Source organism: Oncorhynchus mykiss, chromosome 12 (genome assembly GCF_057628025.1).
Source record: "Oncorhynchus mykiss isolate SJ-2025 chromosome 12, ASM5762802v1, whole genome shotgun sequence".
NCBI classification, from domain to species: Eukaryota; Metazoa; Chordata; class Actinopteri; order Salmoniformes; family Salmonidae; genus Oncorhynchus; species Oncorhynchus mykiss.
The window spans coordinates 15,641,440-15,702,387 of NC_143033.1; the positions used below are offsets into that span (position 1 = coordinate 15,641,440).

Consider the following 60,948-nt stretch of genomic DNA (forward strand, 5'->3'; position numbering starts at 1 on the left):
CTGATTTATTTAGCCAGTTATCAGTTATTCCATACCAAGGCTGATGAGCCTGAATGGCAACAACACCACACAGCAGTACATCTAAATAATCTAACAGACTGTTCAGTCTGTTGAATATTCCACCAATGAAAATATGGATTTCTTGTCTGAATTAAGGTTTTATTAAAAGGGACACACATACACAATAAAGGAAGTTTATAAAATAAAATAATTGACAGGAAAAAAGGTAAGTGCATCAATTATAGTCAGAGCCTCTCCCCTTCGTTTGCTTAGCTGGGAGAATGGAATGGAGAAATGGTTTACAATAGGCAGGGTGGGGTTCAACAGGCGGAATGCATCCCAAAAGACCTATGGGCCCTGGTCAAAATTTGTGCACTATGTATACAGAATAGGGTGCCATTTGGGACACATATCTGTTGATGAAGCCACCTGAAATCAATGGCTGCATACCAATTGTCCATCCCTCTCCTCATGGATATCCAATAATTGGATAGGTGTAAGCATTGGTTTGAGCTACGTTACATCATTGTTAAATCCCTGAGATGAGAAGAACTGTGTAAGTCCACACTTTGGAAAAAAGACAATGGACATGCAGCCAATGTTAATGGTCACACACCTTGGAGTCATTAGTAAAAAAGGGTATTCTATAAAAGTGGAAATAATTGACTCAAGTTGTTGCAGTAGTAGGTAAGACAATGGATCCAGAGCTGTATAGGTTAATTATGGACTTTAAAAAAGCAGACATTGAATTTCACTTTGAGCATGCTGAAGTTATTAATTACACTTTTGATGGTGTATCAATACAATTACAGCTGCAAGTTTCTTGGGGTATGTCTCTATAAGCTTGGCACATCTAGCCACTGGGATTTTTGCCCATTCTTCAAGGCAAAACTTTGAAAACCTTCAAGTTGGATGGGTTCCGCTGGTGTACAGCAATCTTTAAGTCATACCGCAGATTCTCAATTGGATTGAGAACTGGGCTTTGACTACGCCATTCCAATACATTGAAATGTTTCCCCTTAAACCACTCGAGTGTTGCATTAGCAGTATGCTTAGGGTCATTATCCTGCTGGAAGGTGAACCTCTGTCCCAGTCTCAAATCTCTGGAAAACTAAAACAGGTTTCCCTCAAGAATTCCCCTGTACTTGCCATCCATCATTCCTTCAATTCTGACCAGTTTCAAAGTCCCTGCCGATGAAAAACACCATGCTTCACTCTGGGGATGGTATTCTCAGGGTGATGGGAGGTGTTGGGTTTGTGCCAGACATCGCGTTTTCCGTGATGGCCAAAAAGCTACAATTTAGTCTCATCTTACCAGAGTATCTTCTTCCATACATGTGGGGAGACTCCCATATGCCTTTTGGCGAACACCAAACGTGTTTGCTTCTTTTTTTGTCTTTAAGCAATGGCTTTTTTTCTGGCCACTCTTCCGTAAAGCCCAGCTCTGTGGAGTATACGGCTTAAAGTGGTCCTATGGACAGATACTCCAATCTCCGCTGTGCAGCTTTGCAGGGTTCAGGGTTATCTTTGGTCTCTCTGTTGCCTCTCTGATTAATGCCCTCCTTGCCTGATCTGTAAGTTTGGTGGGCGGCCCTCTCTTGACAGATTTGTTATGGAGCCAGATTCTTTCAATTTTTTAAGAATGGATTTAATGGTGCTCCGTGGGATGTTCAAAGTTTTTGATATTTTTTTATAACCCAACCCTGATCTGTGCTTCTCCACAACTTTGTTCCTGACTTTTTTGGAGAGCTCCTTGGTCTTCATAGTGACACTTTCTTGGTGGTGACCCTTGCTTAGGGGTGTTGCAAACTCTGGGACCTTTCAGAACAGGTGTATATATACTGAGATCATGTGACAGATCATGTGACACTTAGATTGCACACAGGTGGACTTTATTTAACTAATTATGTGATTTCTGAAGGTAATTGGTTGCGCCAGATCTTATTTGGGGGCTTCGTAGAAAAGGGGGTGAATACATATGCACCCACCACTTTTCAGTTTAAAAAAAATTGAAACAAGTTATTTTTTAAATTTCACTTCACCAATTTGGACTATTTTGTGTATGTTCATTACAAGAAATCCAAATAAAAATCTATTTAAATTACAGGTTGTAATGCATCAAAATGGAAAAATGCCAAGGGGGGTGAATACTTTTGCAAGGCACTGTATATCCTGAATACAAAGCGTTATGTTTGCGGCAAATCCAACACAACACATCACTGAGTACCCCTCTTCATATTTTCAAGCATGGTAGTGGCTGCATCATGTTATGGGTATTCTTGTCATCGCCAAGGACTAGGGAGTTTTTTAAGATACAAATAAGTTGAATGGAGGCAAAATCTTAGAGGAAAACCTGGTTCAGTCCGCTTTCCAACAGACACTGGGAGTCAAATTCACCTTTCAGTAGGACAATGACTTAAAAGACAATACCAAATATACACTGGAGTTGCTTACTAAGATGACATTGAATGTTCCTGAGTGGCCTAGTTACAGTTTTTACTTAAATTGGCTTGAAGATCTATGGAAAGACTTGAAAATGGCTATCTAGCAATGATCATCAACTAACATGACCAGTTTTAACTAAAATGTGCAAATATCGCACAGTACAGCTGTGCAACTCTCTTAGAGATTTACCCAGAAAGACTCACATCTGAAATTCTGACATGTATTGACTCAAGGGGTGTGAATACTTATGTAAATGAGATATTCCTGATTTCATTTTCAATACATTTTTTACAAAATCACTTTGTCATTTTTGTAAGTAGATGGGTGAGGAAAAAAATATATTTAATACATTTTGAATTCAGGCTGTAACACAACAAAATGTGGAATAAGTCAAGGGGTATGAATACTTTCTGAAGGCACTGTATATCCACACACTAAAAATAAGGTTATGGCTTGGGTATAGTGTGGTTCCATGGGGTTCAAAAATGTCAAAGGTACAGATGAGGTATCTTTAGAGGTACATATAGAAACTCACATGGTACTGTGTTGTACCTTTAGGGTATATGTGCAGATTATATAGTTTAATACCCAATTCTGCGCTTTTAAATCTAGGTGGGGGCAATGTACTGTTGGGGCTCATTAGCCTATAGGGCATGATCTAGTGTATATGTATTTGTGCCAACCGCAGAGGAAGTGTTGTATCAGTTTAAGTGGTTATCTTCTTATGGCTTGAATCCCACTAACGGGATCGATATGACAACAGCCAGTGAAAGTGCAGGGCGCCAAATTCAAAACAATAGAAATCTCATAATTAAAATTCCTCAAACATACAAGTATTTTACACCATTTTAAAGATAAACTTGTTGAGAATCCCACCACAGTGTCCGATTTCAAAAAGGCTTTACGACGAAAGCACACCAAACGATTATGTTAGGTCTGCACCTAGTCACAGAAAAACACAGACATTTTTCCAGCCTAAGAGAGGAGTCACAAAAAGCAGAAATAGAGATAAAATGAATCACTAACTTTTGATGATCTTCATCAGATGACACTCATAGGACTTCATGTTACACAATACATGTATGTTTTGTTAGATAAAGTTCATATTTATATACAAAAATCTGAGCTTACATTGGCGCGTTATGTTTAGTAGTTCCAAAACATCCAGTGATTTTGCAGAGAGCCACATCAATTTACAGAAATACTCATAATAAACATTGATAAAAGATACAACTATTATGAATGGAATTATAGATACACTTCTCCTTAATGCAACCGCTGTCTCAGATTTAAAAAAAGCTTTACCGAAAAAGCACACAATGCAATAATCTGAGTACAGCGCTCAGACAACAAATCAAGCCATACAGATATCCGCCATGTCAACAGAAGTCAACAGAAGTCAGAAATAACATTATAAATATTCACTTACTTTTGATGATCTTCATCAGAATGCACTCCCAGGAATCCCAGTTCCACAATAAATGTTTAATTTGTTCGGTAAAGTCCATAATTTATGTCCAAATACCTCCTTTCTGTTTGCGCGTTTAGCCCAGTAATCCAAATGCTCAATGCACGATAGCTTAGTTCAGACGAAAAGTCAAAAAAGTTATATTACAGTTCGTAGAAACATGTCAAACGAAGTATAGAATCAATCTTTAGGATGTTTTTATCATAAATCTTCAATAATGTCTTCCTTTGTCTGTAGAAATGCAATGGAACTCAAGCTAACTCTCACGTGAACGCGCGTGGTCAGCTAATGCCTCTCTGCCAGACCACTGACTCAATTCCCTCTCATTCGCCCCTCCTTTACAGTAAAAGCCTCAAACAAGGTTCTAAAGACTGTTGACATCTAGTGGAAGCAGTAGGAAGTGAAATTTGACCCCAAGTACACTATATATTCGATAGGCAAAGAGTTGAAAAACTAAAACCTCAGATGTCCCACTTCCGGGTTGGATTTTTTTCTCAGGTTTTTGCCTGCCATATGAGTTCTGTTATACTCACAGACATCATTCAAACAGTTTTAGAAACTTCAGAGTGTTTTCTATCCACATCTACTAATACTATTCATATATATTCATATATTATATATTCATATATACTGTATATACAACTGGGCCTGAGTAGCAGGTAGTTTACTCTGGGCACCTTATTCATCCAAGCTACTCAATACTGCCCCCAGCCATAACAAGTTTTAATTACATAACGTTGAGCACCTCTTTTGACACTGTCAGTTCTGCAATCACTGTAAGAGCATGTGACCCTAAAGAGCTGCATTGTAAAGAGATTACTGTCCATTTCCCAGTAACCTAATGGCAGTTAGTTCAAAGTAAATTGCTGTTAATTTTGCATTACCTAATTGTCAGTCAGCTGTCAGTACGTTATTGTAAAATTCAAAGTAACTTACTTGCAACCAGCTGTCAGTAACTTACTGTACCTTCACTGAACTTTCCTGTTGGCAAAATAACTGATAATATTAGCCTCACATGGCCGAAACGTCCTGGTTGGCCGTAAACTGACACCACCAGGATTAGTGAGCGTGACAGAGATCAGCCACGGTAAGTTACTGCAAATTGTACAATAACTCACTTGCAAGTAGCTGACAGTATGTTATCGAAAATTTGAAATGAACTTCTTGGCAACCAGCTGCCATTAAGTTACTGTAAATTGCATAGTTAACAATATATTTGGAAGAAACACTTACCATTATACTAGATTATGCATACATGTATCCTTAAAGGTACCGACTAGGAATGTTCCCTCTAAACTGCTGTGTGGGCGCCCCAGGACTGCTGCAGAAGAAATATCAGCCCACAGAGAGAAGCAGGAGATTGAACTTCACTCAACATTCTAGAACAGTGGTCACCAACCGGTGGATCGCGATCCAAAAGCATGACTATAGATAGACTGTCATCCATTGCAGCAAAGAACTGTTGTTTTTAAGAGTGAGATCATGTTTAAATTCTTACTCAGCACTTTCAACACTTTGTAATCAACCCTTTTATAAGCCAGTTAACCCACTCTTCCCCGGGGGCCGAAGACATGGATGTTGATTATGGCAGCCCCCCACACCTGTCTGATTCAGAGGGGTTGGGTTAAATGCGGAAGACACATTTATGTTGAATGCATTCAGTTATACAACTGTACAAATGTGCATTATTCCTATTTCCACTCAGAGCTACAACAAGCACTGCATCAGCAATGAATGAGTAGGCATGTGTTGTTGTATTATTAGCGACTTGGGTCTTGTTCAATATCAAGGAACATTTAACTTTCTCTATTCATAAGAGGAACAACATGAATTTGTGCATGAGGCAGAAATAATGCGATGCAACTCGAGTTTCACCATCAGCTGGAAGACAGTGTCCCTTTTTGGTCAGTGTCAGTGAAGGAAAGAAAGAGCGGAGGGATGTTGAGAGGCGGATACTCAGTCTGCTGCTCTCTCCCTCCACTGAGACTGACCATCAGACGCAGGCACCATCAGCCCAGTAAAATAAAAATAAAAAGCAAATAATGTAAATGTATGCTCACTCACCTGTGTCTCACAAGTAATATAATAACAGATCTATTACCTGTGTGATCTTATAGCCTACCTTTAGGTTATTTAGGGGATTTAGGTGTGTTGTAAATATGTAAGTGATATGATAGATAAAAGAACAGACAGAGAAACTGATACAAGAAAACAGATTATCTACCAGTCCATGAAACATCTCCAATATCCAGAGTAGCATGGAAAGCTCGGCCATACACTTTAAATATTTTAGGTCCTGTTACAAGATGTCGCCAAGGTAATAGATAGCGTTGCTGTTATGTGTATCAGAGTGTGATGCTATATAGTACTAGCGAGCCAAGTTAGGCATTACTTACTATGCAATGAATGGAGCTGTATGCATGCTACTAAGTGATGCTGAAGTAAATTCTTTCTAATCAACATTACCTTGGTTTTGTATAGAACAAACAGCACACAAAACATGGTGTCAGAAGTCAGAACCAAATAGGTATATCATTGACCAATCAAAATGACACAAGGAAAAATGCAAAGTAGGAAGAGACATGCCAACTAGCTAACCAGCTACAAAAAATGATAATAATGACAACAATGGCTTACCCAGTAATTCCAGTACCAGAGCCTGTGGATATGAAGGGCAATACATACAACAACTGGACATTCTTTCGAGCACAATGGGAAAACTATGAAATAGCTACCGGTCTGGACAAAAACAAAGCAAAAGTCTGCATAGTAACTCTGCTAACCGTGATGGGAAAGGAATATAATCTTTTCATATGCCTGAAGCAGAGACAACTGATCAGGTAAAAATTATAGAGGCACTACAGAAACACTTTGAGCCATCCAGGAACATGATCTATGAGAGGTACATGTATAATGTTTGTCAAAAATATCAATGTGAAACAACAGAGCAGTACTGACGTGAATTTGGCACATTACGAGAGGAAACAGTCTGTGACAGGCTTGTCATAGGCACTAAAAATGTTGCTGCACGTGCGCATGCTCAGAGAACCGAATCTCACACTGAACAAAGCTATTGACATGTGTTGTTCAAGTGAACAAGCACAAAGGCAAATCAGGAAAATTGATAGAGGTGAACCAGAGACTACTGTACATTATACCTCCCGTGAGCAACATTCAGAATCAAAATGCCAAACATAAACAGACAGAGTTTACAGTGGATAATAACAAACATAGAATGCCAAACATAAACAGACAGTTTACAGGGGATAATAACAAACATAGAATGCCAAACATAAACAGACAGAGTTTACAGGGGATAATAACAAACATAGAATGCCAAACATAAACAGACAGTTTACAGGGGATAATAACAAACATAGAATGCCAAACATAAACAGACAGAGTTTACAGGGGATAATAACAAACATAGAATGCCAAACGACGTACCGTGTCATTACTGTGGTTCAGTACATGCCAAAGCCAAATGCTCAGCATAAGGTGTCACCTATGAAGCATGTGGCACGAAACCACTTTGCCAGAGTTTGTCAACAAACACAACACAAACCTCAACTCAATCTAGTAGAGGAAGATAATGAGTCAGATGACCAAACAACAGATGCAATGTGGTACATCTCACTTTTAGCCTTGCTTTCGGTGGAAAGCAAGGCTAAAAAAGGGTTCATTAACCTTAAGCTGGCTCCACTCGGTGATGAGCCATTAACATGTGACCTCAGCTATACAATTAAATGTCAACTAAACTCAGGATCAACAGTGAATGTCATAAGCTATGGGGACCTACAGCAAGTCATGCAAGACGGCAATCTAGTTCCTCCTACCCAGCGAATCTCCACTCAAGCTATATGACGGCACACTGATAAAGCCAACATAAGAATGCAATCTCAAAGCAGATCATGATGGACAAATGTTTCATATCAAATTTCAGGTCATGGAGACATCCCAGCTTCCTCTGCTGTCAGCTGACACGTGAAAGACTCAGCCTACTACATGTGCAGCACAGCCATGTGTTACATCACGTCGACACCCCAAGCACCACATCCACTGAGGTCATCATGACAACTGAGGAGATCATCTCCAAGTACAAGGACGTGATCGATGGGCTTGGATGCTTTCCTGGAGAGCTACACCTGGAAGTAGACAATGCAGCCCTGGCCTGTGCAGCAGCTACCAAAACAGATACCTATTCCACTGAAGAAAAGGATCACAAAGGCCACAGAGCCTACACTGTGGATCAGTAACAAGGTTGTCATTGTAAAACCTGATAAGCTACAAATATGCATGGACCCCAGTGCACTCAAAAAAGCCTTACTGAGATCGCACTTCCAGATGCCCACAATAGAAGAGATTCTACCAGAGATATCAACGCAAAGGTATTCTCAGTACCCAATGACAAAGACATAGATGGCTGAGAATGCCATTTGGAATTAAGCCAGCAGCTGAAGAATACCAGTGCAGACAATGTGAAGCACTACCGACTTAAAAGGAGTGAGTGTGATCGCAGATAAGGGAATAAGTGGTTTCTTGCATCAAACAACATTATGATTGTGCCTCCTGGGTGGTGCAGTGGTTTAGCGCACTGCATCGCAGCGCTGGCTGTGCCACCAGAGACTCTGGGTTCTCGCCCAGGCTCTGTCCCAGCCGGCCGCGACCGGGAGGTCCATGGGGTGACGCACAATTGGTTGTCCGGGTTAGAGTGGATTTGGGCGGTAGGGATATCCTTGTCTCATCGCGCACCAGCGACTCCTGTGGCGGGCCGGGCGCAGTGCACGCTAACCAAGGTCGCCAGGTGCACGGTGTTTCCTCCTCCGCACATTGGTGCGGCTGGCTTCCAGGTTGGATGAGCGCTGTGTTAAGAAGCAGTGCAGCTTTCGACCTTTGTCTCTCCCGAGCCCGTACGGGAGTTGTAGCAATGAGACAAGATAGTAATTACTAACAATTGGATAACACAAAATTGGGGAGAAAAGGGGGTAAAATTAAAACAAAACAAAAAACAACAACATTATGATTACTTGGCCACTGTTAAAAATAACTTGAAGGGGGCACAGCCTCAGTGTTCACAGTAAACGTGCGCTGGAAGTTGTACACTGTACTCTAACCACACTTTTATTTTTGAGAGTATGGTAAAAATATATATGTATATATTTATATATATATACATTTTATTTATTTTTTACCAAGAACCTACATCCACATACTCTCAAAAATAAAAGTATGGTTGGAGTACAGTATTGTACCCTGTTAAAGAAAGTGTATATATATATATATATATATACCGGTTGGCCCTGCTGAAACATTAATGCATTTCCAACCAAAAGGTTGCAAGATCAAATCCCCAGAGGATTTATGCACACTGTACGTCAAGTGTCCCTGAGCATTGCTATTTTTATGTTGGTGTTGTCAGATAATCTGAATTATTGAGTTGATTCGGGAAAACTTTTAGCAAATGCCAATTATTCTATTGCCAATCTCTATCACTAAACAACGTTCCCCCATAAGGACATAGGACAGAACCCTCTATTGTTTATAATTTTTTAACAATCTCTATCATAACCACATATCTGGTGGCATAGCAGGAAATTCAGGTCACTGGCAACAAAGAGGTTGTGAGTTCAAAGCCCAGGTGAGATTCAGTCCGAAGTGTGCTAACAGTAAATCATGTTACAAAATGTTACACTTACCCTGTAAAATTACAATAACATACCTGAGTTATAGTAAAAATACAGTAAATATTATAATCTACAAGAGTGTACTGTAAACAGAATACAGCAGCATATTGTCATTTTACAACAATGACACCTTAATTCAACTGTAAAAACACAGTTCAGCTGGTAAAAATAGGATGTAAGTTGGTTCTGTATTTTTACTGTAGCTGGTAACTTACTGTGAAATCACAGTGACACATTTGTTGTTGTTTTGGCTCTGTACTCCAGCACTTTGGATTTGAAATTATACAATGACCGAGGTCAAAGTGCATACTATCAGCTTTAATTGGAGGGTATTTTCATCCATATCAGGTGAACAGTTTAGAAATAACAGCACCTTTGTACATAGTCCCCCCATTTTAGGGGGCCGAAAGTATTGGGACAAATTCCCTTATATGTGTATTAAAGTAGTCAAAAGTTTAGTATTTGGTCCCATATTCCTAGCACGCATTGACATACTGTAGTCATGGTCCTCCTCTCAATAAATCCTATTAATTTTGTCCCTACCGAGTTACAAACTACCTCTGGAAGCAATATCAGCACAAGAAATGTGCTGACGTTTCATGAAATGGGTTTCCATGGCCACACACCCGCACACAAGCCTAAGATGACCATGGGCAATGCTAAGCATCGGCTGGAGTGGTGTAACGCTTGTCATCATTGAACTCTGGAGCAGTGGAAACGCGTTCTCTGGAGTGATGAATCACGCTTCACCATCTGGCAGTCTGACGGATGAATCTGGGTTTCAAATCAAATCAAATTGTATTTGTCACATACACATGGTTAGCAGATGTTAATGCGAGTGTAGCGAAATGCTTGTGCTTCAAGTTCCGACAATGCATCCTGGCGGATGCCAGGAGAATGCTTGTCATGTACTGTCATGTTGTGTCTTGTCTCTGTCCTTTCCCTTCACCCTGTCTCCCTCTGCTGGTCGTTGTTAGGTTACCTTTTCTCCCCCGCTTTCCCCCAGCTGTTCCTTGTCTCCTCTGACTACCCATTCACCCCGTTTCCCACCTGTTCCCTTTTTCCCTCTGATTAGGTCCCTATATCTCTCTCTGTTTCTGTTCCTGTCCTTGTCGGATTCTTGTTTGTTGTGTTTCATGCCTGAGCCAGACTATCGTCATGTTTGCTGTAACCTTGTCCTGTCCTGTCGGAATCTGCCGGTCTATCTGAGCCTACCTATGTTTGGTTATTAAAGAAGCTCTGTTTAAGTTAGTTCGCTTTTGGGTCCTCATTCACTCACCATAACAGAAGAATCCGACCAAGAATGGACCCAGCGACTTCGGATCCTCTCCACTCAGCCGTCGGGATCCAGGGAGCGATGCTAGGCAGACACGAGCAGGAAGTGTCTGCTGCTCGACATGCCGTTGAGACCCTGGCCACCCAAGTCTCCAACCTCACAGAACAGGTTCACCATCTCCGCCTCGATCCACCGGCCACTTCCAGGGCTTTCGAATCTCCGGAGCCCAGAATCAATAACCCGCCGTGTTACTCTGGGGAGCCCACTGAATGCCGCTCGTTCCTCACCCAGTGTGATATTGTGTTTTCTCTCCAGCCCAACACTTACTCCAGGAGCACTGCTCGTGTCGCCTACGTCATATCTCTCCTTATTGGACGGGCTCGTGAGTGGGGCACGGCAATCTGGGAGGCAAGGGCTGAGTGTACTAACCAGTATCAGGACTTTAAGGAGGAGATGATACGGGTTTTTGATCGATCTGTTTTTGGGGAGGAGGCTTCCAGGGCCCTGTCTTCCCTATGTCAAGGCAATCGATCCATAACAGACTACTCTATTGAGTTTCGCACTCTTGCTGTCTCCAGTGGCTGGAACGAGCCGGCCTTGCTCGCTCGTCTTCTGGAGGGTTTCCGCGCAGAGGTAAAGGATGAGATTCTCTCCCGGGAGGTTCCTTCCAGCGTGGATTCCTTGATTGAACTCGCTATTCGCATTGAGCGACGGGTTGATCTTCGTCACCGAGCTCGTGGAAAGGAGCTCGCGCTCTCCGTCGCCTCCCTCTCCGCATCACTACCATCTTCCTCTGCCGGCTCGGGTGCTGAGCCCATGCAGCTGGGAGGTATCCGCATCTCGACTAAGGAGAGGGAACGGAGAATCACCAACCGCCTCTGTCTCTATTGCGGTTCCGCTGGTCATTTTGTCACTTCATGTCCAGTAAAAGGCCAGAGCTCGTCAGTAAGCGGAGGGCTACTGGTGAGCGCTACTACTCCTGTCTCTCCTTCAAGATCCTGCACTACCTTGTCGGTCCATCTACGCTGGACCGGTTCGTCAGCTTCCTGCAGTGCCTTAATAGACTCTGGGGCGGAGGGCTGTTTTATGGACGAGACCTGGGCTCGGGAACATGACATTCCTCTCAGACAGTTAAAGGAGCCCACGGCCTTGTTCGCCCTGGATGGTAGTCCTCTCCCCAGGATTCAGCGTGAGACGCTACCTTTAACCCTCACTGTTTCTGGTAATCATAGTGAAACCATTTCTTTTTTAATTTTTCGTTCACCTTTTACACCTGTTGTTTTGGGCCATCCCTGGCTAGTTTGTCATAATCCTTCCATTAATTGGTCTAGTAATTCTATCCTCTCCTGGAACGTCTCTTGTCATGTGAAATGTTTAATGTCTGCTATCCCTCCTGTTTCCTCTGTCTCTTCTTCACAGGAGGAGCCTGGTGATTTGACAGGGGTGCCGGAGGAATATCACGACCTGCGCACGGTGTTCAGTCGGTCCAGGGCCACCTCTCTTCCTCCACACCGGTCGTATGATTGTAGTATTGATCTCCTTCCGGGAACCACCCCCCCCCCGGGGTAGACTATACTCTCTGTCGGCTCCCGAACGTAAGGCTCTCGAAGATTATTTGTCTGTAGCTCTTGACGCCGGTACCATAGTCCCCTCCTCCTCTCCCGCCGGAGCGGGGGTTTTTTTTGTCAAGAAGAAGGACGGGTCTCTGCGCCCCTGCATAGATTATCGAGGGCTGAATGACATAACAGTGAAGAATCGTTATCCGCTTCCTCTTATGTCTTCAGCCTTCGAGATCCTGCAGGGAGCCAGGTTTTTCACTAAGTTGGACCTTCGTAACGCTTACCATCTCGTGCGCATCAGGGAGGGGGACGAGTGGAAGACGGCGTTTAACACTCCGTTAGGGCACTTTGAATACCGGGTTCTTCCTTTCGGCCTCGCTAACGCTCCAGCTGTCTTTCAGGCATTAGTCAATGATGTCCTGAGAGACATGCTGAACATCTTTGTTTTCGTTTACCTTGACGATATCCTGATTTTTTCACCGTCACTCCAGATTCATGTTCAGCACGTTCGACGTGTCCTCCAGCGCCTTTTAGAGAATTGTCTTTTTGTGAAGGCTGAGAAGTGCACTTTTCATGCCTCCTCCGTCACATTTCTCGGTTCTGTTATTTCCGCTGAAGGCATTAAGATGGATCCCGCTAAGGTCCAAGCTGTCATTGATTGGCCCGTCCCTAAGTCACGCGTCGAGCTGCAGCGCTTTCTCGGCTTCGCGAACTTCTATCGTCGTTTCATCCGTAATTTCGGTCAGGTGGCAGCTCCTCTCACAGCCCTTACTTCTGTCAAGACGTGCTTTAAGTGGTCCGTTTCCGCCCAGGGAGCTTTTGATCTCCTCAAGAATCGTTTTACATCCGCTCCTATCCTTGTTACACCTGACGTCTCTAGACAGTTCGTTGTCGAGGTTGACGCGTCAGAGGTGGGCGTGGGAGCCATCCTTTCTCAGCGCTCCCTCTCTGACGACAAGGTCCACCCATGCGCGTATTTTTCTCATCGCCTGTCGCCGTCGGAACGTAACTATGATGTGGGTAACCGCGAACTGCTCGCCATCCGGTTAGCCCTAGGCGAATGGCGACAGTGGTTGGAGGGGGCGACCGTTCCTTTTGTCGTTTGGACTGACCATAGGAACCTTGAGTACATCCGTTCTGCCAAACGACTTAATGCGCGTCAGGCGCGTTGGGCGCTGTTTTTCGCTCGTTTCGAGTTCGTGATTTCTTATCGTCCGGGCTCTAAGAACACCAAGCCTGATGCTTTGTCTCGTCTCTTCAGTTCTTCAGTAGCCTCCACTGACCCCGAGGGGATTCTCCCTGAGGGGCGTGTTGTCGGGTTGACTGTCTGGGGAATTGAGAGGCAGGTAAAACAAGCGCTCACTCACACTCCGTCGCCGCGCGCTTGTCCTAGGAACCTTCTTTTCGTTCCCGTTCCTACTCGTCTGGCCGTTCTTCAGTGGGCTCACTCTGCCAAGTTAGCCGGCCACCCTGGCGTTCGGGGTACGCTTGCTTCCATTCGCCAGCGTTTTTGGTGGCCCACCCGGGAGCATGACACGCGTCGTTTCGTGGCTGCTTGTTCGGTCTGCGCGCAGACTAAGTCCGGTAACTCTCCTCCTGCCGGCCGTCTCAGGCCGCTTCCTATTCCCTCTCGACCGTGGTCTCACATCGCCTTAGATTTTGTCACCGGACTGCCTTCGTCAGCGGGGAAGACTGTTATTCTTACGGTTGTCGATAGGTTCTCTAAGGCGGCTCATTTCATTCCCCTTGCTAAGCTTCCTTCTGCTAAAGAGACGGCACAAATCATCATCGAGAATGTTTTCAGAATTCATGGCCTTCCGTCAGACGTCGTTTCGGACAGAGGTCCGCAATTCACGTCTCAATTTTGGAGGGAGTTTTGCCGTTTGATTGGGGCTTCCGTCAGTCTCTCTTCCGGCTTTCACCCCCAGTCTAACGGTCAAGCAGAACGGGCCAATCAGACTATTGGTCGCATCTTACGCAGTCTTTCTTTTCGTAACCCTGCGTCTTGGTCAGAACAGCTCCCCTGGGCAGAATACGCCCACAACTCGCTTCCTTCGTCTGCGACCGGGCTATCTCCTTTTCAGAGTAGCCTCGGGTACCAGCCTCCGCTGTTCTCATCTCAGTTCGCCGAGTCCAGCGTCCCCTCCGCTCAGGCTTTTGTCCAACGTTGCGAGCGCACCTGGAAGAGGGTCAGGTCTGCACTTTGCCGTTATAGGACGCAGACTGTGAGGGCTGCTAATAAGCGTAGAACTAAGAGTCCTAGATATTGTCGCGGTCAGAGAGTTTGGCTCTCCACTCAGAACCTTCCCCTTAAGACGGCTTCTCGCAAGTTGACCCCGCGGTTCATTGGTCCGTTCCGTATTTCTCGGGTCATTAATCCTGTCGCAGTTCGACTTCTTCTTCCGCGATACCTTCGTCGCGTCCACCCGGTCTTCCATGTCTCCTGCATCAAGCCCGTCCTTCGCGCCCCCGCTCGTCTCCCCCCCCCCCCCCCCATCCTTGTCGAGGGCGCACCCATCTACAGGGTCCGTAGAATTTTGGACATGCGTCCTCGGGGCCGTGGTCACCAGTACCTCGTAGATTGGGAGGGGTACGGTCCTGAGGAGAGGAGTTGGGTTCCCTCTCGGGACGTGCTGGACCGTGCGCTGATCGAGGATTTCCTCCGTTGCCGCCAGGTTTCCTCCTCGAGTGCGCCAGGAGGCGCTCGGTGAGTGGGGGGGTACTGTCATGTACTGTCATGTTGTGTCTTGTCTCTGTCCTTTCCCTTCACCCTGTCTCCCTCTGCTGGTCGTTGTTAGGTTACCTTTTCTCCCCCGCTTTCCCCCAGCTGTTCCTTGTCTCCTCTGACTACCCATTCACCCCGTTTCCCACCTGTTCCCTTTTTCCCTCTGATTAGGTCCCTATATCTCTCTCTGTTTCTGTTCCTGTCCTTGTCGGATTCTTGTTTGTTGTGTTTCATGCCTGAGCCAGACTATCGTCATGTTTGCTGTAACCTTGTCCTGTCCTGTCGGAATCTGCCGGTCTATCTGAGCCTACCTATGTTTGGTTATTAAAGAAGCTCTGTTTAAGTTAGTTCGCTTTTGGGTCCTCATTCACTCACCATAACAATGCTGCCTGCCCCAATGCATAGTGCCAACTGTAAAGTTTGGTGGTGGAGGAAAAATGGTCTGGGGCTTTTTCATGGTTCAGCCTAGGCCCCTTAGTCCCGACCTCACTAATGCTCATGGCAGAATGGAAGCAAGTCCCCACAGCAACGTTCCAACATCTCGTGGAAAGCCTTCCCAGAAGACTGGAGGTTGTTATAGCAGCAAAGGGGGGCCAAGTCCATATTAATGCCCATGATTTTGGAATGATATGTTCGACGAGCAGGAATCCATATACTTTTGGCCAAGTAGCGTATTATGTTTGAACCAAAGTTAGCTAAACACTGCTAATTTCCATCCACAGACCCAAAATAAACATAACTATATTGAACAAAAATATAAATGCAACATGTAAAGTGTTGGTGCCATGTTTCATGAGCTGAAATAAAATACCCCATTCACACAAAAACTTAATTCTCTCAAATGTTGTACACAAAATGCAGTTTTGTCACACAACACAATGATAATGATCATGCTTTATAATAAGCTTCTTGATATGCCACACCTGTCTGGTGGATGGATTATTTTGACAAAGGCTGAAAGTCAAGGTACTGGGTGGAGGCTGGCTAGTGATGGCTATTTAACAGTCTGATGGTCTTGAAATAGAAGCAGTTGCCATATCAGGCAGTGATACAGCCCGACAGGATGATTTCAATGGCGCATCTGTAAAAGTTTGTGAGGATCTTAGGGGACTAGCCAAATATCTTCAGCCTCCTGAGGATGAAGAGGCGCTGTTGCTCTTTGTTCACCACATTGTCTGTGTGGGTGGACCATTTCAGATCGTCAGTAATTTGTACGCCGAGGAACTTGAAGTTTTTCACCTTCTCCACTGAGGTCCCGTCGAAGGGGATAGGGGTGTGCTCCCTCTGCAGTCTCCTGAAGTCCAAATCAGCTCCAAGTTTGTTGTCTGCAAACTTGATGATTGAGTAGAAGCGTGCGTGGCCACGCAGTCATTGGTGAACAGGGAGTACCGGAGCAGGCTGAGCATGCACCCTTGTGGGTCCCCTGTGTTGAGGATCAGCGTAGCGGAGGTCTTGTTTCCTACGTTAAACACATTGGGGCGGCGCATCAGGAAGTCCAGGACCAAGTTGCAGAAGGCAGGGTTCAGACGAAGGGCCCTGAGCTTAATGATGAGCATGGAGGTGTTAGGTTCTTATTTTTCAGAGTAAATAACTCACAGACACTAGAGAAGCTTTAACGTCTCTGCGCACAGAACCCGTTAGCGGGATTAAATTCGACAACATGCGGTGATAGTCATATTAAACATGAATGAAAATACAAGTGTCTCACATGGTTCGAAAGCCTAGAATCTTGCTAATCCAACTGCATTGTCAGATTTAAAAAAGGATTTACTGCGAAAGAATACAGAGGACAGAGCCCCATAAAAAAACAATTTCAACCAGCACAGGCGTAACAAAATCACAAACTGCAATAAAATAAATAGTTTACCTTTGACGATCTTCCTCTGTTTGCAATCCCAATGCTCATTGTTACACAATGAATGGTCTTTTGTTTGATAAAATCCATTTTTATAGCCTAACACAAAACATTTTGTGAACCGCTTGTGCAAGTTCTCCCACTTAAAAAGATGAGAGAGGCCTGTAATTTTCATCATAGGTACACTTCAACTATGACAGACAAAAAAAATCCAGAAAATCACATTGTAGGATTTTTAATGAAGTTATTTGCAAATTATGGTGGAAAATAACTATTTGGTCAATAACAAAAGTTTATCTCAATACTTTGTTATATACTCTTTGTTGGCAATGACAGAGGTCAAAGTTTTCTGTAAGTCTTCACAAGGTTTTCACACACTGTTGCTGGTATTTTGGCCCATTCCTCCATGTAGATCTCCTCTAGAGCAGTGATGTTTTGGGGCTGTTGCTGGGCAACACAGAGTTTCAACTCCCTCCAAAGATTTTCTATGGGGTTGAGATCTGGAGACTGGCTAGGCCACTCCAGGACCTTGAAATGCTTCTTACGAAGCCACTCCTTCGTTGCCCGGGCGGTGTGTTTGGGATCATTGTCATGCTGAAAGACCCAGCCATGCTTCATCTTCAATGCCCTTGCTGATGGAAGGAGGTTTTCACTCAAAATCTCACGATACATGGCCCCATTCATTCTTTACTTTACACGGATCAGTCATTCATGAAAATACAAGTGTCTCACATGTATCGAAAGCCTAGAATCTTGCTAATCCAACTGCGTTGTCAGATTTAAAAAAGGATTTACTGCAAAATAATACGATGCGATTATCTGAGCATAGAGCCCCATAAAAAAAAAAAACATTTTAACCAGCACAGGCGTCACATAATCACAAACTGCATTAAAATAAATAGTTTACTTTTGGCGATCTTCGTCTGTTTGCAATTCCAATGCTCATTGTTACAAAATGAATGATCTTATGTTTGATAAAATCTGTTTTTATAGCCTAACACCAAACATTTTGTGAACTGCTTGTGTTGTGAATTCCGTCTCATTCCATTTTCTACGACACATTCCAGGTAAATCACCCACACAGAACGTGACTTTTCCAGTCATGTTTGGTTTCACTGCAATCAACTGGTTTGCTTGTAACACAATCAAACAAGATGGGCCATTTTGCGGGACGTATTGACTGAAAGAAACCGATTTGAAGACAACAAGTCATGACATCATTGTGCACCAATGATTTGCCCGCTGTTTCGTTGATTGACTGTCTTTTAATTAACCCAATGACCACTGATCGTATTGAAATCTAGCTGGGTAGATAGCCAATGAGCTGAGCTAAACGGCAATACGCCATGTTTATGTGTTGCACGACCAACCCATGTAGTAAGCTCCGGAGTAAAGTGAGTCATTCGCTATTGAAGTTTCATACCGGAAGGAGAAGCACATATTACGCACTGCATTGTTTGGTAAACCCACAGACAGCTGTTTATATATCAATCATTATGGCGACTAAGTCAGGGAAAGCTAAATCTAAGTCTAGATATACAGATGTTGTCAGGTGCGTGAATGAGGACCCAAAAGCGAATTAACAAACAGAGTTTCTTTAATGATGAACACACGTGGGCTCAGATGGACAGGTAGATTCCGACAGGACAGGACAAGGTTGCAGCAAACACGATGATAGTCTGGTTCAGGCATGAGACACACAAACAAGAATCCGACAAAGACAGGAGCAGAAACAGAGAGAGATATAGGGACCTAATCAGAGGGAAAAAGGGAACAGGTGGGAAAAGGGGTGAATGAGGTAGTCAGAGAAGACAAGGAACAGCTGGGGGAAAGAGGGACAGAAACGGTAACCTAGTACGACCAGCAGAGGGAGACAGGGTGAAAGGAAAGGACAGAAACAAGACACAACATGACAATACATGACAGTACCCCCCCACTCACCGAGCGCCTCCTGGCGCACTCGAGGAGGAAACCTGGCGGCAACGGAGGAAATCCTCGATCAGCGCACGGTCCAGCACGTCCCGAGAGGGAACCCAACTCCTCTCCTCAGGACCGTACCCCTCCCAATCTACGAGGTACTGGTGACCACGGCCCCGAGGACGCATGTCCAAAATCCTACGGACCCTGTAGATGGGTGCGCCCTCGACAAGGATGGGGGGGGGGGGAAGACGAGCGGGGGCGCGAAGAACGGGCTTGATGCAGGAGACATGGAAGACCGGGTGGACGCGACGAAGGTATCGCGGAAGAAGAAGTCGAACTGCGACAGGATTAATGACCCGAGAAATACGGAACGGACCAATGAACCGCGGGGTCAACTTGCGAGAAGCCGTCTTAAGGGGAAGGTTCTGAGTGGAGAGCCAAACTCTCTGACCGCGACAATATCTAGGACTCTTAGTTCTACGCTTATTAGCAGCCCTCACAGTCTGCGTCCTATAACGGCAAAGTGCAGACCTGACCCTCTTCCAGGTGCGCTCGCAACGTTGGACAAAAGCCTGAGCGGAGGGGACGCTGGACTCGGCGAACTGAGATGAGAACAGCGGAGGCTGGTACCCGAGGCTACTCTGAAAAGGAGATAGCCCGGTCGCAGACGAAGGAAGCGAGTTGTGGGCGTACTCTGCCCAGGGGAGCTGTTCTGACCAAGACGCAGGGTTGCGAAAAGAAAGACTGCATTAAGATGCGACCAATAGTCTGATTGGCCCGTTCTGCTTGACCGTTAGACTGGGGGTGAAAGCCGGAAGAGAGACTGACGGAAGCCCCAATCAAACGGCAAAACTCCCTCCAAAATTGAGACGTGAATTGCGGACCTCTGTCCGAAACGACGTCTGACGGAAGGCCATGAATTCTGAAAACATTCTCGATGATGATTTGTGCCGTCTCTTTAGCAGAAGGAAGCTTAGCAAGGGGAATGAAATGAGCCGCCTTAGAGAACCTATCGACAACCGTAAGAATAACAGTCTTCCCCGCTGACGAAGGCAGTCCGGTGACAAAATCTAAGGCGATGTGAGACCACGGTCGAGAGGGAATGGGAAGCGGCCTGAGACGGCCGGCAGGAGGGGAGTTACCGGACTTAGTCTGCGCGCAGACCGAACAAGCAGCCACGAAACGACGCGTGTCATGCTCCCGGGTGGGCCACCAAAAACGCTGGCGAATGGAAGCAAGCGTACCCCGAACGCCAGGGTGGCCGGCTAACTTGGCAGAGTGAGCCCACTGAAGAACGGCCAGACGAGTAGGAACGGGAACGAAAAGAAGGTTCCTAGGACAAGCGCGCGGCGACAGAGTGTGAGTGAGCGCTTGCTTTACCTGCCTCTCAATTCCCCAGACAGTCAACCCGACAACACGCCCCTCAGGGAGAATCCCCTCGGGGTCAGTGGAGGCTACTGAAGAACTGAAGAGACGAGATAAAGCATCAGGCTTGGTGTTCTTAGAGCCCGGACGATAAGAAATCACGAACTCGAAACGAGCGAAAAACAGCGCCCAACGCGCCTGACGCGCATTAAGTCGTTTGGCAGAACGGATGTACTCAAGGTTCCTATGGTCAGTCCAAACGACAAAAGGAACGGTCGCCCCCTCCAACCACTGTCGCCATTCGCCTAGGGCTAACCGGATGGCGAGCAGTTCGCGGTTTCCCACATCATAGTTACGTTCCGACGGCGACAGGCGATGAGAAAAATACGCGCATGGGTGGACCTTGTCGTCAGAGAGGGAGCGCTGAGAAAGAATGGCTCCCACGCCCACCTCTGACGCGTCAACCTCGACAACGAACTGTCTAGAGACGTCAGGTGTAACAAGGATAGGAGCGGATGTAAAACGATTCTTGAGGAGATCAAAAGCTCCCTGGGCGGAAACGGACCACTTAAAGCACGTCTTGACAGAAGTAAGGGCTGTGAGAGGAGCTGCCACCTGACCGAAATTACGGATGAAACGACGATAGAAGTTCGCGAAGCCGAGAAAGCGCTGCAGCTCGAAGCGTGTCTTAGGGACGGGCCAATCAATGACAGCTTGGACCTTAGCGGGATCCATCTTAATGCCTTCAGCGGAAATAACAGAACCGAGAAATGTGACGGAGGAGGCATGAAAAGTGCACTTCTCAGCCTTCACAAAAAGACAATTCTCTAAAAGGCGCTGGAGGACACGTCGAACGTGCTGAACATGAATCTGGAGTGACGGTGAAAAAATCAGGATATCGTCAAGGTAAACGAAAACAAAGATGTTCAGCATGTCTCTCAGGACATCATTGACTAATGCCTGAAAGACAGCTGGAGCGTTAGCGAGGCCGAAAGGAAGAACCCGGTATTCAAAGTGCCCTAACGGAGTGTTAAACGCCGTCTTCCACTCGTCCCCCTCCCTGATGCGCACGAGATGGTAAGCGTTACGAAGGTCCAACTTAGTAAAAAACCTGGCTCCCTGCAGGATCTCGAAGGCTGAAGACATAAGAGGAAGCGGATAACGATTCTTCACTGTTATGTCATTCAGCCCTCGATAATCTATGCAGGGGCGCAGAGACCCGTCCTTCTTCTTGACAAAAAAAAACCCCGCTCCGGCGGGAGAGGAGGAGGGGACTATGGTACCGGCGTCAAGAGCTACAGACAAATAATCTTCGAGAGCCTTACGTTCGGGAGCCGACAGAGAGTATAGTCTACCCCGGGGGGGAGTGGTTCCCGGAAGGAGATCAATACTACAATCATACGACCGGTGTGGAGGAAGAGAGGTGGCCCTGGACCGACTGAACACCGTGCGCAGATCGTGATATTCCTCCGGCACCCCTGTCAAATCACCAGGCTCCTCCTGTGAAGAAGAGACAGAGGAAACAGGAGGGATAGCAGACATTAAACATTTCACATGACAAGAGACGTTCCAGGAGAGGATAGAATTACTAGACCAATTAATGGAAGGATTATGACAAACTAGCCAGGGATGGCCCAAAACAACAGGTGTAAAAGGTGAACGAAAAATTAAAAAAGAAATGGTTTCGCTATGATTACCAGAAACAGTGAGGGTTAAAGGTAGCGTCTCACGCTGAATCCTGGGGAGAGGACTACCATCCAGGGCGAACAAGGCCGTGGGCTCCCTTAACTGTCTGAGAGGAATGTCATGTTCCCGAGCCCAGGTCTCGTCCATAAAACAGCCCTCCGCCCCAGAGTCTATTAAGGCACTGCAGGAAGCTGACGAACCGGTCCAGCGTAGATGGACCGACAAGGTAGTGCAGGATCTTGAAGGAGAGACAGGAGTAGTAGCGCTCACCAGTAGCCCTCCGCTTACTGATGAGCTCTGGCTTTTACTGGACATGAAGTGACAAAATGACCAGCAGAACCGCAATAGAGACAGAGGCGGTTGGTGATTCTCCGTTCCCTCTCCTTAGTCGAGATGCGGATACCTCCCAGCTGCATAGGCTCAGCCCCCGAGCCGGCAGAGGAAGATGGTAGTGATGCGGAGAGGGGGGCAACGGAGAACGCGAGCTCCTTTCCACAAGCTCGGTGACGAAGATCAACCCGTCGCTCAATGCGAATAGCGAGTTCAATCAAGGAATCCACGCTGGAAGGAACCTCCCGGGAGAGAATCTCATCCTTTACCTCTGCGCGGAGACCCTCCAGAAAACGAGCGAGCAAAGCCGGCTCGTTCCAGCCACTGGAGGCAGCAAGAGTGCGAAACTCAATAGAGTAGTCTGTTATGGATCGATTACCTTGACATAGGGAAGACAGGGCCCTGGAAGCCTCCTCCCCAAAAACAGATCGATCAAAAACCCGTATCATCTCCTCCTTAAAGTCCTGATACTGGTTAGTACACTCAGCCCTTGCTTCCCAGATTGCCGTGCCCCAGTCACGAGCCCGTCCAGTAAGGAGAGATATGACGTAGGCGACACGAGCAGTGCTCCTGGCGTAAGTGTTGGGCTGGAGAGAAAACACAATATCACACTGGGTGAGGAACGAGCGGCATTCAGTGGGCTCCCCAGAGTAACACGGCGGGTTATTGATTCTGGGCTCCGGAGATTCGAAAGCCCTGGAAGTGGCCGGTGGATCGAGGCGGAGATGGTGAACCTGTTCTGTGAGGTTGGAGACTTGGGTGGCCAGGGTCTCAACGGCGTGTCGAGCAGCAGACAATTCCTGCTCGTGTCTGCCTAGCATCGCTCCCTGGATCTCGACGGCTGAGTGGAGAGGATCCGAAGTCGCTGGGTCCATTCTTGGTCGGATTCTTCTGTCAGGTGCGTGAATGAGGACCCAAAAGCGAATTAACAAACAGAGTTTCTTTAATGATGAACACACGTGGGCTCAGATGGACAGGTAGATTCCGACAGGACAGGACAAGGTTGCAGCAAACACGATGATAGTCTGGTTCAGGCATGAGACACACAAACAAGAATCCGACAAAGACAGGAGCAGAAACAGAGAGAGATATAGGGACCTAATCAGAGGGAAAAAGGGAACAGGTGGGAAAAGGGGTGAATGAGGTAGTCAGAGAAGACAAGGAACAGCTGGGGGAAAGAGGGACAGAAACGGTAACCTAGTACGACCAGCAGAGGGAGACAGGGTGAAAGGAAAGGACAGAAACAAGACACAACATGACAATACATGACAGATGTACACACAATTTTTGAATAAATTGATTGGGAAGGTGAGACAGAGATTGTTGTAGGATGCTTCATTTTGCGATTATGGAGGAATATTTTTTGAATGGGAGAGGACATCGTTTTGGACTGGTAAGTTCTTATCATGCTAATGCCCTTGTTTGAAATTAATAATATAAAATATTATTTGTGATTTTTTTTAAATTTTAGAAGCAATATATAAACATGTAATGTCATGAAATGTTAGATGCGTGTGTCTTCCGCCCCACCCCAACCCACATGAAATAGCCTATTTGAGGCTGTTGAGGAGAGGGCAGGACCACATCAATGGCCAAAGTGAAATGGAGACAGTAAATACAGCTGGTCTGTTGTAATATAATAAAGACAGTAGATCTAGCTGGTCTGTCATAATATAATAGAGACAGTAGATCTAGCTGAAATGTCATAATATAAAAGAGACAGTAGATCTAGCAGGTAATAATAATATAATAATATATTCAACCTAATATATTCAACCTTCAACCTTCAACTCTCTATATATATCTGTTTATTATACCTGTTGATACAGGGCTCATATGTGAAACTATTCTAACTGAACATTTTCTTTCACAGTGACACTGACTCCGAATGGGAGTCTTAGCCGGTGTCCTGTGTGAATTTAAGTATGCTCTCTCTAATTCTCTCTTTCTCTCGGAGGAGGACCTGAGCCCTAGGACCATGCGTCAGGACTACCTGGCACGATGACTCCTTGCTGTCCCCAGTCCATCTGGCCTTGCCACTGTTCCAGTTTCAACTGTTCTGCCTGCGGCTATGGAATCCTAAACTGTTCATTTTTACTCTTGAGGTGCTGTCCTGTTGCACCCTCTACAACCACTGTGATCTCCACCCGGCACAGCCAGAAGAGGACTGGCCACCCCCCATAGCCTGGTTCCTCTCTAGGTTTCTTCCTAGGTTTTTGCCTTTCTAGGGAGTTTTTCCTAGCCACCGTGCTTCTACACCTGCATTGCTTGCTGTTTGGGGTTTTAGGCTGGGGCTATATAAATAGATTTGATTTGATAGAGGACTGAGGGTCTTCCAAATATTGAAAGTGTGTAAATAGTTACCCATGTTATTTTGTAAATGTATATATATATTTTTTTTCATGTATTTTTTTATCAATAGTTTTCTTTTTCTCCATTATTTATTTTTTCCTGTATTTTTCTAAAAAAAAAAATTTTTTGGGGGGGGGGTGTTAGAATACCATTTTGGTATTTTGTATATAGTTATTTGTTTCAAAATGTATACCTTCACCAATTTGGCCACTTGGGTACATTTGGGCTACTTGTGTGCGACACCTGGGTGACTTCATGATAAATGTCATGTAGCACACTCATTTTGGAAGTTATCATTCTGAAACTTTGCACAAGTACTGTTGCCCTCTTATATTTTTCACTGAAATTGTCCACATCATCCTATCTGAATGTTTATTTTATCTTGTTCGTTTTAAAGATGATGATACAAAAATAAAAATAAAAAACATATGTTTTTTTCCATTGTTTTATCTAAACCAGATCTATTGTGTTATATTCTCCTACATTCAATTCACATGTACACACACTTCAGATTGTTTTCTTTCAAATGGTACTGTCACGAGTCCGACCGAGGGTGTTTCCCTTTCCCGGGCAGGTGGCGCTCGGCGGTCGTCGTCACCGGCCTATTAGCTGCCACTGATTGTTTTTCCTTCCCCTCCTTGTATGTTGAGTGGTAGCACCTGTGAATGTGTAATTAGTTTGTCTTTATTAGACAGCCGGCCCGCCTGGTTGTTGTGCGGGATTATTTCATTGTAAACCTTCGGCTCTGTGGTATAGGCACGTTGTGTCCCATTTGTACATTTTGATTCCCTGTGTTTTGGGAACGTAACGTTTTTGTGAGCACCCTGTGGTGCATTGGTGCGATTAAAGGACGCGCAGCATTGAACTCTCTGTCTCCTGCATTTGACTCCACACCCACGACACCCGGAGCATTACAGAATCCCGCACCTATCAAATTGATGGAGTCAGCAGGAGCAGCAGCCAACCCTCTCCCATCGATGGAGGAACGGGTTCTCCACCACACCACCGTCCTTCATCGGATCGGATCCGCGATGGATCAAGTGATGGAGAGAATGGACAGATGGGAGAGGAGTGGGCTCCTCTCTCCACCTTCGGCACCCACGGTTCCGGACTCCCCATCTCCCGACTCCAGCACCCTCCGTCTGACGCTACCGAGGGCTTATGATGGAGCGGCGGCGGGTTGCCAGGGGTTTCTGCTCCAGCTGGAGCTATACCTGGCCACCGTCAGACCCACTCCCTCAGGAGAAGAGAGGGTGAGTGTCCTCATCTCCTGCCTCACGGGTCGTGCCCTGGAATGGGCGAACGCGGTCTGGAATGGTCCAGACTCAGCGCGGGAGCACTACCCAGAGTTTTCCCGTCGCTTCCGCGCCGTGTTTGATCACCCTCTAGACGGCCGAGCGGCGGGAGAACAACTATTTCACCTCAGGCAGGAGAGGAGGAGCGCCCAGGATTACGCGCTGGAGTTCCGGACCTTGGCAGCCGGATCTGGGTGGAACGACAGGGCTCTCATGGACCACTACAGGTGTAGTCTCCGAGAGGATGTCCGCCGGGAGTTAGCGTGTCGGGACACCACTCTGTCACTGGATCAGCTGATTGACATGTCCATTCGACTGGATAATCTGCTGGCTGCCCGCGGGCGTTCAGAGAGGGTCCTGTGCGTTCCACCACCCAGCCCCTCCGCTCCCATTCCGATGGAGTTGGGAGGGGCTGCGCCGAGGGGTACCGGAGGAGGAGGCCTTCCCTGCACCAACTGTGGTCGGAGAGGACACACGTCTGATCGGTGCTGGGGGGGTCCGTCTGGGAGTAGAGATGGCAGGCGGAACGCTTCTCGGTCACCCCAGGTGAGTCAGCATCAAACTCACCCAGAACCCCCTGTTGGCCACATGTTTGTCTTAACTTTTTTCCTTCGCTTTTTTCCCTCTTCCCAGCATAGGGCGCTCGTCGATTCAGGCGCAGCTGGGAACTTTATGGATCGCGGACTCGCCCTTAAGTTAGGGGTTCCGCTGGTGCCGATAGATTCTCCTTTCCCCGTGCACTCCCTAGATAGCCGGCCATTAGGGTCAGGGATGGTCAGGGAGACCACGGTCCCACTGGACATGGTGACGCAGGGGAATCATAGGGAGCGTATCAGTTTCTTTATTATTGACTCGCCTGCGTTTCCAGTGGTGCTGGGGACTCCCTGGCTGGCCCGGCACAATCCTAAAATTTCGTGGAAACAGGGGGTTCTCCAGGGGTGGTCAGAGGAGTGTTCTGGAAGGTGTTTGGGAGTTTCCATCGGTGCCACGTCGGTGGAGAGTCCAGACCAGGGTTCCACGGTGTGCATTCCCCCCGAGTATGCCGATTTGGCAATCGCTTTCAGTAAAGTGAAAGCGACTAAATTACCACCTTATCGACCGGGAAGGGATTGTACGATAGATCTCCAGGTAGACGCTGCGCTTCCCAAGAGTCACGTGTACCCGCTGTCCCAGGAGGAGACGTTGGCAATGGAGACATATGTCACGGAGGCGCTGGGACAGGGGTACATTCGGTCCTCCATTTCACCCGTCTCCTCAAGTTTCTTTTTTGTGAGGAAAAAGGAGGGAGGCTTGCGTCCGTGTATCGATTATAGAGGTCTAAACGCCATCACAGTGGGGTATAGTTACCCTCTACCTCTCATCGCTACGGCGGTGGAATCGTTCCACGGAGCGCAGTTCTTCACAAAACTGGATCTCAGGAGCGCGTATAGTTTGGTGCGTATTCGGAAGGGAGACGAGTGGAAAACCGCATTTAGTACTACATCAGGCCACTATGAGTACCTCGTCATGCCGTATGGGTTAAAGAATGCTCCAGCCGTTTTCCAATCCTTTGTAGACGAGATTCTCAGGGACCTGTGCGGGCAGGGAGTGGTGGTTTATATCGATGACATTCTGATCTACTCGGCCACTCACACCGCGCATGTGTCTCTGGTGCGCAAGGTGCTTGGTAGACTGCTGGAGCATGACCTATACGTCAAGGCTGAGAAATGCGTGTTCTCTAAACGAGCCGTCTCTTTTCTGGGATATCGCATTTCCACCTCGGGGGTAGTGATGGAGGGTGACCGCATTAGGGCCGTGCGTAATTGGCCGACTCCGACCACGGTAAAGGAGGTGCAGCGTTTTCTGGGTTTTGCCAACTACTACCGGAGGTTTATCCGGGGTTTTGGCCAGGTAGCGGCTCCCATCACCTCACTGCTGAAGGGGGGCCCGGTGCGTTTGCAGTGGTCAGCAGAGGCGGACGGAGCATTCAACAAGTTGAAGGCGCTGTTTACTGATGCGCCCGTGTTGGCGCATCCGGACCCCTCTCTAGCATTCATAGTGGAGGTGGACGCGTCCGAGGCTGGGGTGGGTGCCGTGCTATCACAGCGCTCGGGTACGCCACCAAAACTCCGACCCTGCGCTTTCTTCTCAAGGAAGCTCAGCCCAGCGGAGCGTAACTATGATGTGGGGGACCGGGAGTTGCTAGCGGTGGTTAGAGCTCTGAAGGTGTGGAGACACTGGCTTGAGGGGGCTAAACACCCCTTTCTCATCTGGACCGACCACCAGAATCTGGAGTATATTCGGGCAGCTAGGAGACTTAACCCACGTCAGGCAAGGTGGGCCATGTTCTTCACCCGGTTCCGATTTACTTTGTCTTATAGACCGGGCTCCCAGAACGTGAAGGCTGACGCACTGTCCCGCCTTTATGACACGGAGGATGGGTCCACCGAACCTACTCCCATCCTTCCCGCATCGAAGCTGGTAGCCCCAGTGGTATGGGAGGTGGACTCGGACATCGAGCGGGCGTTACGGGCTGAACCCGCGCCTTCTCAGTGTCCAGCGGGGCGAAGGTACGTGCCGCTTGGTGTTCGGGACAAACTGATTCGGTGGGCTCACGTTCTACCCTCCTCGGGTCACCCTGGGGTGACGAGGACAGTGGGGAGCCTTCAGGGGAGGTATTGGTGGCCTACGTTGGCTAAGGACGTTAAGGGTTATGTCTCCTCCTGTTCAGTGTGCGCTCAGAGTAAGGCTCCTAGGCACCTTCCTAGAGGGAAGCTACAACCCCTCCCTGTTCCACAGCGGCCATGGTCACATCTGTCCATAGATTTCCTAACCGATCTCCCGCCGTCTCAGGGGAACACCACGGTTCTGGTGATTGTGGATCGGTTCTCTAAGTCCTGCCGTCTCCTCCCGTTGCCCGGTATCCCTACAGCCCTACAGACTGCGGAGGCGTTATTCACCCATGTCTTCCGGCACTACGGGGTGCCGGAGGACATCGTTTCTGATCGGGGCCCCCAATTCACGTCCCGGGTATGGAGAGCGTTCATGGAACGTTTGGGGGTCTCTGTCAGCCTGACCTCCGGTTATCACCCCGAGAGTAATGGGCAGGTGGAGAGAGTGAACCAGGAGGTGGGTAGGTTTCTGCGGTCGTATTGCCAGGATCGGCCAGGGGAGTGGGCACGATACATTCCCTGGGCTGAAATGGCTCAGAACTCACTACGCCACTCCTCTACTAACGTGTCCCCTTTTCAGTGTGTGTTGGGGTACCAGCCGGTCCTGGCACCATGGCATCCGAGCCAGACCGAGGCTCCTGCGGTGGAGGAATGGGTACAGCGCTCCAAGGAGACCTGGAGGGCCGTCCAGGAATCTCTACGACAAGCGAGTGGACGGCAGAAGAGGAGTGCTGACCGCCACCGCAGTGAGGCCCCCGTGTTTGTACCGGGGGACAGGGTCTGGCTCTCGACCCGAAACCTACCTCTCCGCTTGCCCTGCCGGAAGCTGGGTCCGCAGTGTGTAGGGCCCTTTAAAGTCCTGAGGAGGATAAACGAGGTGTGTTATCGATTACAACTCCCTTCCTATTATCGTATTAACCCCTCGTTTCATGTGTCTCTCCTCAGGCCGGTGGTAGCTGGTCCCCTGCAGGACAGTGAGGTACCGGAGGTCCCTCCCCCCCCGCTGGACATCGAGGGGTCCCCGGCGTACACAATCCGGGCCATTCTGGACTCAAGACGCCGGGTGAGGGGCCTGCAGTACCTCGTGGACTGGGAGGGGTACGGTCCGGAGGAGAGGTGCTGGGTACCGGTGGGGGACATCTTGGATCCCTCCATGTTGAGGGATTTCCATCGCCTCCATCCGGATCGCCCTGCGCCTCGTCCTCCGGGGCGACCTCGAGGCCGGTGTCGGCGCGCTGCGGGAGCCACGCGTCAGGGGGGGGGTACTGTCACGAGTCCGACCGAGGGTGTTTCCCTTTCCCGGGCAGGTGGCGCTCGGCGGTCGTCGTCACCGGCCTATTAGCTGCCACTGATTGTTTTTCCTTCCCCTCCTTGTATGTTGAGTGGTAGCACCTGTGAATGTGTAATTAGTTTGTCTTTATTAGACAGCCGGCCCGCCTGGTTGTTGTGCGGGATTATTTCATTGTAAACCTTCGGCTCTGTGGTATAGGCACGTTGTGTCCCATTTGTACATTTTGATTCCCTGTGTTTTGGGAACGTAACGTTTTTGTGAGCACCCTGTGGTGCATTGGTGCGATTAAAGGACGCGCAGCATTGAACTCTCTGTCTCCTGCATTTGACTCCACACCCACGACACCCGGAGCATTACAGGTACCAAGAATATGCATATCCTTGGTTCTGTGCCTGAGCTACAGGCTGTTAGATTTGGGTATGTCTTCAGGCGGAAATTGCACAAATTTGCAAATAAATTCATAAAAAATCCTACAATGTGATTTTCTGGATTTTTTTTGTCTGTCATAGTTGAAGTGTACCTATGATGAAAATTACAGGCCTCTCTCATCTTTTAAGTGGGAGAACTTGCACAATTGGTGGCTGACTAAATACTTGTTTGCCCCACTGTATCTGTTTATTATACCTGTTGATACAGGGCTCATTTGTGAAACTATTCTAACTGAACATTTTCTTTCACAGTGACACTGACTCCGAATGGGAGCCCCCAGTGCCAAGGTGTCCATCCCCCACTGAAGCTGGTTCATCCAGCTGGACACAAGACTTTCTTCTATCATTTCATCGACATTCCTGTGGTGAATGCATTCATCCTACACAAGGAAATGGCTAAGAGCTGTGGAAAGCCCCCCATCTCACAGCTAGCCTTCAGAAAGCTGCTTATCAAAGAACTTGCTGACTACAGCACCACTGCACCACATTCTGGCACCTCTACCTCTGTCCCTTCTGCTCCTGCCACAAGTGGTGTTCATCTGCCCAAATGTATTTCTTCAGGCATGGATGTGCCCCAGGGCCAAAAGGGCACAGCATGGAGGCGTCGCGGTGTTCTTTGCAAAATGAAGTCCCCCATCACCTGTACCACATGCTTGGTGACCCTCTGCTTAAAGCAGAAAAATACTGCTATGGCACCTGGCATCAGCAGCATAATATAGTGTAGACTGAGGGTCTTCCATATATTGAAAGTGTTATTTTGTAAATGTATTTTTTCATGTTTTTTCTCCATTTTTTTTGGGGGGGGGGTGTGTTAGAATACCATTTTGGTATTTTGTATATAGTTATTCCATTCAAAATGTATAACTTCACCAATTTGGCCACTTGGGTACATTTGGGCTATATGTGTGGGACACCTGGGTGACTTCATAATAAATGTCATGTAGCACACTCATTTTGGAAGTTATCATTCTGAAACTTTGCACAAGTACAGCTGCCCCCTTATTTTTTTCACTGAAATTGTCTCCATCATCCTATCTGAATGTTTGTTTTGTCTTGTTCATTTTAAAGATGATGATACAACAATAAAAAAAAACATGTTTTTTTCATTGTACTATCTAAACCAGATCTATTGTGTTATATTCTCCTACATTCAATTCACATTTACACAAACTTCAGAGTGTTTTCTTTCAAATTAAACCAATAATATGCATATCTTTGGTTCTGGGCCTGAGCTACAGGCAGTTAGATTTGGGTATGTCTTCACGCGAAAATTGAAAAAAGTAGGGGGGTAAGAAGTTAACCAAGTTTAATTCTTCCCAAACGTTCTGTACAGCTGCAATTCAGACAACCCAACATTTCTCCCATCACATATATATATATATATATATATATATATATATATCACACTTAAGACACTCCTTCTCTCCAATCCTTACATCTTATGGTTCCACAGGAAGTGGGTAGTTAACCTTTATTACTCCCTTCAGGGGATCTGACCTCACCTCCTGACCTCAACCCCACCTTCACCTAGTCCACAGATGTCCATCTGCCTCCCCTATAGCAATTCTTTGATCTCCTCCCGTCCACCCAGCACATTCCAAAGCCACTCTATCTTTCTACAGATCTCACTCCTTATTAAATATACTATGCGTCTGATCTATCATGTCTTTAATATCTCAATGTGCAAAATGTCGAAACCTACAGTCCCTTCTCTTGAACAATAGAATCCTAATGTTCAATTTATATAAACTTGGAAATTACTAATAAATGTATATACATTGATAATAAAACATGAATAAAAAAATGAACAAATTATTATAAAACATTAATTAAACTAACAAATGGAACAAACAATTAACATACATTTGAGGTTTACAAATTCAGAGACATACGGCCTCTGTACTATGATCACACAATTTTATTTCCATCTATCACCACACAACAAAATGCCATTCCAGTTGAATCTGGGGTCTCGTTCTATGGCAGATGGAGCAGCTTTTAGTTTCTCCACTTCCCCCTTCTGGTTCCTAAGAGAGTAATAGCACAAGACTTGGAAAGCAACAAAAAATACACACAAAACATAACAGTATTAATAATAGTGTGATAAGCTATGCATAATTATATATGCATGAAGACCAAAATCTGAGACCATGACAATTCCCACTCTCTCTTCACCTGTCTCTATGCCTCCAGGATACTTTCCTGCTGGGTTCCACAAAATGAAAGCTCTATAAAGCTTCCTCATGCTTTCACCCAGTCTTCCCCTTTAGGCCCCAGGTTCCGAGAGGTGTTCCCAAGTCATGTCATTTTCACTTTGTTCCCCATCTATTCCATTTCACCTGATAGGCATGTCACCTGATAAGCAACTGTGTATCCCTAATCCACGTTACATCCTCTTGAGGTAACTCAGCACTATATATGCTTTCCATCAATGACTTCAACATTTTGTTCAGAGGACAATTACCCCTCTATCCTCCATCATATGATGCATTAACCAATAAAGCAGCTAAACCCCAAACCAACTATGATGTTTATAGTAGCTCCCAGACCCAACCCATCTGTATGTCTTACAGTGGAATTTAGTCTCTCTCTCGCTCTGCTTCCTGTGTCATGGTGTCTTCACTCACCCATTATGCAGCTGGACGTGAGAACTATGCACGGCCCCCCCCCCCCCCCCCCCCACATCCCCTGTCCTCCCATCGGTCCCCCAGTTACCAGTTACCAATCCAGTTACCAATATCATAAACTGATTTCCCAACAATGCTACTAAAGTAACCATTGCTACTTCCAAAATGGCCCATGACTATAGTCTCACAATACCCCTCATTTGCGCAGTAGTCTAATTCCATGCTATCAATATAGCATCCTTCGCTACTAGTACAGCTCCTTCAGTTACTGTCCCTACAGCGACTGCCGTGAGAATACCTCCTGCATGTAATCTGCCAAATGTTCGCCGGCTGTTTGAAATTGGAGAGAAATTAAAGATTTGGGAATAATATCCAACCTAACAAAACTGAGTCACAGTCATCCTGAAAGTTTACCATAGTGTTTGAAATGCCACTGGTATCTCTTCTACTCTCACCATGATCTAGGTATGTGTAATGTTCAACTAAATTCCCATATTGTGTACAGTTAGCTGTCCTCCCTCTTCTATGAGCCATCTCCTGAAACAATATACAGTCTCTGGGAATGATACTCTTCTATCATGACATCTAACCCATAACACACTAGTCACTACCCCTAATGCATTTTCTACAGTTATAAACATACTAACACATTCTCACATCAGTTAGTCAATATACATCATTCCCTCCTCTGGAACAATGAACACCCTCATGTTCCACCAAACCTAAAAATATATAGACTTAAAAAGAAAAGAGAAAGAAAGTACATGTTTAATAACTTAGCACCACTCATTGATGCTATGTAACATAAAAATTCTGAATCCAGGGTAAAACATTTTTTTTAAACTTTCATGGTTGTCCAAGCTATCATCCAGTGATTCCCCCCAAACAAACCACCTCCCCTCAGAATGACACTTGGAGATACGTTTCTGTAGAATCTCTCGGCCAAATAAATGTTCACAGCGCACCCACCCCTCATCGTGCATTTGCAATTCTCTCTCGCTGTATCCCAATCACAACTAAAACATTTGATAAATTATCCAACCCAAATTTAGAATGACTGACCTCAGTGCTTACTTTGAGTCTAGGGCTCTAACTCCAGTTTATCAACATAGCACAGATCATCCCTGTTAGAACATACATTTATAAATCACCTTTTATTGCCTGTCATAACTCTTCTCATTACAGCCCCCCTTTGTCCCTGTTTTACTGTCATGAGTGGCCTGGTCAAGAAAGATCAGTATCTCAATGCATTCTTAGTTTAAATAGTTAGCAGGGTGTATACCACCACCCCCCCTTTCCTTCCCCCGACACTTATCATTCTAGCGTGTCTTCTTCAGATATCGTTTACAGTTCATTTTCCCAACGGCACATGTCACATTTCATGGCCCTTGATAATGTCCCGATTTGAATATCCAAGTCGATACTTCCATTTCTCCCACGTACACGAGTCTCTCACCTGAGCTTGTTCTCTCTCCACTCGCTCTTTCTTCAGCCGGTTAGGGAGGGTTTTGAGGTTTACACACACTGTCTATGGTCAAATTATTCCTACCATGCATTAAGACACGATCTGACGTCACCTTCCATGATAACCTCAAAAGAGCACAGTTCATAACAACAGTTAAGTTTCATTTCTGTTTCAGGAAATTCAGACAAACATTGGCTATATACCTTTTCTTAATAACATCGCTAAAACAAATGCCAAAAAAGCATAACATGCTGTTACTGCTAAAACCATTTTCTACATTAGTCCATACTCCCTTATTCTACTGGTGACCTCTCAGAAGAGTTACCAGATCATGAAGATAGCACCCTAACCTCTCGCATAACTCCCACTCCAGGATCCCAATCTGGTGAAATTTGTATCAAAACAAAATCACAACATGAAATCAGCAAGACATATATCACAATCCATTTGAAGTAACTGTCATCCCTTATTAACATATGTTTTCCTTTCTATAAGCAGACTGAACTCAGTGCCACTGCATAAGTACACAAAGATCAGGACCTCAGGGAACTGGTCATTTCCCCTTCCAAACACATGATAAAAAAACAAAAATAAACTCAGCAACTTAGAATTACAACTCTTTATAACTCCCTACGGAAATAATAATAATCTCCTAAAGTAATGGTACAATTTGGATAGAGAATGGTGTTTCTCATGAATTTTATAATTAAATCCCCCTATTCCGTTAATTTCTAATGAGATTGATTATTCCTCATTAGGAATTTTCTCCCTTTCTTTCCATGTCGTTCGGAAACCATTGCATACCCAATTTAACTGAATTGAAAAGACCCCATTCAATAAATCCCACAAAACGGCGACAGTGTCTCCCCACCGAGTCTAACGATTCACTGGTCTCCTTTTCCCCATGATTCTCCATAACCACCACACCACATTAAAAAAAATAATAATAATACTATACTAATTCCTCGTGATCCCAGTTCATTTTAGGTTAGGTAACCCCTATACTAATTCCTCGTGACCCCTCCACCCTTTCGTCCATTCTAGAATCGTATTCCAGAATAAGACGATATCAAACGTAACTTTATTTAAAAAATAAAACCACATAAAATGTCTCATGATTTAAAAAATTGCTGTCGCTGTTAACACGCCCCATTGTTACCAGAATGTACCGAAATCATGAACTACTCCAAATGCATACCACACACAGTCTACCCCGTTACGTTACTCGCTTCCCTTCTGTGTTGTAACTAGAGCCATCTGCATACAATATTTTACCCGATTCCAATGCTGTCTCTTGCAAACCAGGACTGGGTTTTGGAGTAATTTGATCAAGGTCACATGTATGCGATTCACCCTCCCCATGCAACGGCATTAATGACGCAGGATTCAAACCACCAATCTTATGTAGTTGTAGATTTTCCCCATTTAATGTTAACTTCTTTGTTTGTCCATCTTGCACTAGTAACATGTTATGTTTTTGTGCTGTCCACTATGGTTGCTACTGCCTGTGGAACATAAACTTGACTTTTTGACCCATTGTAATTGAAGCAGTGTTTTGCAACCCCATTTAAAAGAACATTTTAGGTTTGGCAATCCCAATGCTGGCGCTTGACCCAATTGCTTCTTTAACTCGACAAACGCTTCCTCACACTCTTGATTCCACTCTATCCCCTCATGGGGACCCTTCCCCCCCTTTCTTCCACTCTGTAAGTTTCTCAGCAATTTCAGAGAATAACAAAATAAAACGTCTAACAAAATGGAAAACTCTTAAGGCGCGTGCACTAAGTCCAGACAATTTTCTTTTTTAAGTACAATAAAAGTTAGTAGAAACATGCCAAACGATGTTTAAAATCAATCCTCCGGTTGTTTTTGTCATAAATAATATTTAAACCGGACAAAAGCTTCGTCAATAGGAAAGGAGAAACAAGAAAGGTGCGTTCACGATCAGGCGAATGGCTGATGTCTGGAAAATTTCACTGGCCTCTGAAAGTGCTGTATCTCCCTCATGTTTCAGAGTAAAAGCCTGAAACAATGCATAAAGACTGGCCACATGCAGAGGAAGCCACAGAGCTCGTGAACTGGGTCCTAAGTCTTTGTATGGTGGATAGGCTTTCAAAGGAAAAACAGCCTTTCAAAATAATAGTACTTCCTGGTTGGATTTTCCTCAGGTTCTTGCCTGCCATATCAGTTCTGTTATACTCACAGACATTATTTTAACAGCTCTGGAAACTTGAGTGTTTTTATCCAAATCTAAATCTAATTATATGCATATCCTATCTTCTGGGCCTGAGTGGCAGGCAGTTTAATTTGGGCACACTTTTCATCCAAAATTCCAAATAGTGCCCCCTACCCTAGTGAAGGTAAAGTTTTCCTGAGCGTGCGAGGAGTGTTTGGCATTGCCAAAGAACGCATGGTTTCTACCCGATCCTGGTTAATGTGTATCTTGCCCTTAGAAATCGAAACTCCCAAATGTGTTACCTCTTGCTTTGCTAGTTGTGCTTTCTCATACATTTATGACTCTGTTCTGCCAAATTGTCTGCCAATGTGGTGCAGTCTCACATATGAGTTTCTTCGTCTTTTGATGCTAATAACGATCATTCACGTATTAAACCAACACAGAACCTACAATTGATACCCTTTTGATTGTTTCAATGCAAAATGATACCAAGTGGGACTATTTGTAAATCTCATCGGTACTCTACTAAAAGTTAGGTAAAACGTGATCTCTGTAATCTCGATGAACCACTTATCGATCGAACAGAGACTCGCAATTATCGTTTGGATCACAAACCTGCCATCAAAGCAGAAGTGCAAATTCTATCAATACACTCCTGTTCCTAGTCCTTCTGTGGCAGCATACTGGTACTCATTCTGGGTTTATCGTGATGCATTTTTTTGTTGATAGAATGCTGATATCAAAACGCTGGTACATTGAGCTTTTGATTCTGGTTTTATGTTTTTATGCCAAGTCATAATTGCCTCCCTGAATTCTTTATTAGATTTGAATTCTCCGTTAGCGGGAAAATGTTGTCCAATTTTATCTAATTTGCCAAATTTATCCCATATTCCAGCCTAATTGGTAGAATGCTCGGGCGCTTCTTTCAGCACCTCTATGGCTTTATTAAACACTGCTAGCTCTATATGTCACGCTCTGACCTTAGTTATTTTATTATGTCTTTGTTTCAGTATGGTCAGGGCGTGAGTTGGGTGGGTTGTCTATGTTCTTTTTTATATAATTTGGGATTTTCTGTGTTCAGCCTGGTATGGTTCTCAATCAGAGGCAGCTGTCAATCGTTGTCCCTGATTGAGAATCTTACTTAGGGAGCCTGGTTTCACTTTTGAGTTGTGGGTGTTTATTTTCCGTGTTAGTGTTTGCGCCACACGGGACTGTTTCGGTTTGATTACTTCACGTTTATTGTTTTGTTCGGTGTTCATTACTTTATTAAAAAACATGATCACTTACCACGCTGAACTTTGGTCCTCACCTTCTTCCACCAACAACAGCCGTTACACTATATTACAGGGAGTAACGGGTCCGGTCCGTATGTCACCATATCAATAGTTATTAATCCCTAAACACTCACGATGGTGTTCAGGGTATTTTAGATTTCTTCACTCCCGTCTAAAATACACACCTTTTATTAACTATGTGCTAAGATAGCACTACACACTTCCCCGGATAATAATTAATTGGTCACGGCACTTAATACTTTGTATTAGAACCGATACCATAGCATCTGCAAAGTTATTACTGGAGAATATGATTTCTTAATGGCTTTGTGCTGTACCTCCTCCAATATCCCTATTATTGATTACACACATCACCAAAATTATTCACACTTGTCTTCATATTTCCACATAATCTGCCATGGTTCAGTACCCCAACAGGTCACACAACTAACCTCCCATTCACACACACACTTTTATGGCTACTACAACTAGGCTCTCACCCAGTTATAGGTTATGCAGGGAACCAACACTGCCGGAATTTACCCCCTAGGACTTACCCTTCGCAGGTTCCAGCCTACCCGGGCTTACCTTCTGGGACTCACCCTATATTTATAGTAATCGCAGGTATTAACCCACTGGGGTTTACTATTGACTTTATAGTACTAGCAGGAACCAACCTATTAGGGATTTACCCCCTAGGACTTACACTACAGGTACCACCAGCCTGTATGAGTTTACCTTCCGGGCCTTACCATTTATAATACAGCTACGTTTTGATCTATCATGTCTTCAATATGTCAATGTTCAAAATGTCAAATCCAACAGAGGGTACTATGGTGTTGTTGACCAGCTGGTGATACAATAGGACAGGTGAGAGAAGATCATTGCATGTAAATACATCTTGGCTGCCTGTGTAGAGAGTTAATTCAAAACATTTCAGAGAATATACAGTATCTGATTCTGTGGACATATTTGTTATGTGTTTTTTATTTTGTTTAAAGTATAGGATAATGCCCAGATTTTTTTAAACTCTGTCTGCTTAGATTTTTTTTCTGTGGATGAGTATGTCTGGGTAAGCCTGTCCGTTTAGTTTTGTGGAGAAGTACATGCTTTTTTTAATCAAAGCACTTGAGATGAAGATGGATAGCTTGGAGAGGATGTTGTGGCTAACAGTGTCAAAGGCTTTTCTGAGGTGGAGAACTGCACCTTAAACACCTTGTTTGTCCAGCTTGGCCTTGATCATCTTTAGGAGATAGCAATATACATTTTCTGTAGAGTCTGTAGAGTGACCTAAACTGCATGGGGTGAAGGGGAAAACTACCCACATTCAAGTGGGCTGTTAGCTGTTCCATAACCACTTTCTCTGCAACCTTGGAGATGACAGGGAGGATACTGATTGGTCTGTAGTTGCTCACGTCATATTGGTCTGGTGATTTATATATTGGTGTTACAATAGATGATTTCGATGCCATAGGAAATGTGTTTTTCCGTATTGAAAGGTTCATTATTTGGGTGTATCAGGATTTCTTTGTACTGTTTTAGAAGTGTGCTTTGAAAGACCACAATGTCAATGGATTTAAGGTGTTTTTCCTCCATTGACTTGCGAGGTATGCTATGTAAAGGATTAATGCTGTTTTCTTCCTTTTAATTAGATGTAATGAAAAAATAACTGAATAAGAATAAACATCTCTGGTATACAGCATGCGACTCTTTCTGAAGTATGACATCATACATTATCAATGACCAAGGACACAGCTACTGATCAAAATATAATTGATTTATTTGATAAAATATGCAACAGATGGATGGTATAACATTTAATTAAGTGTAATTATTGTACACATCAATACACTACAGCATTGGCCAATGATAGTCATACAGGACATAGAAGGCATATTCCAAGTTTAAATACAGAAAGATATTTACTGGAACGGACATTCCCTTAAGTGTACTTTCACATTGTTGTGGTCTGAGGGGATTTGTTCATTTTCGTCATCCTATTTATATAGCTCCTACATCCATTAGGAGGAATGTAACACAGGGAAGATAAAAAGGGAACTCAGGATGAAATATAAGTTTCAGTTTCCCAGCAGAGGATCAGCTAATAGTTCACTTCCTCCAGTCCCAATTAAACTCCATCCCACCCAATGAAAGTCATCACATACACATAACAGGAGATAGCTCTGAGTAGGCCTGTCAGCAAAAGGGTATTCTGAGTGTTCTGACACATGAAAATGAACATTTCAATATATTCAGTTCCACGGACAACTACACTGGCAGCATATGGGGTTAGTCAAATTTAATTATGGTGCTTCTCGAAGCTCTTAACCACATTGTGGTGCATATTTTTATATAATCTTTAACTAGGTAAGTCAGTTAAGAACAAATTCTTATTTACAATGACAGCCTACCTCGGCCAAACCAAGACGATGCTGGGCCAATTGCGCCCTATGAGACTTCCAATCACGGTCGGATGTGATACAGCCTAGATTCGAACCTTTGTGCCTTAGACCACTGCACCACTAAGGAGACCAACTACACCAACCAGCCCCAGTTGATATTTATTGGTTTGTTTTTTTAAATGATAGATGCAGTGCTACATGAAGGTGTAAGGTGGGTGGGTGACTAAAACTTTTTTCATTTGGTATGTCTTCAGAGTAATCTACAGTGGTGGTACTTCCTTCCTCCACACCCCATTATAACTACACTGATAAGAAAAACATAAGTGTAATAGATGAGAGTTTATAGGACAAATTTCAAACAAAAACCCAACAGCTTTACACAAAACGCCATCCATGTAACATTTCAAATCAGGCACGGACTGAACTTTAAAACCTATTTTGTTACTGTCAAAGTCCATTTTCTTAATTGCTTGTAAAATGTTTTATATATCAGATTATACTCATTTTAGGTCTGAGACATTTCTGACTCAGACCTGAGCCTCAGACGAGTTGGTGGCCCGTGAGAGCTGTGACTGTCCCTTGGAGTACACAGAGGAACGCAGAGTCACATCCTCACTGAAGACCTTCTCAAATATTTTACGTAGAGAAACCCTGACCCTCTCCTTGAAGTCCTGACCCATGAACACATACAGGACAGGGTTGAGACAGCTGTTGACGTAAGCCAGAGAGATGGCCAGGGGGTCTAGAGCCCTGGCCATGACCTGGGAGGCTTCCTTGCCATACTCGATCACCAGTCCAATGACATGATAAGGCAGCCAACACACAAAGAACGCCGTCACCACAACCAAAATTATCTGGAAGGCCCTCTGGGATTTAAAGCGGCCGCTGCTCACCCTCCTACCAATCAGCAGGTAGCAGACAGCGATGACCAGTAGGGGGATGAGGAAGCCGAGTATAAGCCTGGTGACGTGGATGGCTTTGATAGCCGACTGGTTGCCCTTAGTTTTGTCTTGTAGGTGGTTATAGATGCACAGTGTTATGTTCATATCATCATGGACTACTATTTCTCTGTAGATCATAGAGGGGAGGCTGAGGAGCAGGCCCAGGACCCAGACCAGACCACAGAGCAGCCAGGCCAGGGTGATGCTCCGGTGGTTCTGGGCCCAGACAGGAAGGATGACCAGGGCAAAGCGGTCCAGACTGATGAGAACCAGTGTGAAAACACTGGCGAACATGTTGAGTACGACCATGGACGGAAGAATCTTACACATAGCCTCTCCATAAGGCCAGTGAGAGTTCAGTATGATGTCAGCTATGGATAAGGGTATGGAGACACAGCAGAGGAGGTCTGCTGCAGCCAGGTTTACAAACCAGATAGTGTTGACTGTCCTCTTCATCTTCACTCCAGCTATCCAGATGACAAAGGCATTGCCTGGGATACCGAGGACACAGGCAATGCTGCAGAGAACTATGGACAGCACCCATATGGATCGATGCCCTTGTTCTGACAGAGAGGTTTCATTTAAGGGGTCATAATACAAGTCAAACTCCCCATAACTTTCTGTGACATAATTCTCTGAGAAATTCCCATAATGCTCTGAGAAATCCATGTTGTCCCTATGGAGAAATTGACACAGAATGTCACTCATATTCTGACTTAATCATTAAAACACAATCTATGTTCTAATTTAATGTTCATGGCATTGAGGATTGTCATTGATGTCAAATAACCATTCATGATTGATGGAAACTGTCTATATGGCATGTGTAACTACGTCCTGGTATCAGAGCATTTCGTATTATTCTATAAGTAAATCTGAAAAATCCATTTATGTTACAAGTTAATTTATGGATGTCCAGCACCCATTTTATATGTTCCAACTACAATTTGCATTATATGTTACGAATTTGCAAAACATGTTATGTTACGAATTTGCTAAATGTACAATATGTTACAAATTTGCAAATATGTTACGAATTCTAGCTAGGTGGCTAACTTTAGCTGGCTCGCCAACGTTAGTTAGGGGTCAGGGTTAAGTTTAGGACTTAGGTTAAAGGTTCAGAGTTAGGCTTAAGGGAAGGATTAGCTAAAACTGTTTTAACACATTTTTCGCCCGCTTTGAGGATAAAACCAGTGCCACCGATGTGGCCCTCTCCGAAGGACATAGGGCTCTCGTTCTCTGTGGCCAACGTGAGTAAGACATTTAAGCGTGTTAACACCTCGCAAGGCTACCGGCCTAGAGGGCATCCCTAGCAGTGTCCTCAGAGCATGCAGACCAGGTGGCTAGTGTGTTTACAGACATATTCAATCTCTCCCTATCCCAGTCCGTTGTCCCCATTTACTTCAAGATGTCCACCATTGTTCCTGTACGCAAGAAAGCAAAGATAACTGAACTAAATTACTATCGCCCCATAGCACTCACATCTGTTATCATGAAGTGCTTTGAAAGGCTAGCTAAGGATCATATCACATCACCTCTACCTTACCTGACACCCTAGAAGACCCACTTCAATTTTCTTACCGCCCCAATAGATCCACAGACGATACAGTTGCCATTACACTCCACACTGCCCTATCCCATCTGGACAAGAGAAATACCTACGTAATAATGCCATTCATTGACTATAGCTCAGCCTTCAACACCACAGTACGCTCCAAACTCATCATTAAGCTTGGTGCCATGGGTCTGAATCCCATCCTGTGCAACTGGGTCCTGGACCTCCTGACAGGCCGCCCCCTCAGGTGGTGAAGGTTGAAAACAACACCTCCACTTCCCCGATCCTTAACACAGGGGCCCCACAAGGGTGTGTGCTCAGCCCTCTCCTGTACAGCCACACAAGCTCAGAGAACGGAAGTGCCGAGTGCCCAAGCGCGTAAAGATCGCCTGTCCTCGGTTACAACACTCACTACAGAGTTCCAAACTGCCTCAGGAAGCAAATTCAGCATAAGATCTGTTCGTCGGGAGCTTCATGAAAGCCAAAGATCACTATGTGCAATGCTAGGTGTCGGATGAAGAGGTGTAAAGCTCACCACCATTTAACTGTGGAGCAGTGGAAACGCGTTCTCTGGAGTGATGAATCACACTTCACCATATGGCAGTCCGACGGACAAATCTGGCTTAGGCAGATGCCAGGAGAATGCTACCCTGCCCCAATGCATAGTGCCAACTGTAAAGTTGGGTGGTGAAGTAATAATGGTCTGGGGCTGTTTTTCATGGTTCAGACTAGCCCCTTAGTTCCAGTGAAGGGAAATCTTAATGCTACAGCATACAATGCTGGATGATTCTGGGCTTCCAACTTCATGGCAACAGTTTGGGCAGGGCCCTTTCCTGTTACAGCATGACAATGCCCCAGAGCACAAAGCAAAATTCATACAGAAATGGTTTGTTGAGATCGGTGTGGAAGAACTTGACTGGCCTGCACAGAGCCCTGACCTCAACAACATCGAACACCTTTGGGACTAATTGGAACACTGACTGCGAGCCAGGCCTAATCACCCCAACATCAGTGCACAACCTCACTAATGCTCATGGCTGAATGTAAGCAAGTCCCTGCAGCAACGTTCCAACATCTAGTGAATAGCCTTCCCAGAAGAGCGGAGGCTGTTATAGCAGCAAAAGGGTGGACCAACTCCAAATTAATGCCCATGATTTTGGAATGAGATGTTCGACGAGCAGCAGTCCACATACTTTTGGACATGTAGCAGTGATTCATATGTTGATGTAAAGAATATTTGCTGGTCTGTGGTGTGTGAATGTGGAGCAAGCAGAAGCTGCACTTGACACATGAAATTGCTTATTCCAGTTGCTAATAAGAATGCACCCATTAAGAAAATGAATGTAAAAACTGGTAAATCCAGTTCAATCAGATGGCTCATTGATCAAAGCCGACTGATATTGCCAACTACTTTAATTACTTTTTCATTGGCAAGATAAGCAAACTTAGGGATGACATGCCAGCACCAAACGCTGACACTACACATCCAAGTATATCGGACCAAACCAAGAATTGTACTTTTGAATTCCGTAAAGTCAGTGTGGAAGAGGTGAAATAATTGTCGTCTATCAACAATGACAAGTCACCAGGGTATGACAATCTGGATGGAAAATTACTGAGGATAATAGCAGACGATATTTCCACTCCTATTTGCCACATCTTCAATTCAGGCCTGGAGGGAAGCTAAAGTCATTCCGCTACCCAAGAGTCGCAAAGCCCCCTTTACTGGCTCAAATAGCCGACCAATCAGCCTGTTACCAACCCTTAGTAAGCTTCTGGAATAAAACTGTGTTTGACCAGATAATGCTATTTCACAGTAAACAGACTTTCAGCACGCTTATAGGGAAGGACACTCAACAAGCACAGCACCTACACAAATGACTGATGATTGGCTGAGAGAAATGATAAAATGATTGCGGGGGCTGTCTTGTTAGACTTCAGTGCAAATTTTGACATTATCGATCATAGTCTGCTGCTGGAAAAACGTATGTGTTACGGGTTTACACCCCCTGCTATAATGTGGATAAAGAGATCCTTGTCTAACAGAACACAGAGGGTTCTTTAATGGAAGCCTCTCAAAGATAATCCAGGTAGAATCAGGATTTCCCCAGTTTAGCTGGGGAAACGACACGCCACTGACTGAGTAATGCCGGAGTGTCTATGTATGCGGATGACGCAACACTATACACGTCAGCTACAACAGCGACTGAATGACTGCAACACTTAAAGAGCTGCAGTTAGTTTCAGAGTTGGCAGGAAAGGAATAAGTTAGCCCTAAGTATTTCTAAAAGTAAAAGCATTGTATTTGGGACAAAACATATACTTAACCTCAACTAAATATTGTAATAAATCATGTGGAAATTGAGCAAGTTGAGATGACTAAACTGCTTGGAGTAACCCTAGATTGTAAACTGTCATGGTCAAAACATATTGATACAGTAGTAGCTAAGATGGGGAGAAGTCTGGTGCCACAAAAAAAGGCCATTGGATGTACACAGAGCTAATATTAATAATATGCATGTCTATATCATCTGGCTCAAAGTGGAGGAGGTATTGACATGTTGAATGAACCGAGCTGTCTGCCTAAACTACTGGCTCACAGCTTGGACACCCATGCATACCCAACAAGACATGCCACAAGAGGTCTCTTCACAGTCCCCAAGTCCAGAACAGACTGGACTGGAGGCGCAGAGTACTACATAGAGCCATGACTACATGTAACTCCATTCCACATCAAGTAACTGATGCAAGCAGTAAATTTAGATTTAAAAAACAGATTTAAAAAACACCTTGTGGAGCAACACAAACATAGGCACAGACATTACCAAACACACACGATAACATGTACTATGCTCTACACACACACACACACACACACACACACACACACACACACACTTAGTACTGTAGATATGTGGTAGTGGTGGAGTAGGGGCATGAGGACACACAGTGTGTTGTGAAATCTGTGAATGTATTGTAATGTTTTAAACATTTTATAAACTGCCTTAATTTTGCTGGACCCAAGGATTTACGCACAGAATAATACGAAATGTACTGAGCCTAGGCTGGTGACTAAATGGGGATACATAATAAATACAAATGTAGTGTAGCAAGTAGTTGAAAAGTTGCTAACTAGCTAAAATGATGAAGCTGTTCGTGTTATACGCCAGCCCATCCACCCTACTTTTGATTTTGCCTTAAGTAACCATCTGTCTTATACAGCCATACCAAACGTACCATATTATTCTAAATGAGGTGTCTCGGATTTACGTACAGAATAATACGAAATGTTCTGAGACTAGGCTGGTGACTACAATGTAGTCAGAATGTTGTTTGTTAGTCTGCATAATTAGGAACTGAAGGGTACATTTCTTCTCACAACGCCACAACGCTGCTGGAAAAGGCATTTACAATTTACTGCTAAGCTATTGTCTATCACAGTATCTTCCATCCACAAGTAAATAACTTAAACAGGTACTACACAAAAGTTCACCTACAATTCTACTGAAAATACAAATCAAACTTACCCCATCTTTGAGCTTTCCTTTCTAAATGTTGTTTTCAGTTTTTAACCACAAGAGAGAACTGAGGCAAACCCACAGGAAACTACATCAGCAGCTGTTGATACCATCTATCCAACAACATCCGATATATACAGTAGGCAAATCCTTACTGAAGCAATTCCCCCCAATTCTAACCACAGATACATCTCTTGCACATTATTGGAATAAACTCTGCTGTCATCAAATGAAAGCTGAAACGATGGCTAGGCGTAGACTTATAGACAGACCTACAGTACATCCAAAGCATTTGACACGGTTGATCATTAAATATTACTTTCTAAATTGCATTAAGGTTTTTATGATTAGACATATAATTAGTTATATAGTTATGTTTATGATAGAGAGCAATTTGTTCATGCAAACGGCTGCGCATCTACCAGGGCCAAGATATCCTGTGGAGTGCCACAGGGTTTGGTAATTGGAATTTAGTTTTTCCTAATCTATATCAAGGTCCGTGCTGCTGTGTTCCGTACTTCCCATTCTCTTTGCTGATGATACCAATTTTATTTTATTACACTAATTAATGAAGACAAATGTTTTGAATGGTTCCAGATAAACAAATGATTTTTAAAATGTAAAAAAAAAAAATATCTAACTTTATTGTCTTCACAAGTAAGAATAAGAAATATTGTAAAAAAATATATATAAAAAAAGTGCCAGAATCTTAAATCGGTGGGAATGAAATGAAACAAGTCACATCCACTAGATTCCTCTGAGTTCTAAGTAATGAAAAGCTATCCTGGAAAGATCATATTCAATCATTTGTCTGTAGCAAAGTGAAGAAAACTTTTGGTATCATCAGAAAGATTACTGGTTTGGTTAATCAAGCTTGCTTGCTCTATACTATAGTTTAATTTAGCCATATCTCAATTGCTGTAATATTGTCTGGGCCAGTACATACGCCTCCTACCTACACAAATTACTCATCATACATTTGCAAGACTAGCCACCTCTATTTGCCCGGTTCCGTCTGCACCTTAGTTTAAGAAACTCAATATCTTGTCTATGTATGACATTAATGTATGCCAAATATGCATTTTTCATCTACAAATACTCATACTTCCCAGGTACATCCTCTTTCCATTAATCATCCTTGAGATGTTTCTAAAACTTGGAGTACACCTGTGGTAAATTCAGTTGATTGGACATGATTTAGAAAGGCACACACCTGTCTATATAAGGTCCCACAGTTGACAGTGCATGTCAGAGCAAAAACCAAGCCATGAGGTCGAAGGAATTGTCCGCAGAGCTCCGAGACAGGATTGTGTTGAGGCACAGATATGGGGAAGGGTACCAAAAAATGTCTTCAAAATTGAAGGTTCCTAAGAACAGTGTCTTCCTTCATTCTTAAATGGAAGAGGTTTGGAACCACCAAGACACTTCTTAAAGCTGGCCGCCCGACCAAACTATACAATCGAGGAAGAAGGGCTTTGGTCAGGGAGGTGAGCTCCAGAGTTCCTCTGTGGAGATGGTTGTCCTTCTGGAAGGTTCTCCCATCTCTGTAGCACTCCACCAATCAGGCCTTTATGGTAGTGGCAAAACGGAAGCCACTCCTCAAAAATGCGACTCTTTCTGAAGTATGACATCATACATTATCAATGACCAAGGACACAGCTACTGATCAAAATAGAATTGATTTATTTGATAAAATATGCAACAGATGGATGGTATAACATTTAATTAAGTGTAATTATTGTCCACATCAATACACTACAGCATTGGCCAATGATAGTCATACAGGACATAGAAGGCAGATTCCAAGTTTAAATACAGAAAGATATTTACTGGAACGGACATTCCCTTAAGTGTACTTTCACATTGTTGTGGTCTGAGGGGATTTGTTCATTTTCGTCATCCTATTTATATAGCTCCTACATCCATTAGGAGGAATGTAACACAGGGAAGATAAAAAGGGAACTCAGGGTGAAATATAAGTTTCAGTTTCCCAGCAGAGGATCAGTTAATAGTTGACTTCCTCCTGTCCCAATTAAACTCCATCCCACCCAATGAAAGTCATCACATACACATAACAGGAGATAGCTCTGAGTAGGCCTGTCAGCAAAAGGGTATTCTGAGTGTTCTGACACATGAAAATGAACATTTCAATATATTCAGTTCCACAGACAACTACACTGGCAGCATATGGGGTTAGTCAAATTTAATTATGGTGCTTCTCGAAGCTCTTAACCACATTGTGGTGCATATCTAGAGACTTTTTATATAATCTTTAACTAGGTAAGTCAGTTAAGAACAAATTCTTATTTACAATGACAGCCTACCTCGGCCAAACCCAGACGATGCTGGGCCAATTGCGCCCTATGAGACTTCCAATCACGGTCGGATGTGATACAGCCTAGATTCGAACCTTTGTGCCTTAGACCACTGCACCACTCAGGAGACCAACTACACCAACCAGCCCCAGTTGATATTTATTGGTTTGTTTTTTTAAATGATAGATGCAGTGCTACATGAAGGTGTAAGGTGGGTGGGTGACTAAAACTTTTTTCATTTGGTATGTCTTCAGAGTAATCTACAGTGGTGGTACTTCCTTCCTCCACACCCCATTATAACTACACTGATAAGAAAAACATTAAAAAAAAAACACAATAAAAGGCACATGACAGCCCGCTTGGAGTTTTCCACTCAGACCAGAAACAAGATTCTCTGGTCTGATGAAACCAAGATTGAACTCCTTGGCCTGAATGCCAAGCGTCACATCTGGAAGAAACCTAGCACCATCACTACGGTGAAGCATGATGGTGGCAGCATCATGCTGTGGGGATGTTTTTCAGCGGCAGGGACTGGGAGACTAGCCAGGTTTGAGGCAAAGATGAACGGAGCAAATTACAGAGAGATCCTTGATGAAAACCTGCTCAAGACCTCAAACTGGGGCAAAGGTTCACCTTCCAACAGGACAATGACCCTAAGCACACAGCCAAAACGTCACAGGAGTGGCTTCGGGAGAAGTCTCTGAATGTCCTTGAGCGGCACTGCCAGAGCCCGGACTTGAACCTGATCAAACATCTCTGGAGAGACCTGAAAATAGCTGTGCAGCGTAGTTCCCCATCCAACCTGAACGAGCTTGAGCGGATCTGCAGAGAAGAATGAGAAACTCCATAAATACATGTGTGCCAAACTTGTAGTGTCATGTCAAAGAAGACTCGAGGCTGTAATCGCTGCCAAAGATGCTTCAACAAAGTACAGAGTAAAGGGTCTGAATACTTAGGTAAAAGTTGTACTTAAAAAAAATAATAATTATACATTTACAAAAATGTCTAACAACCTGTTTTTGCATTGTCATTCAGGGGTATTGTGTGTTCATTGATGAGGGGGGAAAAATACAAATTAGAATAAGGCTGTAAATTCAAGGGGTCTGAATACTTTCCGAATGCACCGTATCCCCAAAATATGTCTTTTTACAATTACATGTGACTGATGGCATAAACATCACATGTAGGCCTATACAAAATTACATCACATAAATGAATCTCCTTTCATTATTTCTTCCACTGTACCAGTTCCTTGCGAAATACTTCCTTCCTTAGTATTGTTACTGTGCAAAACCAACAAACAGCAACATGGGGGACTTTGTGTGGCTACTTCCTCTTTTTCTTGCTTTTCCTGCTGCCCTCTTATTTAAAGCATGTAAAAGCACAAACGTATGCAATCCATTACCTCCATAAGAACATTTGCCCCCCCTACTGTCAACACATGACATGATCTTAGCACAAGTAGGGTCCTCCACTGACTGGTTGGGGAGACAGAGATGAAAACCAACATGTCAGACATGTCCCTCAACACTCGTGTGACAAACTACAAAAAATTGGTTTCAGAAATAGTTTGTGGTAGACCAGTGGTGGGTGTGTGTACACATTCACCAGGATAGATCTGCAAAAGCAAGTGGTCCACCATGTATTGAACCAAACAAATAAAAAGAATCCTGCAAGTTTGGTTTACCTTTTCAGCGGTTATCCGTCTCCTCTCTGCAAGGGTCTTCTGTCTGTTTACATAGGAAAGGTATATGCAGATAAACCTGCAAAAGAAAGATGAGAAAATGATTACATTTCTCCTAGCAGCAGGATATTATGCTGGCAGCATGATAGCAGATTTATTTCCTCCAAAATAAGAGTCCTCCTGCTAAGACATGTTAACTTTGGGAATATCCATTTTTTGTTTTGCACGCTAGTGCAGTACAACGGTCTTTCACAGCATTGCAACCACCTCTGGAAGAAAAAAAATGATAGTTGTACGCATTTTATTTTTTTACACCAATTATTTTGAAAGTTTATACAAATACTGGGATGTTGAAAGCTATTGTGTAAGCTATATTTAAAGAAATTTCCTACAGAATGCTCTCATCCGATAGGCCTACCAGTAAAAAGGGAGTGCGTCATATCCCCTCAACCAGAGAAATGAGCCAATGGACATTTACACACACACACACACCACACACACACACACACACACACACACACACACCTTGGTCAATCAAACTTAAACTTGATCCATTCAGAGACAATCCTCATTATCCTACCTCTTCAATTATTGCATTGGAATATAATTTATATTTCTGAATTGATTGCATTCAATACAAACTGACCCCAAGCCTAAATCCAACACTCAAATGATATGAGGATCCCACTGCATTCAATGCATTAATGTTCCAAAGGCTATCCAAGTCACTTAAATGTAGTGTTTTACTCCGTGTTCAAGTAAACAGCTATCAATAGTTTGTTTCTTTGTTATTTGACGATTCAAAGTGTATAGGCCTACATTTTGTAAAAATACATACAAATCATGGTCCTGTTCTGTTCTAAAACCAGCTAAAAAAGAAATGTCCCTTTTTCAGGACCCTGTCTTTCAAAGATAATTCATAAAAATCCAAATAACTTTACAGATCTTCATTGTAAAGGGTTTAAACACTGTTTCCCATGCTTGTTCAATGAACCATAAACAATTAATGAACATGCACCTGTGGAACGGTCGTTAAGACACTAACAGCTTACAGACGGTAGGGAATTAAGGTCACAGGTATGAAAACATGGGACACTAAAGAGGCCTTTCTACTGACTCTGAAAAACACCAAAAGAAAGATGTCCAGGGTCCCTGCTCATCTGCGTGAACGTGCCTTAGGCATGCTGCAAGGAGGCATGAGGACTGCAGCTGTGGCCAACGCAATAAATTGCAATGTCCATACTGTGAGATGCCTCAGACAGCGCTACAGGGAGACAGGATGGACAGCTGATCGTCCTCGCAGTGGCAGACCACGTGTAACACCTGCACAGGATCGGTACATCCGAACATCACACCTGCGGGACAGGTTAGGATGGCAACAACAACTGCCCGAGTTACACCAGGAACGCACAATCCCTCCATCAGTGCTCAGACTGTCCGCAATAGGGTGAGAGAGGCTGGACTGAGGGCTCGTAGACCTGTTGTAAGGCAGGTCCTCACCAGACATCACCGGCAACATTGTTGCCTAAGGGCACAAACCCACCGTCGCTGGACCAGACAGGACTGGCAAAATGTGCACTTCACTGATGAGTTGTGGTTTTGTCTCACCAAGGGTGATGGTCGGATTCGTGTTTATCGTCAAAGGAATGAGCGTTAGACCGAGGCCTGTACTCTGGAGCGGGATAGATTTGGAGGTGGAGGGTCTGTCATGGTCAGGGGCAGTGTCTCACAGCATCATCGGACTGAGCTTGTTGTCATTGCAGGCAATCTCAACACTGTGCGTTACAGGGAAGACATCCTCCTCCCTCATGTGGTACCCTTCCGGCAGGCTCATCCTGACATGACCCTCCAGCATGACAATGCCACCAGCCAGACTGCTCATTCTGTGCGTGATTTCCTACAAGACAGGAATGTCAGTGTTCTGCCTTGGCCAGCGAAGAGCCCGGATCGCAATCCCATTGAGCACATCTGGGACCTGTTGGATCGGAGGGTGAGGTTTAGGACCATTCCCCACAGAAATGTCCGGGAACTTGCAGGTGCCTTTGTGGAAGAGTGGGGTAACATCTCACAGCAAGAACTGCCGAATCTGGTACAGTCCATGAGGAGATGCACTGCAGTACTTAATGCAGCTGGTGGCCACACCAGATACTGACTGTTACTTTTGATTTTGACCCCCACTTTGTTCAGGGACACATCCAATTTCTGTTAGTCACATGTCTGTGGAACTTGTTCAGTTTGTCTCAGTAATTGAATCTTATTGTCATACAAATATTTACATGTTAAGTTTGCTGAAAATAAACGCAGTTGACACAGAGGACGTTCCTTTTCTTGCTGAGTTTAGTAAGGAATCTCCCTCACTAGTCACCTATCAAATCATATTAATGACATTTCATCTTTCAGTCATGCCAGACTTTCTGTACGTGTATGGTTCCCGTTACAGTGCTATCAACTGGCCCCAAGCGCCACAAAACCCGCTGGCTGAGACAGATCTCGGGTAAAGAGGTGAGACGTGGTTAATTTGCATAACTGTATAAACACTAAAAAATAACACATACTGAAATAAGGACGCTCTCTTCTGTATTGCAATTTCTCTGGTTTACAAGTTTAGTTTTTATTTCCCCTTATTATTCGTTTTACAGTAACACCTACAGCCCAGTCTTAATTTACCATGATCATTTTAGGATATGGATCGTTTCCAAAACGAAACAAAAATGAATTCGGGTTACAAAAACACTTTCCTTAAGTTTGTCCTGGTGGTGGATGATATTGTGCACATGCAAAACCAGGCTGGTCTCACAGGTCATGCTACCCTCCTTGGCTTCATGTCCACTCCTGGAGACAGATGTTTGTGAACTGTGTTACAAGGCCTTGTCCCGGACATTGTCTATTAGCTCCTAGTAACAACCTTATAGACCGTCCGTCCATCGACCAGGCAGGAATAGAGTTTAAAGAACTACTCCGTGCTGCTCTGTTGAAGTGGACTCGAGTAATTACCATTACTAGTTCCACAAACACATAACATAAGTGAAACTCACAATTTCCAAGACAATGTTTTGCAAATTACTAAAACTCTGCAATGCTACTGGCAATTATTTCCAGATTTTGTCCTTGACTTCCCAAGTGGCATAAATGGTAAAAATGGTTTACAATACCAAGAGCAGCTGGAATTGGAGTATAAAAGCCAAGCATGGTGTGACTTAGTAGAGAAGGGCTTCGTCCAATGCTTTCCCAACAGTGCTTCTGCTCCCACAATAAAGTATGCCGGAGTGATAATTACAGGATGCCACTTCGTTCGAGGGACTGAGGGGTACATGGGTGCAACTAGGCCTACTTCTGCTGTGATCCAAAGTGTGAGATATCTTATTTTTTAAATGTTAAATCGTGTCATTTTTTCCTACTTAGTTTCTCTGCATTTATGCAAAGTTCAGTCCACAAATAAGGTGTCTAATGCGTCACAATGATTTCGGGACGGGGACAGAGGCAAGGTTGGCTAGACCAATGCCACCACTGATAAACCCCCAACAGCTGTGGCTTCTCCATCAGTAGCTAAGCTAAGACTTAAGACCACCAGTTCTATTGGACCCCCAGCAAAACCCCTGCCTGCAGCTTCACCTGCTGACCCACCTGCTCCTACACCTTCTCCATCAGTTTAGCCATGAGGAGGCATGATGGTTTTTGTGCCACAGTGGTGTGCAAAAATGTACTTTCAAATGATATGCATGTTATTTACTGTTGTTCTTGGCAGAAATAGTATCCACATTTCTTTAAAAGCTGCAATATGTCAATTTTTGGGTGCTCCAACCAAATTCACAGAAATGTGTTGTCGATCTGTCATTCTAATTGAAAGCAAGTCTAAGAAGCAGTAGATCTGTTCTATGTCTGCTATTTCTATGCTATATTTCGCAGTGGGTTAGCCGGTACACTGATTCTCTACACTTGCTTGTTTGTCAAAAACTGAACAAGAACAAACGCAGCATGCAACAATTAACGATTTTACAAAGTCACAGTTCATATAAAGAAATCAAAACAAATGTATTTATATAGCCCTTCGTACATCAGCTGATATCTCAAAGTGCTGTACAGAAACCCAGCCTAAAACCCCAAACAGCAAGCAATGCAGGTGTAGAAGCACAGTGGCTAGGAAAAACTCCCTAGAAAGGCCAAAACCTAGGAAGAAACCTAGAGAGGAACCAGGCTATGTGGGGTGGCCAGTCCTCTTCTGGCTGTGCCGGGTGGAGATTATAACAGAACATGGCCAAGATGTTCAAATGTTCATAAATGACCAGCATGTTCGAATAATAATAAGGCAGAACAGTTGAAACTGGAGCAGCAGCACGGCCAGGTGGACTGGGGACAGCAAGGAGTCATCATGTCAGGTAGTCCTGGGGCATGGTCCTAGGGCTCAGTTCCTCCGAGAGAGAGAAAGAGAGAAGGAGGGAATTAGAGAACGCACACTTAGATTCACACAGGACACCGAATAGGACAGGAGAAGTACTCCAGATATAACAAACTGACCCTAGCCCCTCGACACAAACTACGGCAGCATAAATACTGGAGGCTGAGACAGTCAATTGAAATAAATGAGGCGCTAATCTATGGATTTTACATGACTGGGCAGCGGCGCAACCATGGGTGGGCCTGGGGGGGGGGGGCACAGGCCGAGCCAGGCCCAGCCACTGGGGGAGACTTTCTCCACAAAAGGGCTTTTAGTACAGAAATACTCCAATTGCACACTCCCTCAAAACTGTGGCATCTGTGGCAGTGTTGTCTGACAAAACCACACATTTACTAGTGGCCTTTTATTGTCCCAGCACAAGGTGCATCTGTGTAAGGATCATGCTGTTTAAATCATCTTCTTGATATGCCACACTTTCAGGTGGATGGATTATCTTGTCATAGAAGAAATGCTCACTAACAGGGATAAACACGTTTGAGTGAATTTGCTTTTTGTGCATATAGAACATTTCTGGGATCTTTTATTTCAGCTCATGAAACATGGGACCAACACTTTACATGTTGCGTTTATATTTTTGTTCAGTATATTAGAATTGTTGCAAACAGGAAATGGCGGAGTGATTTCTGCATAGCGCATGTGTTGGAAAGTATAATAATCACTGCAAAACCGAAAATATCCATCTGATTACAGGGTAAATTGAACGGTGGGGTCATCTGCAACTCTAGGAATACCAGAGGGTCAGCAAGACATGGAGGTGGACTTCCTGTGCTTCCAAGTCCTACAGAGTACAAAGAGAACCTCTGTGAGAGACCACACCCAAGTGGAAGACTAGGAGGAGGAAGGCTACACACCAGAAATGTGTCGGGGAAGGGAGGTGCTCCAGAGGTCTGGTGGTGGTGGAGGGACAGGCAGCAGGGTAGGGTCAGGGAATAGTCAGGGGCAGAAGGGGGTAGGCAGCAGGCAGCAGGGTAGGGTCAGGGAATGGTCAGACATGGAAAGAGGACACAGAGACCTCTGCACTACCCTGCTATTTCAATTGCAATTAATTCCATTATGCAGCACAAGGAAAAGATGAATGACACATTTTTGAAGGAAGTAGCCCAAATTCTGCAATGGTCAACTGCTACAGAAAACACAGAAAGGATTAGTGTCAATCGGCTTAAGTGGCTATAGAAAGACGAGACTGCTGATATAGGCCTAGGTGATCGTGTTATGCAGCTAAAGGAAGGAATAGGCAGGGATGGTAAGGTGGTGAGGCAAGAACTATGTACAGGGATGGAATCTGTGCCGGACACTGGTGTTAATCAGGTGTTTGAATTAATTGAGTCACAGGAAGGAGTAGTAAAGGGTGGACCTAGTGCTTTAGTAGGAGTTGACCATACTGATAAATACAGTTGAAGTCGGAAGTTTACATACACCTTAGCCAAATACATTTACACTCAGTGTCACAATTCCTGATATTTAAATCCTAGTAAAAAATGTCCCATCTTTACTTTATTTTAAGAATGTGAAATGTCAGAACAGTAGAGTGATTTATTTCAGCTTTTATTTCTTTCATCACATTCCAGTGGGTCAGAAGTTTACATCCACTCAATTAGGATTTTGGTAGCCCTGCTCAACCATGTTGTTCCACCTCCTACATATGCGATGACATCACCTGGTTTAAACATCTCTAGAGACTATATCTCTCTCATCATTACTCAATGACTAGGTTTACCTCCAATGTACTCACATCCTACCTTGGTTTGTACATTATGCCTTGAATCTATGCTATCGTGGCCAGAAACATGCTCCTTTTACTCTGTTCCGAACATGCTAGACGGCCAGTTCGTGTAGCATTTAGCCGTACCCTTGTCCTACTTCTCCTCTGGTGATGTAGAGGTTAATCCAGGTCCTGCAGTGCCTAGCTCCACTCCCACTCCCCAGGTGATCTCATTTGTTGACTTCTGTCATCGTAAAAGCCTTGGTTTCATGCATGTTAACATTAGAAGCCTACTCCCTAAGTTAGTTTTACTCACTGCTTTAGCACACTCTGCCAACCCGGATCTCTTAGCCGTGTCTGAATCCTGGCTTAGGAAAACCACCAAAAACCCTGAAAACTCCATCGCTAACTTTAACATTTTCCACCAAGATAGAACTGCCAAAGGGGGCGGTGTTGCAATCTACTGCAAAGATAGCCTGCAGAGTTCTGTATTACTATCCAAGTCTGTACCCAAACAATTCGAGCTTCTACTTCTAAAACTTTACCTTTCCAGAAACAAGTCTCTCACTGTTGCCGCTTGCTATAGACCACCCTCTGCCCCCAGCTATGCCCTCGATACCATATGTGAATTGATTGCCCCCCATCTGTCATCTGAGCTCGTGCTACTAGGTGATCTAAACTGGGACATGCTTAACACCCCGGCCAGCCTACAATCCAAGCTTGATACCCTCAAGCTCACACAAATGATCAATGAACCTACAAGGTACAACTCCAAATCCGTAAACACGGGCACCCTCATAGATGTCATCCTAACTAACTAACTCGCCCTCCAAATACACCTCTGCTGTTTTCAATCAAGATCTCAGCGATCACTGTCTCATTGCCTGCATCCGTAATGGGTCTGCGACCAAACGACCACCCCTCATCACTGTCAAACGCTCCCTAAAACACTTCTGCGAGCAGGCCTTTCCTATCGACCTGCCCGGGGAATCCTGGAATGACATTGACCGCATCATGTCAGTAGATGATGCCTGGCTATTCTTTAAAAAGTGCCTTCCTCACCATCTTAAAAAGCATGCCCCATTCAAAAAAATGTAGAACTAGGAATAGTCCTTGGTTCACTCCAGACCTGTCTGCCCTTGACCAGCACAAAAAGATCCTGTGGCGTTCTGCATTAGCATCGAATAGCCCCCGTGATATACAACTTTTCAGGGAAGTTAGGAAAAAATATACACAGGCAGTTAAGAAAGCTAAGGCTAGCTTTTTCAAACAGAAACAGAAACTAATTCAATAAGGTTCTTGGACACTAAAGTCCATGGAGAATAAGAGCACCTCCTCCCAGCTGCCCACTGCTCTGAGGCTAGGAAACACTGTCACCACCGATAAATCCACGATAATTGAGAATTTCAATAAGCATTTCTCTACGGCTGGCCATGCTTTCCACATGGCTACCCCTACCCCAGTCAACTGCCCGGCACCCTCCACAGCAACCCGCCAAAGCCCCCACCATTTCTCCTTTACTCAAATCCAGATAGCTGATGTTCTGAAAAGGCTGCAAAATCTGGACCCCTACAAATCAGCCGGGCTAGACAATCTGGACCCCCTCTTTCTAAAATTATCTGCCGAAATTGTTGCAACCCCTATTAATAGCCTGCTCAACCTCACTTTCCTATCGTCTGAGATTCTCAAAGATTGGAAAGCTGCCGCGGTCATCCCCCTCTTCAAAGGGGGTGACACTCCAGACCCAAACTGCCACAGACCTATATCTATCCTACCCTGTCTTTCTAAGGTCTTCGACAGCCAAGTTAACAAACAGATTACCAACCATTTCGAATCCCACCATACCTTCTCCGCTATGCAATGTGGATTCAGAGCTGGTCATAGGTGAACCTCAGCCATGCTCAAGGTCCTAAACGACATCATATCCGCAATCGATAAGAGACATTACTGTGCAGCAGTCTTCATCGACCTGGCCAAGGCGTTCGACTCTGTCAATCAGCACATTCTTATTGGCAGACTCGACAGCCTTGGTTTCTGAAATGATTGCCTCACCTGGTTCACCAACTACTTCTCTGATAGAGTTTAGTTTTTCAAATCGGAGGGTCTGTTGTCCGGACCTCTGGCAGTTTCTATGGGGGTGCCACAGGGTTCAATCCTCGGGCCGACTCTCTTCTCTGTATACATCAATGATGTTACTCTTGCTGCTGGTGATTCTCTGATACACCTCTATGCAGACGATACCATTCTGTATACTTCTGGCCCTTCTTTGGACACTGTTAACTAACCTCCAGATGAGCTTCAATGCCATTCAACTCTCCTTACGTGGCCTCCAACTGCTCTTAAACGCAAGTAAAACTAAATGCATGCTATTCAACTTCCCGCACCTGCTCGCCCGTCCAGCGTCACTACTCTGGACTAGAGGTCGAATAGCCGATTAATTAGGGCCGAGTTCAAGTTTTCATAACAATCGGAAATTGGTATTTTTGGGCGCCGATTTGGCAGATTATTATTATTTTTTTTACACCTCTATTTAACTAAGCAAGTCAGTTAAGAACACATTCTTATTTTCAATGATCTAAGAACGGTGGGTTAACTGCCTCGTTCAGGGGCAGAACAACAGGTTTTTACCTTGTCAGCTCAGGGGATCCAATCTTGCAACCTTACAGTTAACTAGTCCAAAAGACTAACCACCTGATTACATTGCACTCCACAAGGAGCCTGCCTGTTACACAAATGCAGTAAGCCAAGGTAAGTTGCTAGCTAGCATTAAACTTATCTTATAAAAAACAAACGACTGTCGTTGCACCAATGTGTACTTAACCATAAACATCAATGCCTTTCTTAAAACCAATACACAAGTACAGTGCCTTGCGAAAGTATTCGGCCCCCTTGAACTTTGCGACCTTTTGCCACATTTCAGGCTTCAAACATAAAGATATAAAACTGTATTTTTTTGTGAAGAATCAACAACAAGTGGGACACAATCATGAAGTGGAACGACAATTATTGGATATTTCAAACTTTTTTAACAAATCAAAAACTGAAAAATTGGGCGTGCAAAATTATTCAGACCCTTTACTTTCAGTGCAGCAAACTCTCTCCAGAAGTTCAGTGAGGATCTCTGAATGATCCAATGTTGACCTAAATGACTAATGATGATAAATACAATCCACCTGTGTGTAATCAAGTCTCCGTATAAATGCACCTGCACTGTGATAGTCTCAGAGGTCCGTTAAAAGCGCAGAGAGCATCATGAAGAACAAGGAACACACCAGGCAGGTCCGAGATACTGTTGTGAAGAAGTTTAAAGCCGGATTTGGATACAAAAAGATTTCCCAAGCTTTAAACATCCCAAGGAGCACTGTGCAAGCGATAATATTGAAATGGACGGAGTATCAGACCACTGCAAATCTACCAAGACCTGGCCGTCCCTCTAAACTTTCAGCTCATACAAGGAGAAGACTGATCAGAGATGCAGCCAAGAGGCCCATGATCACTCTGGATGAACTGCAGAGATCTACAGCTGAGGTGGGAGACTCTGTCCATAGGACAACAATCAATATATTGCACAAATCTGGCCTTTATGGAAGAGTGGCAAGAAGAAAGCCATTTCTTAAAGATATCCATAAAAAGTGTTGTTTGCCACAAGCCACCTGGGAGACACACCAAACACGTGGAAGAAGGTGCTCTGGTCAGATGAAACCAAAATTGAACTTTTTGGCAACAATGCAAAACGTTACGTTTGGCGTAAAAGCAACACAGCTGAACACATCATCCCCACTGTTAAACATGGTGGTGGCAGCATCATGGTTTGGGCCTGCTTTTCTTCAGCAGGGACAGGGAAGATGGTTCAAATTGATGGGAAGATGGATGGAGCCAAATGCAGGACCATTCTGGAAGAAAACCTGATGGAGTCTGCAAAAGACCTGAGACTGGGACGGAGATTTGTCTTCCAACAAGACAATGATCCAAAACATAAAGCAAAATCTACAATGGAATGGTTCCAAAATAAACATATCCAGGTGTTAGAATGGCCAAGTCAAAGTCCAGACCTGAATCCAATCGAGAATCTGTGGAAAGAACTGAAAACTGCTGTTCACAAATGCTCTCCATCCAACCTCACTGAGCTCGAGCTGTTTTGCAAGGAGGAATGGGAAAAAATGTCAGTCTCTCGATGTGCAAAACTGATAGAGACATACCCCAAGCGACTTACAGCTGTAATCACAGCAAAAGGTGGCGCTACAAAGTATTAACTTAAGGGGGCTGAATAATTTTGCACGCGCAATTTTTCAGTTTTTGATTTGTTAAAAAAGTTTGAAATATCCAATAAATGTCGTTCCATTTCATGATTGTGTCCCACTTGTTGTTGATTCTTCACAAAAAAATACAGTTTTATATCTTTATGTTTGAAGCCTGAAATGTGGCAAAAGGTCGCAAAGTTCAAGGGGGCCGAATACTTTCGCAAGGCACTGTATATATTTTTAAACCTGCATATTTAGCTAA

The 60,948-nt window shown here is 44.6% G+C and overlaps 1 protein-coding gene and 1 long non-coding RNA gene across 2 annotated transcripts; both read right to left on the reverse strand.

The window, feature by feature from the left end:
• Positions 1–38,848: 38,848 nt before the first annotated feature.
• c3ar1 (C3a anaphylatoxin chemotactic receptor) lies at positions 38,849–46,320 on the reverse strand (the record flags this gene model as incomplete). Its single annotated transcript, NM_001124403.2, is given in 3 exon segments — positions 38,849–38,877; positions 40,499–41,891; positions 46,298–46,320. Coding segments are annotated over 2 exon segments (1,095 nt in total).
• Positions 46,321–47,948: 1,628 nt separating this feature from the next.
• On the reverse strand, positions 47,949–50,433 carry LOC149979081 (uncharacterized). The gene is made up of 2 exons (XR_016484894.1): positions 50,291–50,433; positions 47,949–49,425 (listed from the first exon to the last, which is right to left on the reverse strand). It is a non-coding gene; the product is annotated as an uncharacterized LOC149979081 (long non-coding RNA).
• Between the last annotated feature and the right edge of the window lie 10,515 nt (positions 50,434–60,948).